At 42.4% G+C, this 62,016-nt stretch overlaps 4 protein-coding genes across 4 annotated transcripts in view; 2 read left to right on the plus strand and 2 right to left on the minus strand.

Annotated features, from left to right (window-relative positions):
* Positions 1–18, minus strand: part of LOC115801165 (interleukin-1 receptor type 2-like) — a 12,391-nt gene extending 12,373 nt beyond the window's left edge. Inside the window, exon 1 of the mRNA XM_030758893.1 lies at positions 1–18. This exon is cut by the window's left edge and continues 178 nt beyond it. The gene's annotated coding sequence lies outside the window, so the exon portion shown is untranslated.
* An 18,214-nt stretch (positions 19–18,232) lies between these two features.
* LOC115800735 (interleukin-1 receptor type 1-like) lies at positions 18,233–24,432 on the minus strand. Its single transcript, XM_030758236.1, has 8 exons — positions 24,235–24,432; positions 24,126–24,178; positions 23,694–23,886; positions 22,920–23,088; positions 21,677–21,739; positions 21,385–21,517; positions 21,093–21,247; positions 18,233–19,041 (listed from the first exon to the last, which is right to left on the minus strand). The coding sequence occupies exons 1-8, from the start codon at positions 24,430–24,432 to the stop codon at positions 18,944–18,946; spliced, it is 1,062 nt and encodes a 353-aa protein (XP_030614096.1). The 3' UTR covers positions 18,233–18,943.
* Positions 24,433–28,365: 3,933 nt separating this feature from the next.
* LOC115800737 (uncharacterized) lies at positions 28,366–31,155 on the plus strand. Its single transcript, XM_030758239.1, has 6 exons — positions 28,366–28,741; positions 28,824–28,895; positions 29,580–29,648; positions 29,744–29,854; positions 30,020–30,088; positions 30,266–31,155. Exons 1-6 carry the CDS (start codon positions 28,366–28,368, stop codon positions 30,982–30,984), a joined length of 1,416 nt encoding a protein of 471 aa, XP_030614099.1. The 3' UTR covers positions 30,985–31,155.
* A 6,786-nt stretch (positions 31,156–37,941) lies between these two features.
* Positions 37,942–47,085, plus strand: LOC115801111 (interleukin-1 receptor accessory protein-like 1-B). Its single transcript, XM_030758830.1, has 8 exons — positions 37,942–38,017; positions 39,659–39,911; positions 40,856–41,048; positions 41,654–41,822; positions 43,006–43,068; positions 43,228–43,360; positions 43,498–43,652; positions 45,720–47,085. The coding sequence occupies exons 1-8, from the start codon at positions 37,942–37,944 to the stop codon at positions 45,815–45,817; spliced, it is 1,140 nt and encodes a 379-aa protein (XP_030614690.1). The 3' UTR covers positions 45,818–47,085.
* Positions 47,086–62,016: the final 14,931 nt, after the last annotated feature.

Here is a 62,016-nt window from a genome sequence, read left to right on the forward strand (position 1 = left end):
CAGACAGAAGAGGAAGAGTGTGTTTGGATTGCACCTCGCAGCACTCTGTTCTCCTTCCTTTGCATTTCAACACGTCGTTAGGTCAACAAAACCTTCCCGAAATCAAATACTTCACCATAATGTTAACTAAAAATAACTTTTGTTATTCAAAATAAGTGCCCGTAACATTAAAAACAATACGGGTGTTAAATATGGGCAACATAGGCAGTTGCTTATGTCATCAGCCAGAGCGTAAGGAATTATCTTGAGCTTTGCAAAAAAAAAAAAAGCAATAATAAAACAAAATCCTTCTACTTTTTTAAGCTACAAAGATTTCAGTAGTGGAAAAAAAACACAGTGTAATAATGTGTTTTGTTTTCCAGAAATAATCATTAAAGTCTTTGCTTTCGATCTATAATCTTGTGAATGAACTCAAGAATACATATTAAGCATGTTTAAAATGCTCCACTGTACAGTCACCAAAAAGGAAGAACTCCCTCTTTTAGTTTTACGGTTTTACATATCAGGTCTCACACACACACACACAAAAAAGTCTGGTCCTTAGCAGGGCATACGTGACGTGTTATACCGCGTTCAACAAAAATTAAGCCAAAAGAAACAGTGTGTGAAAAACTATGCACACCCTTACTGCTTCCATAGGAATGAAGAGGGCACGTAGCAGCTGATAAACAAATGCACTTGTGTAACTGATCAAGTGTGAGCACCTCTAAAAGTTGTGGCAGTTTGCTGGTCTGAAGCATTCAAGTGTGTGTGTGTGAACACAATGCCGAGGATGAAAGACAGCAGCATGAGTGTGGGATGGGTTATAAGGCCATTTCCAAGCAACCTGAAGTCAGTCTTTCTACAGTGAGAAAGATTTTTCACAAGTGGAAAACATTCCCAGTAACCCCAATAACTGCATGTCTTTGGACTGTGGGAGGAAACCGGAGTACCCGGAGGAAACTGGCCACTCGAAATTTAACCATAGGTGTGATTGTGAGTGTGAATGCTTGTCTGTCTCTCTGTGTTAGCCCTGCGACAGGCTGGCGACCTGCACAGGGTGTACCCTGCCTCTCGCTCTAGGTCAGCTGGGATAGGCTCCAGCCCCTGAACAGGATAAGCGGAAGAGAACGGATGGATGGAAAACATTCAAGACAGCTGCTGATCTTCTCAGGAGTGGACGTCCCAGCCTCACTTTTCATGTTAAATATTCACGACAGTACAATTATATGTAACACCTTAGAACTGAAAGTGGATGTGCTTTCTTTTTCCACATATAATGAACATGTTTAAGGTGTTTTTAATTTTTGAGTTAATGAGATTGTAGGAATTATTAACCAAACACATGTCTGTGTCATTCCGGTCATGGTGGAATGACTGAAAAAGAAGGAAATTGGACTTCTTTAAGTGTTTGAAGATGTTTCACGTTTCATACAAGAGGCTTCTTCGGTTCTAAAATCAGTCATCGAGTTGTCATCACATGAGTAAAGGTGTGAAAAATGAGATGTTTTTTTCACACCTTGACTCACGAAACAAATGATTAATATGGGATCCACAACCACCTCTAAAGGGGACAACCCCCCACTAAATGCATGAGACTCTCCACCTTTTGGTTTTAAAACTGAAGAAGCCTCTTGGACGAGAGGTGCAACATTTTCAAAAACTTAAAGAGGTCCAGTCGGCTTTTTTTTCAAGCTCTTAAAACATCAGGTGTAGAATATCCTCCTAAAACCCAGTAGTTCATTCTTGTCCTTTGTGGGGGGCAAGTCTGAGACCTCTAAGTCAAGCTAAATTTATGCAATCTATCTGAGTCCTATGGGACCATCGAGAGGAGATCCTGGCCTTTCTATTGATTCCACATTTGTGGGGCTTAGGTGATCATTTTTTGCAGCTATTGTGTTTCTATTGCTAAAAATCAAAGTTTTTTTTCAATATGAGATCTTTAACTTCAACTTAATAGGATTTCAGAAATGTACAGTCATTTTAACCCTTTCAGAACAAAACCTTCATTCAGTGTCTTTTATGGTGGACAGAAGGCCTTACTAACTCCCGCTTTCAACCCATGTCCACAGTTCAGGAAGCAGAGGGCAGGATGAGGCAGAAAGGATTTTACTCAGACTTGGAAAAGGGGAGTCAGACTTATAGCTGTCAGGGGATGAGGTGGAGGAGGGCCAGACATTAGATCAGTAAAGTGTGAGCTCAGAGGACATGCCAACTTTGGAGGAATGACAAAGTGATGGCACCCAAAGTCTATTATAGATATAAATGATTGTGTAAGCTAGAGTTTAAAAATTTTTTAGGAATTAAAATATGTAGAAGGAGAAATAAGAGCCTTTTCAGTTGAACACACACACACATAAATGTAGAGTACCTAATCAGCTAAAGGTTTGATTTCTTAAACTTAAACTGATTGATGACTAATATTTGCTAAAAGTGCATTAAACTGTACATCTCCTTTGTTTATCAGTTCAATTTCCACCCTATTGAAATTTGTTTGAAATACTTTTTAACATAAAACATGAAATCAGGACACAACTCACCACAGCCACCAAGACTGCAGGTGCTTTGATAGCATCAGACAGTAAATGGGTAACCAGGTTTTTGAAAATGTCAAAGCACACAAACCACAAAAAGAGGCTCATCTCTGCATGCAGCCTTAAAACTGAAAACAATCTTCAGCATATCCATGTACATGGCATGACTCAGATAGCCTAGGATTTGGATATACTGGGACGCAGTTATACACTATACTGCCAAAAGTATTCACTCGTCTGCCTTCACACGCATATGAACATTCTTAATCCAGAGGGTTTAATATGATGTCGGCCCATCCTGTGCAGCTTCAGCTCTTCTGGGAAGGCTTTCCACAAGGTTTAGGAGTGTTGATGGGAATTTTTGACCATTCTTCCAGAAGCACATTTGTGAGGTCAGACACTGATGTTGGATAAGAAGGCCTGGCTCACACTCTGCTGTAATTCATCCCAAAGGTGTTCTATCAGGTTGATGTCAGGGCAGTCGAGTTCTTCCACACCAAACTCGCTCATCCATGTCTTTATGGTCATCCCCAAATTGTTCCCACAAAGTTGGGAGCATGAAATTGTCCAAAATGTCTTGGTATGCTGAAGCATTAAGAGTTCCTTTCACTGGAACTAAGGGGCCGAGCCCAACTCCTGAAAAACACCCCCACACCATAATCCCCCCCCCAACAAACTTTACACTTGGCACAATGCAGTCAGACAAGTACTGTTCTCTGCAGCTGCTCAGTCACAGAAACCCATTCCATGAAGCTCTCTATGCACTGTTCTTGAGCTAATCTGAAGGGCACATGAAGTTTGGAGGTCCGTAACGATTGACTCTGCAGAAAGTTGGTGACCTCTATACCACTAACAGCTGACTGTGGAATATTTAGTACTGAGAAAATTTCATGACTGGACTTGTTGCACAGGTATCATCCTATCATGATACCACGCTGAGCTCCTGAGAGCGACCCATTCTTTCACAAATGTTTGTAGAAGCCGTCTGCATGCCTAGCTGCTTGATTTATACACCTGTGGCCATGGACGTGACTGGAACACCTGAATTCAAGGATTTGGATGGGTGAGTGAATACTTTTGGCAATAAATTGCAGCCAATTCAATAAGTCGAGATAGATTCTTCAAGATTAGGCAGTCCATCACAGTACGAAATGAGATCGATGTCTCTGATAGATGGAAAAAGAATAATCACATAATTCTGTTATTTAACAGGAGACTATGTCCACTACAACGAAGAAAGGATAAAAAATAAGTAAACAACAAAGTTGACACCTTAATTATCTAATAAAAAAACTAAATATCAAAACCTTTCTTTTTCTGAGTCTCAAAAAAAAATATAGTTAGATCCATAAATCTTTGGACAATGACAAACATTTTTGCCTCTGTACACCACGACAGTATTTTTTAAATCAAATAATTATGTCAATATTAACTGTCAGTATTAAAATAGAGCAAAACATCTGCCAGAGTTTTGGTTCCCATCATTAAATTTACATATTAATTAGGCTAAAGACTCTTGAGTCAAGAGAAAAGTACAGCTAAAAATGTGTGAAGCCACACCTGGGCTTCCCCACTGGACAGAGGAATCCCCAGGAGGCACAGGCATTCAATCAGATATGAGTCACTCCACATCAATACAATCCCTGAGTAAATGTCACATCTTCAAACAGGATGTGCGGCAGAAAATGTGAACCAATTCAAAGCCACAACTCAGCAGGAAGAGGCAACATACAGCAAATGGTCTCTTTTCTGTGTCATAGAGTAACCTGGAGGGTTTTCCTTGTGTGTGTGTGTGTGTGTGTGTGTGTGTGTGTGTGTGTGTGTGTGTGTGTGTGTGTGTGTGTGTGTGTGTGTGTGTGTGTGTGTGTGTAGACTTGATGACTGGCAGATGATTCTTCTACACCCCAAAGCCATTTGTCCTCAGTGACCTCCTGTACTCCCAACCTTTAGTCCAAGACCAAGTCAGAGACCAGGATTTGGAAGTGGAGAGGATGGAGTGGTCTGCCTGCAATCCTGACTGCAACCCCACTGAACACCTGCGGGATCATCGTGGATGTGCCGTTTGTGCCAGAGTGACCAACACATCCATAATGGCTGATTTGTGACAAATGCTGGTTGAAGAATGAGACGCCAGATCATTGTGGCTGCGTGTGGTTCTGCCACATACTATTTATTGTTAAAGGAATAAATTGTTAAAGTGGCAATCTGTCTTGTTTCTCCAGACTTCAATCATCCAACCCGATAAACAACACCAAACAGGAGTCAATAGCAGAATAAGCTGTTCCTTACAGATGTGCTTTCCAGCGGTATTGTGGTGGCCACATATATGCACATTTCACACCAGAATGCCCCAAGCTCTTATTGCGAAGAGAGAGACCGGAATAGATCTGGAAAAGGCGGGAGAGAGAGGCCTGGAATAAAAGGGCTTGACTTCTCCTTTTGAGAGGCAGTCATATTTTGAGTCCTAGCTTGTTGTGAGTTTACCGCCAATAAAGCTGAGACTACATACCTGCTCGTGTCTCCTTCCACTGACTCCTACAGTATAAGATTTATTGCCAAGAAGCCTTCTTACAACAAAGAAACCACCAACCAAACACACAATTAATTGCGGTAAGTCGAGCTTTAGCCATGAACTGTTTAAATGTTTAACTTTCACTTACTGCACTTCATCAACACTGCCTGTTTTCTGGGGAGAGGATGAACAGAGAACCTTCTGTGTGGAGTGTGCGTGTTCTCTCTGTGTCTGTGGGCTTCTAAGATAAGATGAGATCATTTATCTTTATTGTCTTTGCACAATGCAATGAAATTTTGTTGGAGCCAAATACAGGTAGAAATAAGAAATATAAATAGGACAAATAAGCATCTGGTTTTTACAGTGAAAATGGAGAGTGCTAAAGTGGCGCAGTGGAAGTGAAGGTGTGAATGTGTGAAGGCTTTGATATTGTCAGTGTTCAGTAGTGTGACAGCTTTGTGGTAAAAGCTGTTTTTCTATGGCAGGCTGTTTTAACATAAAATCCGTTTCACCACACTTACATTCCAGATATCTGAAATTGATTTATGACCAGACATATTAGTAAATTAAGATATCTCTAATTATATTTTGACTAGACAAAATATCTATTTGAGATATCCCTAATTACATTCTGACTGGTAGATATTACATCAGATTTTTCCATTTAGTTGTTTGGAGGCTTCAATTCAAAACATAAATGTATTGTTAGATAGGAGATATATAGTTTTGACTAGTGCAAATTAAATTCTAGATATCTTGAAAGCAAATAATGACTAGGCAAAAATAAATTAGAGATATCTAGAACTGTCCTGCCATAAAATCAGAAATTCTTTGCACATTTCTTAAGCAGTCTTCACGTACATAATTTTCGCGTTCTCCGCATATCCCATACTAAAGAGCTCTTTCTATATTATTGCATTTTCTTACAATTTTGTCCAGAACAGCCAGCGCCATTGCAGCCACCTGAAATTCTACATTACAGGCATTTGTTTGGACAGCTCAGTACAGCACAGGGGGGGCTCACACGCAATCTCTTAATTCAGATATCTAAAAATGTACTTTTGTCTAGTCAAAATGCATTTTTAAATATCAAAAATGTAATTACAGATAGTCAGATGAAACAGATTTTATGTTAAAACGGCCTGCCATATAAAACAGCCTGCCATAGTATGAAGTCAGTGAGGCTGTTACATGTTGGTGAGACGCTCTTTGGCTGTCTATATCTGCTCTTTGCTGCATGTGTGGGAAACAGAGCAGCCGCACGACCCTGAGTAAGGATGTGGTTTAAAAAGTGGGTGATTGTTCACATGGCTGTGTTGTGATGGGCCTCTAAGGTGCTCATAAATGAGTTTTTATAGTCTTCTTGTTCCCCATAGATGAATCATGTTTATTCTCTGGAAATTCACACTGTAGAAAATGAACCACTGTCATGGTCCTGGGTCTGCGACCCCTTGTTTCTTAGTTTATGGTCTTTTGTAGTTTTGTTACCTTTATTGTTACTGTTTTGTTTTGCTATATTGTTTCTTGTGTTCCTCTTATGTATTCTTAGTTCATGTGGTGTAAAGCTCATTGCTTTACACCTTAGTTCTCCCTGTGTTCCGTCCCGGAAGTGTTTCCCCTTGTGTGGAGTTTCTTTTGTTTATTTTTCACAGTGTCTGTCTCCCTGTGTTGTGTCTAGTCTGCGCCCTCTTTATGTGGTGTAAGCCTTCTCACTTCCTGTTTTATTTTGACATCCCCCCCTCTCTTGTGCTTTGTGTTTTGTTTTACTTCCTTGAGTCGATTTAGTGTCATTCTGTTCACGTGTTTGCCCCAGCTGTTTCCACTCACCCCTCATTCCCTCTGTGTATTTATTGTCTCAGTTTTCCCCTTGTCACATGTCAGAGTCTTGTGGTCATGTTTTCCCTGTGCTTTCTGGATCTCCAGTATTCTTTAGTTGTCTCTCTAGTATAGGTTTCCTTTTGATCCATTTTTTTTTTTTTTTTTTTTTTGCCTTGGTGTTGTCCTTTATGTTTGCTGCAAAAATAAAGGCTCATTTTTGTTCATGTTTCAACTGTTTACTCCTGCGTCGTGCTTTTGGGTCCTCTCCCCCTTCACACGCCCCACGGCCTGCGTCCACGCATCGTGACAACCACTCTGACATTTGTGGAATAGAGACATTCCCATCTCTCCCTGTTGGTCTTTATTAACTAAGTGCTCTGCTACCTCTGAAAGATGCGTCACCACAAAGCCTAAAAATACTGATTGATCTTTACCTTTTAAAGACACTGAATTTAGTTTTTTTGCTTCTTACCATTAAGTCAAAGATAAGCTGCTCAAAGGTTTTACTTTTTTGAAGCATTATATTTTCACCAATGTGATATAATTTTAGTAAAATATATATTGTATGTGTCTGGAAAGAAGCTATTGCTCATACAGGAATGTTTGCATCAAGTAATGCAGAGACATACTGTGCACTAGGGGTCCTTATGGAAGCTTGTTTCTGCCACAAAAAAAAAAAAACAAAAAAAAAAACATTCAGGCAGAGCTAAGTCCAAATTCCAACTTATTAACTAAAACTTTTGAGTAAGCAGACCCTTGGAGATACCTAATTTTTTTGAGCTAAGAACCTGAAATTTTAACTTATGGCAAAAAATTTTATTTTTTTTTAGTGGGGGAGACAAACCTCTATAGAATCCCCATGAAAGACAGTTCCTGTGAGAAGTTTTTGTCTGGTTGCCCTCTGCTCGGTGTGTTTACACAGAAGCAAATACCTGTAACAACTGAGAATGTTCTTGCACAACAAGATCTGGCACAGTGGTCATATCTGTCAGAAGTTCAGGTTCCCACCATACAGGCTAATGTTGACCTGTTGATTGGTAGCAGCACCCCTGAGATATTGGAACCCTGGGAGGTGGTTAACAGCCAAGGAGGTGGTCCTTATGCTGTGAAAACTGTGTTAGGATGGGTTGTTAATGGTCCTATACAACGTTTGCATGCCAGTAACACAGAGAAGGTGTCTGCTGTAGCCACAGTGAACAAGATTTCTGTTGGTAAGCTACAGAGTTTGTTGAATAACCAATACAGGCATGATTTCAATGAAAGAAGCTATGAGGACCAGGTAATGTCAAGGGAAGACATGAAATTCTTAGAAATTGTAGAGAATTCTGTAACACTGGTGGATGGTCATTACAGCATGAAGCTGCCTTTTAAGGAAGGTCAACCTTCACTTCCCAACAATTTGTCAATAGCCAAGCAAAGGATTTCAGGTTTCAAGCAAAGGTTTGAAAAAGCTGAGCAGTTCCATCAGGAGTATACAAGCTTCTTTGCCGACATGATTGATAAAGGCTATGTGCAGAAAATACCCCAGCATCAGCTAAAGGGTGAGGAGGGTAAAGTTTGGTATATTCCTCACCATGGAGTTTATCATCCAAGGAAAAATACTCTGCAAGTGGTATTTGACTGTGGGGCAACCTTTAAAGGAATGTCATTGAATAACCAGCTCTTGCAGGGGCCTAACCTTACCAACAGCCTCTTAGGTGTGCTTACAAAGTTCAGACAGGAGCCTGTGGCCTTTATGGGAGACATACAGCAAATGTTCTATCAAGTTAAAGTGGAAGAAGCAGACAGGGATTACCTTCATTTCCTTTGGTGGCCCAAAGGTGATTTGACTAAGGAGGTAGTAGAGTATAGGATGACTGTTCACCTTTTTGGAGCAGTTTCATCTCATAGCTGTGCTTGTTATGCATTAAGAAAGACTGCTGATGATAATCTGGCATTCTTTGCAACAGATGTAATGCAAACTGTGAAGCAAAACTTTTACATGGATGACTGCTTAAAGACCACAGCCTCTGAAGAGGATGCTGTTTGCATGATCAAGTCTCTGACTGCTATTTGCCTGAGCGGTGGTTTTTGTCTCACGAAGTGGGTTAGTAACAGCCGGTCAGTATTGTGGTCAGTTGCAGAAGAGCATAGAGCTAAGGGCATAAAAGAGCTTCATCTCAATAGGGACGATCTTCCCCTTGGAGAGAGCTCTTGGTCTACAGTGGTGTATCAAAAATGATACTTTCCAGTTTAAAGTGCTTATGAAAGAAAGGCCAAACACTAAACGTAGCATGTTGTCTTTGCTCAGTTCAGTGTATGACCCCTTAGGTGTGGTTGCACCAGTCATTCTCCCTGGCAGGATTTTGCTTCAGGAGCTTTGTAGAAGCGGTTGTGGATGGGATGATGATTTGCCTCCAGATATACAGCAACAATGGACAAAGTGGCTAATGGGGCTTGGCAAAATGATAGTGTTCAAGGTCAATAGGTGCATTAAGCCAAAGGATTTTAGTCAGATTGTATTTGCACAACTGCATAATTTTTCAGATGCTAGGGAGAATGGATATGGCACTTTCAGTTATATACGATGGAGAATCGCAAAGATTCATCGTGAGATTCATGTTGCATTTCTCCTTGGCAAATCAAGAGTTACCCCTTTAAAACAGGTTACCATTCCACAGCTGGAGCTTACAGCTGCAGTGCTAGCAGTGAGGGTGGACAGAATGCTAAGGCCACAATTGCAGTTACATCTACAAGACTCAGTGTTTTGGACTGACAACACCTCTGTGTTGACATGTATTAAGAATGAAGATAAGCATTTTCATATGTTTGTACCAAACAGAGTTTCCATTATTAGAGATGCTACATGTGTGTCACAGTGGAAATATGTAAACACAAAAGAAAATCCAGCAGATCATTCTTCCAGAAAGTTGATGATCTCCTCAGTGGCAGTAGGTGGATAAATGGACCCGACCTCCTTTGGAAGCCAGAAGGATACTGGAAAGAAAATATTTTGGAGTTTCCTATTTCCTCATATGATCCAGAAGTAAGGAAAAATCTCACAGTGAATGCTGCAATGGTTGAAAGACTTGAGGCTACAGATCACTTGATTGCTTATTTCTCAAGTTGGAGAAGGCTTAAGATTGCAGTTGCTTGGTTTCTTAAGCTAAAGAAGGTTCTTTTGAGTTTGAGCCAAAGAAAAAAGGAGCTACAAACTTCTGATGCTAAAGATTTCCCACCACATAAGCCTGGCGGATCCGGACAGTGTATCTCTTAATGATCTTTTGGAAGCGGAAACTGTTATGCTCAGCAGCAGCATTTTAAGGAAGAAGTTAATGACCTGTTATCTGGAAAGATGATCCAGAAATTTTGGATCACAAGGGCAAATTCTGCAATAAGGAAAATCATATCCGACTGCTGTGTTTGTAGAAGTTATGGCGTGAAAGCAGGTGAAGAAAAGATGGTGGAACTTCCAACTGAAAGGATTGCCTGACCTCCCTCCGTTTATAAATGTCGGAGTGGATTATTTTGGGCCGATAGAGGTGAAAAGAGGAAGGAGTTTGTGCAAGCGGTATGGAGTAATTTTTACCTGCTTGGCAAGTAGGGCTGTTAATCTTGAAATGGCAAGTTCTTTAGACACTGACGCATGCATTAATGCCCTATGGAGGTTTATAAGCAGAAGAGGTCAAGTTTATTCGATCTGACAATGGCTCTAATTTTGTTGGTGCAGAGAGGGAACTGAGAGAAGCCCTGGAAAAATTCAATCAGAGCAAAATAAAGGGGACTTTACTTCACCAGGGAATCACATGGAGTTTTAATCCACCATCAGCATCACATTTTGGTGGGGTGTGGGAACGCATCATCTGGATGATTAGAAAAGTGTTGACTTCTGTTTTACACCAGCAGACACTGTATGATGATGGACTCCATACAGTTCTTTATGAAGTGGAAGCCATATTGAATGGGTGACCAATTACCAAAGATCAGGAACATCTTACTCCAAATCACATTCTCCTTATGACAAACAAACCAGCATTGCCACCTGGGCTGTTTGTAAAGGAAGATCTGTATGTCAAAAGGAGATGGAGACAGATTCAACACACGGCAGATGTGTTTTGGAAGCACTGGGTTCGTGAGTATTTGCCTTTGATTCAAAAGCAGCAAAAGTGGAACCAACAGAAGAGAAGTTTGCATCCAGGAGACACTGTTCTAATAGTGGACTCAACTGCTCCTCGTGGGTCATTTGCTGACAAGAATCGTCTTGTACGATCTGTCCGTCTTAAAACACAGTACAGTGTCATAGAAAGACCTGTGACCTGTGAGTTGCCAATCTCAGAGTTGATCAACTCAGAGTATGCATTTAAACTCAGAGTTTGTTGAACCTGCTTCCTGGAATAGGCCCCCCTGCTCTCTATCTGCTGTATGCGAACAGGAGCCGTGCAAGCCGTGACTCTCACCAACAGTCCAGTTCAAAATAAACACCATGAAACCCAAAATTTTCAGTGACTTATTAGACAAGAGAAAGCAACAAATGCTCTCTTTTTACTAGAATGAAACAAAACATGATTGCCATTTTTTTAATCTACAAATGAAATCCCCCTTGACCCTGAAATCGACACCCATTACTGGGGTTTTTGGCAAGATGTATCACTTGACACTGACGCCGACCCCCTTGACAGTAATGATCAACCTGAATCCCTCAGAATTGCATCTGAACACCGTATGCAGGACCGTAGAAATGTCATGTGGACAGATCTAGATTCAGCGATATGTGCAGCAAGCTCCAAGTCGTAGAGACAAACATTCAAGAGCTGTAAGCAAAGTTGAACGAAGCAAGAGACATGGTGAAAGAGATGTATGCCAAATGTGCAGAGTTGGAATGCAAGCTCCAAGACATAGAGAAGAAAAATGAAGGCTTGGAAGAAAGATTTAATGAAGTCCTGACAAGAAACACACAGATGCTGTTAGATCAGGAACAACAGGATGTAAAATGTGCAAACTTGGAATCCAAGCTCCAAGAGATGGAGGGAAAAAAGCTTGCAAGAAAAGCTTGATCTAGCCTTGGGGAAGAAAGCAACAATACCGCAAGAGAAGAGAGAGCTGAAAATGAAACACGCAGAAGTCAAATCAAAACTTGAAGACACTGAAAAGAAGCACAGGGTGGTGGAGGTCAAATTAGAAGATGTGAAGAAACAAAACAAAAGCTTATATGGATTGCTTCATGAAGCCCACTCAAGATAAGGTGCAAGAAACTTGAAGAAAGTCTTTGGCGAGACAAATAGTGTAGAAAAAACACCATAAATATGTTTAGGACTACAAATAAACTTCATGAAATAACTTAATAACTTTAATGCTCTGCCTAGACCCACATTGCATTGATCAATTTTTTCCCGTATTGTTTAATGTTAGAATATCAAATTTAACAAAAACACTGTGGGATGCGACTGCTAGATACATTCAACCCTCCCATCATGGCTCCAAGTTGTGGATCAAGCTTGGAAATCGATGGCTGACGTCCACAAGGACGACCAAAGAAGTGATGGATGGATGCAATCGTTGAGGACCTGAGAAGAGCAAACCTCGCCCCCGAAGACGTGCAAAATCGATCTGCAGAGCACGGAGCATAGCGGACCCTGCAAATGCGCGGGACACCTGCTAGGGAAGAAGAAGACTAAATTTTAAGATAATAAAAAAGGCAATCATATGCCATCTAAATTTACTCGTTTGTGGATGTTCACTTATTTATTTTTTGTTTACAGTCTCTGTGCAAGATTAGCCTAAATGTTTACCACACAAATTTGAAAGTTGCATAAAACTTGTGGTTACGTTTGGACCAGAAAGCCAATATACCAAAACATTGCAATGTTCATCATCATCAGTTACCCTAACCCCACCAATTGGTGGCCAGCACCTGAGCTCTGCTCTTTGCTCCCTCTCCAGGGCTCCATTATGGATTATTCACCTTAAATGTGGACTTGTGCTATTGCAGACAGCATCTGCAGAAAATGTCACTGAGAGCTGGAGCTGCTAAGAAAAGGAAATCCTGTAACCTACTGGAGGGGCAGTATAGTTTTCTCTACCTCCAAGGTTGAAAATTAAAGTAATGAGGAAGCGCCTAAAACTACAGTTCTAATGGCCACTTGGAGCATGCTTCAAAAATAGGTCAATCATCATGTTAAAATATTGAATTTTATTGATTAAAACTAACATGTTTAGATCCTAGTACAAAGAAAGGGTTTGGGCCCCCTTCATAACAACTGTATTGGGTGAATTTTATACTCATTATATTGATTTGGACTGAATTAAAGTTTTTTGGCATGGTTGCTGTAGCCTGTGTGTGTGTCATTTATAGAGTTTTTGGAACTACTTACCAAATGTTACTAGAACACCACCCTTTTATCCAAACATGGTAACTTCTGGTTATAGAAAACCAAGATGGTCACTGTTATACAGTTGAAGTGAAGGCTTCAAAATGTGGAGCTCATTCCAGGTTAAAAGGCAGGCATATGAATGCATTTGTTTTAAGGTTGATCCAAGGTTGGAAACTGGAAACATCTGCCAGTGACCGTAAAATATGAAGGGACATGTAGCATACTGCTAACTCTCACAGAAGGAATGAGGAAGATATAGTGCAATAATACAGACCTTTTTGTCAAGTGCCCACTTGACAAAAAAATGCCTTTTTGGGACATCAGTAAATGTCCCTGTTCGAGATGTTTCAGTTAAAAGGTCAGAGGCTCGATCAGATAAAAGTCTAAGAAGCAGGGTTATAATAGTTTTGGATTTTACATTATAGTTTAGTTTTAGTTAGTTTTTACTTTTTTTCCCTAATTCAGTTAGTTTTAATTAGTTTTCAGAGTGGTTTTGCTCGTTTTTATTAGTTTTTATTTTCGGTTTCATGCTTAGTTTTAGTTAGTTTCAGTTAGTTTCAGTATTAGTTTTAGTATTTTCATACCTGATCAGGTGCAAGATTCAAGGCGCAAAAGTGACTATTGTGTAATGAAAACTTGACAAAAGATACAGTTTAAAGAAATATAGTCAACAACCAACTGTTTACAAGACATGCTAAATTTGTGTAATATTAAGGACACACGAACATCAACAGGGAGAAACAAAGAAAAACATGAACTCCCAAACTCAATAAATTCTACAATAAACTCCACAATAAAGTTCAGCATCAGTGCAGCAGATTAACAACAGCTACATGTGGTGTTTGACAAAAACAAACTCTTTGAAGGAGTCAAAGCTCAAATCCAGCTGCATCCTGATGTTCTCACCACCTGAAGCTGCTTCTGTTTTGGAGCTAGCTTGGTTAGATGCTGCTAATTAAACCTGCAGGGTCTTTGCGGCCTCTGTACACAACCTACAGAAGTTGCCGACCTCATGTCCACATTTATGCTTGTGTAGCTGGATTGTGTGTGTTAACTACCTTGTGGTCGTGTGCAGGTGTTTGTACTCAAAGAACCTCCATACGGGACTCGGCAGACCGCAGCCATTACTTTGCGGACCAGCGCGGTGAGCGCACGCACATGTGCACTCACACAGTTGTCCTGTGGCGCTCCCAGCTTAAACTCGGAGAGCGGAAACAATGATTTCATATCAATCCACAAGGCTTAAAATGAAAGTCAGTTTATCGATAATTTCAGTTAGTTTTAGTTAGTTTTGTAAACTCACAATTCAGTTTTAATTAGTTATCGTTTTTTCCTTTTAATTATAGTTTTTATTTATTTCAGTTAACGACAATGTTTTTTCAATTTCAGTTTTCGTTATTTCGTTCGTTTTCGTTAACTATAATAACCCTGCTAAGAAGGTAGTGCAGGCTTCCACAATAGGGTGCTAAGATGGGAATGGGAAGTATGTGATTAGCCTGCAAGAAACAATAATAACAGAATAAAAGGAAGGATGTGTGTGAGACACGCGTTAAAGTTATTTAGGGGTACTGCAATTTAACAGTGGTTAGGAAACAAAATGAAGATCTAGAAACAACCTTCAATCGATACATTCAGTTATATTTCCATCAATGCAATTTGACGAGCATCCAGACAGCTTTGAGCTGTTTTTATGACCACTTAAAACCCCAAAAGAAGCAAACCCAGTTGTTCTTCATAGATGAGTACAATTTTAAAAATATTCTTAGCAGGTTGCTTCTTGCAAGCATCTTGTTGCACAGTTCCTCTGCAGATTCAAGCAGGTTCATTATGTCCCATCTCTTCCTTGAAATCCCAGACTGACATCATGATGTTGACATCAGCGCTCTGTGGGGAACCGTGCCATCTGTTGTCGGATTTCTTGTTCTTCTTGTCCCTGCGAGTGGTTCTTTGTGACCGTATGTTAAAGGGTCTGTTGTTGTGCTGCACAGTACTGCAACTCAGAGTCACACTGACCTTGAAATTAATGCACAAAATTGGACCAGATCAAAATGAATTTGGTTAATTGGATTCTGGGATGTGTATTCAGTCGTCATTAAGACCTTGGCAGGAGAACTGTGCATCTGGAGCGGAGCTCAGTGAGCTGACTTGAGATTGAAAAACAGGGGGACAGTCAAGGTGTGAACATTTCAGTTCTCACTGTGTGTTAATGACCCAGACGTTCCAGAGTTTTTAATTCTCTTTAACAATTTACATTTTTGTACCAGTGTTTGCTGCTTTGAGTCAAAGCTTTGACCCCCCCCCTCAGCAGCAACATTTTTTTAATCTGGCGATCATTACAGTGTGTTCAAGGTGGTTTGTGTCAAAGTCAGTGGCGCTACCATGAAATCCACAGACTGTCTGCAACGGTTCAAAGAAGATTTTTATCTCTAGTTTTTACGTGTTTCTCAGCTGCTGCATTTTGTGTAAGCCGAATTTGCCCTGTCTGTTTAATAGCTGCATGCTGTAATTCAGTATCTCTTCAGTGCAAGCAAAACCAATCAGAGGTGAGTCATTGGAGTTAAAGACAGACCTGGTATAAGTGCATTTCACATCTCACATCTGTTTCTGTACAGTTTGCTCTTATGTATAGTGGCAGGTGTGGAAGCGTGGGGTGTTTGCGTTTGTTTTTTTCTTTGTGTTTCCTTATGGGTTACATTTCTTTTGTAGTCATTTTGTATCTCGTGGTCACTCTGCAACACTTAAAAACTCTGTGGTCATTTACCATCTTGTTGTGGGCCTTTCACATTGCTTTGTAGCTGTTTTACACCTGTACTGCATACCTTCAAATAATTTTGTATCGCTTTCTGGCTGTTTTCTCTGTTTTTAGTTGTTTAGTTTCTTTTTACAGTTACTTTGTGCTTCTTTGTAGCATTTATGATTTCATTGTTATTATTTTACGAACATTCATACAGCCTTATTTTCAAAACCACTGTGTAAAATGCCTTCCATCCATCCTCTATTCAGTTTAGGGGCACAGGAGCCTATATCAGCTGCCATAGGGCAAGGGGTAGGGTACACCCTGGACAGGCTGCCCATCTGTTGCAGGACTAACACATAGAGACAAACAGCCATTCACATTTAGAATCACTAATTAGTCAGTCTCAGAATCAACATAAATACAGCATACTCAGCTAAAGTCGTGAAATATTCACTGCACAAGGGCCAAGTGACTGTCCCATATTTTATTATCCTGAGTGTGGACATTGACACAACTTTATAAAAGTAAAAGCAACACATTCAGTACAAAGATGCACAGCAATACACACTTCAGTTTAATTACACAATTCACTGCATAAAAAGTACACTAAAAACATGGCATAAACACTGGCTTATCGTAACATAAACAGTGTCATACATTCGATATATGCATATCACAAACTTCTCCTCTCTGCTTGCGCTCATTAAGACTGTGACAGGTGCAGCCTTTGTTGAACCATCTGTCTTTGTCGTGTAATACTTCCTTTGCTTACAGCAGCTCATAAAATATTTACAAAATCTGATAAATACATCATTTGAAAAAAAAGAAACATGCATTTGTGATCATTAGTTTGTAAACAGTGTGTAGATACTGGCAACATGCAGGATGAATTTAAGTCATAATTAATACAAGGATTTTGCAAAAGGTAGCAAAATGGCCTACTGAGTACACACAGTATCCCACAACTGTCCTGTGGCCTCATTGCCACACTGGCAGCTGTAGCATTACTTCTGAAGTTACTTCTTCTGATTATGTCCTCTTTATTTGACTAAGCATATATTGGAGCATTAAACCTGCCTCCCAGATGACTGCTGATCAAAACTTTTGAAACAGAAACTTTCCCCTGGTGATCAGGGACCAGGGGTTAAATAAACGGTGCTCTGTCGAAACTCTGCATTATGAGTCCACCACGTGAGCACAAAAGCAAACAGCCTTCATCTGATATGCTAACAAACAAACAAACAATCTAAAAAAAACCCCTACATCCCAAGAAGGTAATTTATTTTCCCAATTTATATTCCCAAAAGAGGGCATGAATCTGATTGACTTTTTTGATTGTGATAGTGTAGAGAATGTCTGTAATCAATTTCATACATTTTTGCAAAACTAAATCTTTTGCACTCCATATAAACCCAATGCAGCATTTGGGGTGTGGTCACGGCTGTGGCGTGCAAAATAGAGCATGGGTCTCATTTACTTTTTTGATCAGAATGATGTCAGGAATGTTGAAACAAATTTTCATGCTTTCAGATAAACTAAATTCAGAGAAACTAATTCTGTGGCCCGTCACACAAATTTTCATTTGCTTCTGTAGGGGGCGCTATTGCACCTATAGCCTTGAATCCGTAGTTATGGGTTCAGCCTGAGTTTGTACATGAGTGATTACATTTTTAGGCTGATCAGGCAAAGCACGTGCGAACGAGTGCACAAACAATTTTGTGGCAAGGGAGGAAAAACGAAGGCCAAATTCAACGGCCTGGTGTGACAAAGCCATTGAGTAATCTACAAAACCCTGAATAACTTTTGATAGGCTACTTGTCTAGATGATCTGGAGCCATTTTGGTCTCACTGGGTGAAATGCCCTAGGAGGAGGTGATTTAAATAACAGGCCTGAAAATTGCAAAAATTGACACCTTCAACTGAAAATGGCTGACTTCCTGTAGGGTTTCGGGTATGGTCCAAGAGACTTTTTTGTACGTCTTAGGATGTTACATGAGCCTGCACAATTTCAGATATGTAGATTAAAATGTAGCTCAGAGGCTACGCAAAAAACCATGGTATTTCATGATATTTCCAGGTCCCACTAGGTGGCGCTCTAATGTTTAGGGACTTTATGCATATCATTGTGTTCAAGGCAGGAGGCTTATCATACCACTAAAGTTTGATGCAGATTGGGCAATGTGGCTTTGAGTTACTGCCATTTTTGTCTACATGGCAAAACATTGAACTTTGCCATCCTGCCAGGGTCACGCCCTTTGGCGAAAAATCACAGTTTTGAAAACAGTGTAAGGCCAAGTCCTAAAGGTTTTTCAGGGGAAATTTGAGATGGTTCTACTCAACCACCTTGGAGTTGTACCTCAAAGTGTCAGACATGACATTTCCTGTACCCACTAGGTGGCGCTGCAACTGTCAGTAAATATTATCATATGTATGGGTTCAGGGATGGACCGTCATCCTACTGAAGAAGTTTGATCCAGATTGGATAATGTAGCTTTGAATGAGAGGCAATCAAAATTTTCTGGCGAATGATCGAAATTCACTGTGGTGTCACGGCCACGCCGTCTGGTGAAAACTCACCATTTTTTTAAATTTAAATTCCCCCTGGTGTGCAGATAAGACAACACAAATATGAATTTTATAACATCCAAAACCTATGAGTTATTAGAGAACGTATGAGGGCAGGAAATCGCTAAAATCAGCCATTTAATTCAAAATGTCGGACTTCCTGTTGGGTTTAGCGCATTGGACCCCGCGGTCTTTTTGGTTTGTCTGGACAAGTTACATATGTGTACCAAATTTCATACATGTATGAGAAACACAGCAGTGGGAATTGAACTAAAGGTAGAGCCATTTTGAAAGGGCCATGGCTGAAACCATTAAAATACTTAAATTTTCACCAGACCTGAATGTCCAAAGCAATTACAATAGACCTTCGCACAGGTTGTGCTCGGGCCCTAATTATAGAGCTGCACTTACCTGTATTTGTAAAGAGGACTTGAAACACTGCCCTGAATCATAGCACACCCTCAATCTTAAAAAGATAGACAATAACAGTGATCATAAAGAGAGCCATCACACCACCGAGCACAGCCCCAAGGATGATGTTTGGATCTGTGGAGATGACATTAAATGTAAAAAAAAAAGACAAAAAAAAAAAAGACTGAACCTTAAAAATGTAAAATTTTATTTACTTTTTTTTAAGTTTTTCAACAATTTTGTTTATATTGTTCATGTTTTCACCAGTGGTCATAAAAAGATCTTTGTAAAGTTGGCACAATGTCTTCAAGAAAATCTTGCCTGTAATGTTATTATCTAAACTTAGCACGAAAAGTAAAGAAACTTGTGTTTGGTCCATTATTTTTGGTTGTAACAGTGCTTCTTTGCAATAAATCTTAGAGAGTTGGAAAGCCTGTTTATTTCCCCTTAAGTGCTTCTCACCACTGTGAGGGACATGTGTTTGTGGGTCACTGAGAATGTGACTTGCGCCCACAAAAAACTTGACAAATCTTCTCTGCCAATGTCAAGCAGCTTACACAGCTATTGCCTCTTGTTTCGAGCTTCTGGCAGCCCAGCTGCTGATAATCATGCTTGTCATCACTGGAGGCACTCTCAATGCAGAGAGACATCAAGATGAGATTCTGCAACCGGTGGCAATCCCATATCTGCAAAGTCCGGGACTGAACTCTGTCCTCCGAGATGACAACGCTGCCCCCACTTCAGTCTTCAGTCATCCAGTTCAATAAACCACACCAAAAAGGAGTCAATAGCAGAATTAGCTGTTTGGCATCAGCAGAAAAGAGTTGACAAGTTTTTCATGAGCGCAACCCACAAATGCATTTTCCTTACAAATGTGGCACCATTTAAGGGGAAACAAACAGGCTTTCCAACTGTTTAAGATTTATTGCCAATAAACATTGTTACAACAAAGCAGTAATCGATCAAACACGCATGTCCTTTACTTTTTGTGTTCAGTTGATTTTGAGTAGCTTGAGTAGACTGAACAGCTCCCTCTGCTGGTCATCTTTCTGCTTCGCTTCAGTGACAAATTAAAATGAGAAATGGCAGCGTAGAAGGTATTTCCTGCTTTCTTTGTCCTACTTGTGCAAGTGTAAAATGATGCAAGTGAGCTCATTCTTTAGCAGCCAACGGTGCCTAAATGATGGCAACACTTGTCTTACTGTCACTTTAAATGAAGACTTGCATTGATAAAATAAGCCAAATAAACAAACAGCCTAAATAATGATCATAACTCTTTTACAGTCATATTTCTGTCACTTTCCCACAACTGACTGTGAATAAACTGCCTACAGGAGCTGTGATTCATGCATTTTTGCAACAATTCATAAATATCTTCTACAAATAATGCTTATAGATGTTTTTTTCACTGACTGGACATTTTTAAAAGAGTTTTTAATAACTGTTTCTTTCATGGTGCTCATTCACACTCTGAGGCCTGTGTTACCCAAAGCAGGATTTGAGTTTAGCGTGGCAACCTCAGGCTTAACCCTGAGTTTTTACTGTTACCAAGGTGGTTCACTTCTTACAGGGATACATTACTGGGGGAGATCTAACCTGCTCTGAAGCAAATTGTAAGAGAAATCACTGACTACTGACCAATCAGTTCACTGGAAAATAACATCACCACTCCTTTCTAGCATTACAGCTTGATGGTCTTCATAAAAGATGAGACTTTGCGCCCAGTAGACACGTCTGTGTTTAAACTGGTCATGTGGTGCTATACAGTGAACACACTTGTAGCTAGACTGGGAAACACTGGGTTGTCTTATCCAGTTGATAACCACCTTCATGTGACTGCTTAGCCTGATTGCAGATTTAAGGGTACACTGTGACTCAGGTGATAGAGCAGGTCATCTACCAGTTGGAAGATTGCTTAATTAGTCCCTGTTCCTCCAATACATCATAAACTAGCATTTCTCATACACTCTGAACAACAGTATGACCATAAACATGGTAACATATTAAATATAATTAACATAATTTACTGTAAATGTTTGGATTTTTCTTTATATATATATATATATATAAGATAATCACTTCAATGCACAGATTCTTTGATTTACTGATTGTGAGAAGATGCAGTAGTCCACAAGGTTAATAAACAAGGTAAGGTAAAGTATAATATTTATGGTAGATGTTTTTACCTGCTGGTTGCAGACTAAAATATCTCTCAGGAAAGCCCCTGTCACTGTACACACGACACGTGTAGTTGGTGTAGAAGTCCTCCTCCTGCAGCTCAGAAAACATCAGCAGTCGCTCTAACCACGCGCCTTTGATAGGACCATCATTGGGCAGCATACTGGTAAGAATAATCAGATGAGTCTAAAATAATGTGATAAAATGTGGTGCTCTGTGTCTGTTAGAGCACGAGTCTCAGACATAAACTTAACTGTTAAAGCAGATGAAACAAACGGATGGAGAGTTGAAGCTACTGACCGTTGATCTAACATGTGGACGCGGTGAGAGGTGTTAGTCTCAATGAAATCCTCTCTGGCCAACCACAAGATATCAACAGAAGGCTTCCCGTCACCCGGCACAAACACCAGACACCTTTTACTGAAGTTGAACCCTAAACACACGCACAAACAGTAACTCAGTATGTAATGAAACTCTATTTATTTAAAGCTTTGCATTTACTCTCCCTGCAGTACGTATTAAAATTAAAGCAGAAGTCTGTGTGAAATCAGCAGAACACATTTCTCAGAATATCTAGCAGACAAGGACGTACCCCTCTGTGCTTTGACTACTTCATTGGTGGGTTCATGCACGTGTGGAATCAAAGAGTACTCCTCTGAAACAGAGAACATCAAACACTGTATTGTATGCAGCAGAGGTCAGAAAATCACAAAGATATGCTGGAAATGGAGCCATATTTCCCATTCTGCAGTTTACAGTAAGTAAACTTAAGCTGCCACTTTTCCTAACACTATCGTTACCTTTATTACTGCTGCTCTGTTTTGCTTTTTTTCTTTCATTTTTTCTTCGTATTGTTCCCCTGATAGGCTTTTATGGAACAGTGAATCAATATACAAAAGTAAAACATTGTTAACATGTTTTGTGGTGTCTTGATATTGGTCAGTACTGTGTATATTGGTCAGTATAGGGACCCTGAAGGGTGGGCAGTGTGGTGGAAGTTAGCCAGGTCAGGGTTTCTTTTCTTCCAATGTGACTTATTATTGAAGTCACAAGACCACTGACCCCTATAAACAGACGCCCTCCTACATTAGCTGTCTAGATGGTGGGATTTTTTCAGAGATGGTCATGTGCCCTGCTATAGAGGCTAAAGTGGTTTAAAACTGCTTATATTGGTCTAAATAAATGGAACAGCAGGTAAAAGTGATAACAGTCAAATATTGTGCCAGTCCTTTTCCTGGTACCTTCCTTTACTACTATTTTCTGTTTATGTACACACTATACACAGTATAAAAGCTGGACATAGCTTCTCAGTCTAAAGTGTCCCTTCAGCCTGCATTATTTTTGATTGTCTCTGGGGCGGCGATGCATGTGTTTGCAAAAAGACTGAGTCCTAGCACTCAGCACTAACCTCAGGAAAGATGCGTTTATGCTTTGAATAAAACATTAGTACATTTTATTATTTTTTTAGCAATTTTACTCTTTATCGTGTCCTGGTCATTAGTTCTGTGTGTGTGTGTGTGTACATATGTTTCTGTCAAGTTTTATCCCTAAGTCCTTGTGTATGTAGGTTTGGCTCGCTGCCAGCCAGTTTATGTTCTTCATTCTCATCAGTGAGATTCAGCAAATAAAGTTCCACATCCTGTCTCCTGAGTCCTGCACTGGGGTCCGATCCTGCCTGCCACACAGTGTCTCATGATAGTTATGGCAGCAGTAACAATGGTAAGAATGTAAACACTGTTTATTGTATGATTGCTGTTATTCGATAAAACATCTTTACACTTTCTGTTGTGCTGTAGACAAATTGTTTGTAGTCTTTTCTTTGTCTGCAATCTCACCTGTGACCGTTGCATCAATGGTCTCTGACACAGATCCTTTGATGCCATCGAGGGTGAATGTTAGAGTACAGGTGTAGGTGCCTTTATGTTGAAGTTCCACATGATTCATTTTCAGTTTGGTGTCCCAATACTCGTAGATGTTTGTCCCATCCTCTATGGGCTCACAGTCCTAGAGGGAATAACATCAAAGTAGCTAAAGAGGGGGAGAAATGGGTGGCGTAGTTAAACACTTGGACACAGGCTGGATCTTGATCAACACCAGTCGGGTCACCTGGCTTCATCGGGTATCTGTTGTAAAACCCGAGACACCCGATGAGCATCAGAAGATGTATGCTGAACAGTTTGTTTCATAATCACAAAACAAGAAAAAAATGTCTCTATGGTCTCTATTCATTATAATAAACAGTGCAGTTGGTGAATTTGCCGTGGGATCCCATTTGACTGCTGGCATAAACGTTTCCATTTACTGATGGTGGGATGATGTGATTATTTTAAAACATGGAACTTTATAACAGTTCCCATCATTTTTTTAAATAGTATTCATTTGTTTCCCTGTCACAAAGTGAAACAAAACAAACAAAAACCTCATGGATGCTGGCATCTGCTATCAGCCAAACTGTAATTTGTAAACACTGGTATCAGCCCAGAGTTTCAGTGCACTCCTTGTACTGATACAAGTTGAAATAGAGGCAGTAAATAGTTGAGGTTGCTGCTACTTTGCAGCCTCTCCATTAAACCCATTAGGTTTCATGCCAAGAATTCCCAACAACTCACTCTGTACCACTTGATGGAGGAAGTGATGTTGTAGCTTCTCAGCTTATTGATATGGTCCCCCAGAGGGCAGCTCAGGCTGTCGTTGGCTCCTTTTGTAAGTTCTTGTAAAGCTTTCCTCGGCCTTCCACATTCTCCTGGAAGTCTTTCCTCTACTACCAGCTTGGCGGCCTGCCTATAGCAGTGAGAAGGAGTCCTACAGGGAAATTAAGTCAAACTATTATGAATGAACGGATAATTAGACACATTCAAAACTCAAACATTAGAAAGTTGTTTGGGTCTTGCAGAAAACTGCAGTGATGTGTAAAATAGTAATTACCAGCTACAGTAGTAGTTGTCATTGTTTTAAGGTAATCCAGAACATTTTGAAAATGAATATCATGTTACAGTTAAAATTGAAGAAATAAAGCGCAAAAACAGGAGAACAAACAGCACCTGGAAGATAAAAACCAACACAGAAACAAGCACACAATCTTGTGTCTGTGATACTGTGTTTGTCATGAATGAGGGTGAGAAGCTGCAACAACACTAACCTAACCCTAACCCAGAAGACCCGGGCTGTACGCTGAACAACCAAGGCCACACATCCCAGTAACATCAGCATGCCCAGGCATAACTGGGCACCCCCAGTGTAGGGAGGGACCCAGCAAGGAGTAGGACAATCCCAGGCACCAGGGCCCCAGACTCCACACCCAGATCCCCGCAGGGGAGGCCAGCCAACTAGCCCAGGGCCAGCATCCATTGTCTCAAGCACCCAGGCCCCCACACCCCAAGACCATGAGGTAGCATCTACTCAAGTGCCCACCACCCGCAATGAGGGCAAACATATAGACACAACAAAATGGCAGCCACAGGTGTTAAGTTCTGTTCTCAAATTCTTCTGTTAGACACTAATGTTTTATTTTGGTGAGCACTTTTATTTTGATATATCCTGTGTGGCGAATAGAACTTCCTGCAGAAACTATTGTGTTTTTCATTTACTTTGTTTTTACGACCTTGTTGTGATCATTCATTTTTTACGGCAGTGTGAAAAGTGTACGCAGAGTGAACGTTTACAACCATGGCTACTGCGCACATTTCCAGAGCTGTGATGAAGTTAAGAATAAAGGAGTCAAGAGACTAAAAAGTGTGTGATCATTTACGACATGGAAGAAGCGACAGCAAACCCAACAGGTTATGGGCCCAGGAGCAACACAGAAGGAAGATGGCAGACAGGGGTGCAGCTATATAATTTCTGAGGTGTATGCGGACACATTTTTAGGCGCCCCCCCCAACCCTAGCCAGAAATTTCATCTGCACATTTTAACTTCCGTACTGCAGTTTTTCTCTATGTCACATGTGTCAGACTCAAGGCCTGCGGACTACTTCCGGCCCACGATCTAATTTTATACGGCCAGCAAGATGATTTCATATAGCTATTATTAATAGCCAGTGGGTAAATGTGCTCCCACCACTTATACTACAAATCACACTCATTGCAACAGCTGCCGGGAGGCCAAGAACTGTGCACCACTTTTGCGTATTGCCGATTGATCAGCGGATAAAACATCAGTCAGCACTTTTTACAGTGACACAGGTGCCATGAGCTGCCTCAGGAAATCTGTCACTTTATAGAAAGTGAAGGAAACGGCACCAAACAATCGCACAAACCAAACCAAACCACAATAGTGTGATTACCACCAGATTGTGCTTATAGTGATCGTTCTGGTGGTGATGTACAGCTGATGTAAGGAAAAAATAACAGCTGCCATTCTCTGCACAGTGAGTAAAACCACACAGACAATGGAGGCGTGGAAAAAACTTGTCAGCCATGATCCACTCCTGTTAAATCATGCCTGAAATTTTCATTTGATCTTCGTTTTTCTTCTTACTTCTCCTCATTCATGCTGGTTGTCATTTCCATTTTTTGTAGCCGTGAAACCAAGTGCGCGCATGACCTTAGGGACATCAAACGTGCACATTGTGAACTTTCCCTGCTGTGGTAGATTGTAAATTGCAGTGAAATAATAAAGGAGCAAGCAGCGATAAAAGCAGCGATCTAGCCGGTGCGGAGTCCGCGGGGCGGGCTCCTGTTTGCTAAATGCAGTGACAGCAGAGCTCCGAAAGTGAAGCGGTGAAATCCTCAGCCCGACTAAAGGGCGTCTCAGACCAGCGCTAGCTGAACACTGCCCGTGCGCGCGCGCACACACACACACACACACACACTCACACACACACACACACACCAGCCGCATCCTCTCAACATTTACTGTGTTCATGTGTGCAGATCACTTATTCATGGACTTATAAAATACAAGACTTCTATGACATAAATTACGACTGTCTTGGGGACAGGAGGAGGGGAGGTGAAGGAGCGCAGGGGCGCCTAATCAGCGCCGCGCCTCTGTTATTGATCATGTCATATGCACAGCTGTTAAATACAGAAAATGCAACTACAGAAATATTTTCCCACATCGTTTTGGCACCCCCCCTCTTGTGCGGCACCCCTATGCATTGCATATAGTGCATACCCCCTTTTTGCGCCACTGCACTTTATTAACATTTCTTAACATCCTATTAACTAAACACAACACACAACAATTTATTTTAAAAGATATATGATATATGACATGTAGCACATACCTCACAACCTACGGAGGAAGAAAAGAAAAAGAAAAAAAAAAAAATAGTGGCAGCAGCTACGCAGGTGGTGTGTGGCTTAGTCTGTCAGTCTCTATATTATTAATATCGTTTTTTTTTTTTAACCTTACGTCAGTCAGTCAGTGGTGCCAGAGGGGGGAGTCGATCCTAGGGTTACAAACTGGGGGGCCAGCGCGCACACCACTAAGCTACGCAGGTACTGCCGAAAGAATAATGCTCAACGTGCTATATGAAGATTCCAAAGAGGCAAGTTTTGAAAATCAATAATTCTTTGAAAGGATTCACTAATAGCTTTTGTGAGGCGTTGCTATCACTGCTCTTGTTCCTGTCACTCTTTGCTCCTGTCACTTTGTCAGTCAGTCGCTTACTTCCTCTGTCTGTCAGTGCAGTAGGCTTAGCACTAGGCTACCCAGCCTAGTGCTAGCGTGGCTTACCACCAGGCTGTATAGCCTAGCGGTTAGCGTGCCGGACTCCGACGCAGAAGGCGAGAGTTCGACTCCACCTTGTGGACTGCAAACCTAAACGCATACTTATGTGTCTGCTTTGTAATGCCCGCGGGGGCCCCGCTTCCCATTCATTCTCTATGGTAGTGCTAAACCACTACGGATGAAATATATTTTTGGCCACTATGACCCTTGTGGCGCTGTTGTGGATGCGGTACTTCTAAAAATTTCCGCTTTGAAACTTTTGCCGAGACAGGACAGTTAACCCACTGCTCGCTACAGCAATCAGTGCCCCGTATTCATTTATTAAAGGTAAGAAAGGATGTTAGAAATAAGAGTAAATCTACACAATGAATATGCAGGTCCAGGATCACATGTGTTCGTTGTGAATTCATTTACTGGTGCTGTCAGGTAAACTAGCGTCCTTCCGTCGCTTGGCTACCATGATCAGAGTTCATTAGCTGTGATGAAATGACGTGCTAAATATGAATGAACATGATGTTTTATTTTTTCGTGTGTGTTATTAACAGATTGTACTGTTAAAAAAGCTCGGTGGGTTTCTGACAAAGTTATGTACATATTTTGCCAACACTAAGAGGCCGCTGTGACACAAAGGTTACTAGTGTAGTGTAATTAAACAGCGTATTAATGGCTCGTAGTGAGATGACACGCTAAATTATGAATGAACCTGCTGCTATTTTTCATTCATGTGTACAGTGATTGTGTTGTAATGGCAAGGAATCAGTGGGTGATATCTGACTAAGGTGAGCGATGCTCGCTAATGAATAAACATGATAGGCATATGCTGAAAATCTGCCAGCAATACTTAGGTGCTATGACACTATAGCTACCAGTTTTAGGTTAAGCTTGACTACTGCAACTGACATAAATAATTGTGAATAAACAAATAATCACTCAACCATGAATGATTTTTATTTACAGACAGAATAGTTTGCAATGCCTGGATAAAATACATTTTTATCACAACTATTGTAAGCTAGAGTAAGCTTTGACTAAGTCAGCTGAACCCTGGCCACAGTTTAATAAATGTATTCTCCTGTCAGTGCTCTTTAAAACACTTGTTCTGTCTCCTCACCTTTCTCCTGGAGCTTGCTGTCTAAACCCTACCACAATGTGCAGCATTATTTTTAATATATTTCTTTTGATAAATTTGTCCTTTTTTTGTGGGGTCAAAGGTCATGTGATTATGACCTGAAATCTCTGTATTTGTGTCAAAATATTTTTAAAATCAAATTATGCTTATTTCTTACTTTTTTTTCTATGTCAAGATGCACAAGAAAGTTGTATTGTACCCAGGTAAAACCTGTGTGGTGTTCCGCAAGGGGCCACTCGGATACCTCCTCCAAGACCCGTCAGATGAAGCTCGGCGGATAAAAGACAACACCAAACTTCAGAACAAGTCTGTAGCAATGAGGGAGGACCTGGTACATCAGAATGCTCTGACTGTGGTCCGTCACAGAGGAGGGGATGCCTCCGACAGGCGCGAGGTGTAAGGAGAGTACATCCTGCAGTTTGGAAAATATAAAGGAAAATCTTTCCGGTGGCTTCTGGAAAATGATGTTGGGTACACCATGTATCTGATCAAAAGTCTCCAGAAGGAAGAGGCTGCAGGGATCGCCATGGCTGAAAGGCATAGTAAGGATAGCCTGCAGTCATTCGTACAGTATGCCCTCGGTTTTCCGGAGATAAAGTCTCTTCAGGATTATGAGGCCAGCAGAGTGAGTGCTGCAGCAGAAGTCTCCTCTGAAGATGATCAGCTTGTTGGCTTTGGCTTACCATCTAAGAGCACACGGAAGGAGATTTGGGATGGCAGAGGTGATGGCTACGTGGCCTTTATCATGGAAAAGAGCTGCATTCAAGGAACACGGATGTATAAGCTGCAGCAATACTTGCGCAAGAAGCATCAGTCTGCCTCAGCTACCACAAGGACCTCCACCAAACCCATTGGTAGATAATTTTACTAATATTTTAATAACATTTTGATGTGAAACTAAGTTAATTATTGATTTAATTCTTGCCTGAATCACAGGAATGGATGATGACAAAGAGTTGGAGGAGGCAATGCTGAGTGTCTCACCTGAAAAACTTGAAGCCGACAGCTGTAAGTAAACCATCATGACCTTGACTAAAGGTCAGAAGTGACCGTGCCTATTTTCTGTCTGATATCTCCCCTCTCCTCTGTCTCTGCATAAGTAGTTACTGTGCCAACAGCAGCAGCAGCAGCAGAAGTACCCACACCCAGAGTACCTTCAGGAGCAAAGACAGGTTTTTAATGAAAGGTTTCAGAACTGGAGTACAATTCTTTTACACGACGAATTGCCCTCCAAAACTGAACCTTAACTTAAACTGTTATATCATGTTGTTCTTGTGTTTGTGTTCTGGCCGTGTTCCGGCCACATTCCTCCGATAGTTCAGTTGTGTGCTGGCATGATATTAACTGCTGTAAGGACTATGAATTGATACCTGCCTTCATGAATTGATACCAACCACAAGGGGTGAGTATGCACTTTTGTCCTTTATGGGTGTTGTATTAAAAGCGATCAAGTAGCACTAGGCACTAACACCTGAATGAATGATTGTTCATTGACTCATATTGCTCCTCCTGCTTCAACAAGTAGAGGTTAGAAGAATAAATTTGTTTAGTTTCTGTTGCAATTAGATATTTTACATTTGTTTAACAATGAGAAACAGGAGAAGTAAGAGTATGGATGTTTGAGTTCCTACTAACACCAACACTCACATACATTGTAAATTATGAAGTGACTAACACGTTTTTCCGTTGTAGCTCCCTCTGCGGCACTGTCCATACCCCCTTCCGACACAACTACTGAACTTCAAGCATCATCAGCTGATGGTAACAAACAACTATAATGTTTTTCATCTGATTAAAGGTTTTGTTTATTGTGTCTAGATAAAAAAGGTTGTTTTTTTTTTTCCTGTACCTTGTAGGTGCAGCCTTAAAAGATGAGAAGAGCAAGGTTCCTGTGCCTGTACCAAAGGAGCTGTCGTTTCTACTGAAGGAGACCACAGATCAAACACAAGGGCCTGAGTCAAATCCAGGTACGTCTCCATTTTAATTTAGGATTGGTTTTCAATTAAACTTCTGCTTAATGCATAGATCACTGATGCCAGTATAATATTCACAACCACTTTACACTTTGTCATAATGTCATCTTGTGCAAAACATGCACAACTGAATGACAGAAAGCCTACTTTCCTTTTCAGGGCTCAGCACAAGTGTTGCTTGCACATCTGTGCGCAAAGCTCTCACTTTTGAAGACAGCAATGAAGATGGTGAGAGTGTACAGCATGTGGAAAATCCCTAGATTTTAAAAACTCTTGACATTAATAATGCTGTCTTAACTCTGCTTTTTCATTTTATTTATTCAGTGTATTCAAACAGTAACAATGGAATTTATAATACTTATCAGGGAAGTAACTATTTTGTAAAATCCATCTTTATTTTTAAAGCTCCTTCAGCTCAGCCAGCCATTCCTGTTCCAGTGGCTGGTTATGAGCATGAGCTGAGTACCTGGAACTGCTCACAACACCAGAAGCTGTGGATGAAGACCGAGCTGCAAGATCTGGGGCTGTGGCCTGGGTCTCGACCAGTGCGTAACCCAGGAAACACAATTTCACTCTGGCGTCTCCCTCCACAACCTGAGCTCATAGATACTGTAGCTGAGCTCCCGTCACCAAATTTTTTCCAGCTCCACCCCTTCTTCCTATGGAAACCTGAGAGCAGCATCATGGCCAGGTTGAGGAACAATTATACCTTGCCATGTTTGCATGCTTGTGCTCTTCCACGTGTGGTCTCTGCTGGTGTGGGCAGGCCTCGAGTGATTGTTGGCACCAGTGGTCAGTATTACATCCTGTCCTCACGACTCTGCTGCAGGGCTTGTCGCAGGAACTGGTTTGCTGACAATCCACGATGGCTGGAGAAACTGCCAAATAGGTTTACCAACCTTCTCCCAGCCTTTCTAACTTACAAAAAGGCCATCTGCAAGTCTGTAATGGATGAGCTGAGGCGCACTGGCAAATCTCCAGCAGACATGGCAAACCAGGTGAACGAACTCATGCATCTTAAGTTTAGACGAGCTCACCTGGCATACCTGCATGCCATAGAATCTGTCTGGGATTCTGTAAATAAGTTATTTTTTACAAGAACATCAACACAGTGTTCACTTTGAGCTCAGCTGTATCTTTATTTGTGTATGCTTACCATAAGCTGCTGGCCTTAAATCTTGTTATTCCTAAAAGACTTCACATAATGAATACAGTCCATGCTTTTTGTATAGGAGTTACAGCTTTTATCTTTTTAACCTTTCTGTTCTATTTATGTTATAATAAATATGACTGCTTGGGAGATAATCCAAGTCTGATGTGTTCTATCTTTGGTTTGGTTATTGCTTTCTGGCTCTATCTACAAAAACAGTTCAATAAGGGGAGATCACATGGAAAGTTTTGATGATTTATTGAAATCAGAAGTTACAGAAATAACTTAAGTGATTCTGCAATTAGACTCCAATAATCCATCATAGCAAAAAGAATCCCAGAGGTGACAGGAGTTAGGACAGGACCCCTCCAGAGTTTAGAAGCTGATAGTGGTGAAGCTGAAGATGGAAGCTTGGATGGGGCCCTGAGTGATCACAATAAGGAGGAGATGGGTTGTAAAAATGAGTCTGAAAGACAGAATGGAAGAAAAGCAATGAGATTTAAAGCATTCAGAATGAGGTTAATTGGCTTAGAGAAGGCAGGCAAGAAAGTGATTGAACAACAGTAATGATGTCAGTATTGAGTTTAACAGCACTGGAAAATGCAGGTGATATAAAGAATAGATAAGCAGGCAGATTAGTGATTACAGAACTTCCTCATGGAACTAACAAATATGCTTAATTTTCATCACAATAAATCTGTTACAGCTTCAGTCTTTGTATTTAAACTGGGTTATCTAGATGACAAAAATAAACTGATGGGAAAAAAGAGGACTTTAATATCTCTGGTATGTATATCTCAAAAATGTTATGATACCTTTTATTCTTCATTATGTACTTAGTGAAACTATAGGTACACACTGCAGAAAAATAGCTCTCGGTCTGTAACAGTGTATAAGAAGAAAAAAAGCAATGTTCAAAATGAACATTATCCACATTTCCTATAGAAAAACTGGTGTTTATTCTTTGATAATGTAACACAAGCTTTGTCCACAGCAGGACTCGAACCTATGCTCAGACAATAACGTAAATAATCAAGCGATTTTTTCATTGGACAAAAAAGCTGCGATTTGATTGGCTGTTACTGCGTTACACCTATACGCGATGGGCCCCCCGCGTGAGGACTGGGGCTTCTTAGCATCAATACCAAATATGTAAATGTGGCCTGCATAATCAGGGTGTTAAGTCACTTAATGTATGAAGTGCCCCAATAGAAAAGTATTGATAAAATTGAGTCTCCAGTCGCTGCATGCATTGTCAAATAACACAGTAGGCTTGTTGAATTAATGTGCTTGTTTTCTAAATCCAGCAATACCAAATATGTAAATATACCAGGCATAGTCATTTAAAAATGTGTGATCTGTGCCAAATGAACAAATATACTGCATTTCATTGCAATATACTAGAGTATACTGGTAAAATCACCGGAGATGAGTGAGCAGGACAGGAAAGCACAAGATAGGATAACAGCTTGGCCTTGATGGTTTGAGGCCTTCAGGGGCAGCCATCACATCTGTGCATTAGTGTGCTGGAGAAACTGACACGATTCTGACGGGCTAAGAAAAGCACTCAGGCAGAGTGAGGGAGAGAGGGTGTCATAGATAAAGAGCCTAAAACAAGAACAGGAGATCGACAGAGCTCAGGAGACATGAAATAGGGTCGCGATGCAGAGACAGAGGAGCATGGACACAGAGGTGCACAAACGGGGGCACAAAGGTTTTGACCAGTGCACACAGCTGGCCATTACGTATATATGAAATATAGATTATTCCTGAGTTTCCGCAGCATTAACTAAGGTCTGCACCTGTGTTATTGTGCACACTTTGTGTTCACAGCAGCAAAAGACTGTACGCCGCTGTCACCGTAGCCAGGGGCGCAGCTATGTACTTTCTGAGGTGTATGCGGACACATTTTTAGGCACCGAACCCATCCATCCATCCATCCATTCACTTCCGCTCATCCTGTTCAGGGTCACGGGGGGACTGGAGCCTATCCCAGCTGTCATAGGGCGAGAGGCGGGGTACACCCTGAACAAGTCGCCAGCCTGTTGCAGGGCCAACACAGAGACAAACAACCTTTCACACACACATTCACGCCGTCATTCACACCTATGGGCAATTTAGTGTAGCCAATTAACCTAACCCCAGTAAGTGCATGTCTTTGGAATGTGGGAGGAAACCGGAGTACCTGGAGGAAACCCACGCAAGCACGGGGAGAACATGCAAACTCCACACAGAGAGAGGGAGAGACCTGGGCCAAGGTGGAATCGAACCCAGGCCTTCCAGATGTTATTCTAACTGTGAGGCAGCAGTGCTAACCACTGCGCCACCGTGCTGCCCCGGCACCGAACCCTCCCCCCCTAATAACAGTCTTGGTGAACCTGTAGTTACATTTCTCCAGGTGCATGTCATTTTTCTTGAAGGCCTTTCACAGCTTCACTGGTGCTGAAAACTAATGCTCGACTATGGCTTTCTGAATACAAGTGGGCTGCCAGTCATTAGGCAGGATGTGACACAGAGCAGAGGGCAACCAGACAAAAACATCTGCCAGGAACTGGCTTTCATGGGCAATCTATGGAGGTTTGTTCCCCCACTAAAAAATAAGTCAAAATTTCAGGTCCTTAGCTCAAAATCTGAAGTGAGGTATCTCCAAAATTCTGCGTACTCGGAAGTTTTTGTTCATAAGTTGAAATATGGACTTAGCTCTGCCTGGAGAAAAATGTTTTGGTTTTATTTAGTGGCAGAAACAAGCTTCCAGAGAGACCCCCAGTGCACAGTATGTCTCTGCATTACCTGATGCAAATATAACTGTGTGAACATCTTCTTTCCAGATACATAAAATCTTTCATACTGTCGGTGTAACAGAGGTAGCAGAGCACACCAACAGGGCGAGATGGGAGTGTCCCTAAGTGACAAATGTCAGAGTGGTTTATTTTCTACAGTGTGAATTTCCAGAGAATAAACATGATCCATCTATGGGGAACAAGAAGACTATAAAAACTCATTTCTGAGCACCTCAGAGACCCATCAAAACACAGCCATGCAAACAATCACCCGCTTTTTAAACCACATCCTTACTCGGGGTCGTGCGGCTGCTCTGTTTCCCTCACATTCAGCAAAGAGCAGATACAGACAGTCAAACACCGTCTCACCAACATGTAACAGCCTCACTGTAACGGGGAGAAGCCCACAGACACAGTGAACACGCAAACTCCACACAGAAGGTTCTCTGTTCATCGTCTCCCCGGAAAACAGGCAGTGCTGATGAAGTGCAGTAAGATGATTAAAAGTCAAAATGAAACATTTAAACACAGTTCATGGCTAAAGCTCCACTTTCTATATTCATATGTTAGAAGGTGTTCTCATCTCAGGTTGATTCCCTGTGCAGCCACCAGAGGGCTCAGCATGACTGTGATAAAACACATGAATGTGGGAGCCAGACACGCTCAGCCTGCTGGAGCCGATTAACAGACTAACAATTGTATATGACTCATAACTGAATGAATGGGGAAACCCAGGTGTCACCTCTGTATTTAGATGAGTTTTGGGAAGAACTGCTCTTGAGTCTTTAGCCTAATTAACATTTAAAGTTAATGATGGAAACTCTCTTGCAGATGTTGTGATTTAACAACCACTGTGATGGTGTCCAGAAGCAAAATTACAAAAGAAACTGTGACCTATGGATCTAACTGTATATACTGTATATACTACATATGATGACTCACATTCAAAAGTCTGTGAATCTTTAACCTTCAATTGGTTAAAAATGCAGACAGACAATCTCATTAATTAAGTCAAAAATTAAAAACACCCTAAACATGTTCATCACGTGTCAAACATCTCCATGTTGGTCTCATCTGTCCAGAGGACATCGTTCCAGAACTCTTCTGGTTTGTTCAGCTGCAACTTTTCAAACCTAAGCCATGCTGCCATGTTCTTTTTAGAGAGAAGAGGCTTTCTCCTGGCAACCCTCCAAACAGCCACATTGTACTTGTTCAGTCTGTTTCTAATTGTACTCTCATTAACTTTCACATCTAACATGCTAACTGAGGCCTGTAGAGTCTGAGATGCAGCTCTTGGGTTTTTAAAGTTTCTGAGAGTTGCACAGTCTGACTCTGGGGTGAATTTGCTGGAACGTCCACTCCTGGGAAGACTGTCAGCTGTCTTGGGTGTTTTCCACTTGTAAATTAACCTTCTAATAATTGCTTGGAAATGACCTTATAACCTTTCCCAGATTGATGATCAGCAAGAGTTGCTTGTCTAAGATCACTGCTGATGTCTTTCTTCCTTGACATTTGCTCACACTTGTTGATGATCAGTTAATCGATTGCCTTTGATTAGCAGCACCTGGATGCTACTTTGCCTCTTGATTCCTATGGAAGCATTAAGGGTGTACGAAATATTTCACACACTGCTTCCGTATTTTGGCTTAATTTTTATTAAATAAATGACCTGGTGTAATATGTCATATGATGCTGTTCATCTGAGGCTGTATTTAAATTACCTGCTAAGGACCAGATGAGTTTTTTTTAAATGTCCTGATACATAAAACCTCAGAATTTAAACACATTATACTTTCTGTTTCATGACTGTACAATAGAGTATTTTAAACACTCTTCCTCTTGTCTGTGTTTCGTTTTCAGCTGAGCTTCACGTCTGAGATTCCACTCTGCAGGCAAGGGTGAGATTTTCTCTGTTAGTTCTGCCGTGTTGAGTAAACTCTCTCATCCTTCCTTCGTCTGTGTGGTGCTCAGTGTCTCTTGGGTGAGTCAATATTTGCTGCTTACTTGGGTTTAAGCTGTTTTCGCCACTGAATGCAGCCAAAGTGCTTAAATTCTTAGAAATGTGAGATTCAGAAACGCATGTGCACTCATTTACCATAACAGAGACACTCTTGCTTTCATACTATATTAAAGACTCCTCCTGCAGCCAGTAAAAATGTGCCATTTTTGAGCCATGGATACATCTGATAAATCAGTAGCGTGTTGGAGCCAGTACTGTCTTGCCGTGAGGTGACAGGGCTAACCACTGCACCACCATGCCGCTTGGAGTGATTCACTAAAGTGCATTTTGATGGTTGTTCAGTGTGGGTTTAGTAAACTGCACAGTTTTTCTCCCAGCTTGTGTTTTACTGTGAGTGTAATTTATCAGTGATATTGTGTGTGCTTTTTCACATTCTGCAAAACCGTGTAACTCCAGACCAACTCACCTTAAACCAGTCAGCAAAATACTCTCCTATAATGTCAGATTCAGCAGATGGTACAGTATAAGCAGCACTAATGATCAAACACATACAGTCTTTCATTGAATTTAAAAGCAGCAACAGAAGGGAGAAACTATGGCTCAGTGTAGCAGTCCATGAGGAAAAACAGCTGCTTTTATTGCAGGTTGAGGCGATGCATTGAAGATGTGGGTTTCAATTCCCCATCAGGGTCTGGAATCACATCCTCTTCCTCTTAAAAAGAAATTGTTTTACTGAACTTTTTCACATCATTGTAGGAGTATGGGGAAATGCTGAATATCTGCCACATAATTTATTATCAACATTTCCAACAGAGCATGGAATTAAGAGTAAAATCTTCACTTGTATGCAAGCTGATAAAGCAGCCATCAGCTCCCGAGATGTTCATGTTATCAGTACCTTGGACCTGTGACCACCCTCTGTCCCATCAACTGACAGACAAAGTTCCCACGACTGGGCAGGATTTTTGGCCCCAAACCAAACAACCACTTAACCAAAAGCAAACAGAAAATAGATTCGTGTTCCTTTCTGTCAGTTTGAAGTAGTGAGATTAAACACTGCACAAACTTGGTCTGTTAATGAGGCCCGTTTTCCAACAGCTTCTGCAAGATTTCTGCCATGCACCATGGCGGACTCAACTGGAGTTGCTTTGCATTATTCAATACATCATCAGCTTTTTTAGGCATTTTTATGCATCAAAGTAGAAATGGAAAACAATGATGTAATGTCTTAATGAACAAATTAACTGGCAAAGTTCTTAAAACCTGGAATGACAGAAAAAGAAAACCATCTGTGAGACATGCCAAAAATTATAGCTCTGCACAGACTCCTTTTCAGATGATATGATTTGCATAGCAGCCGGTCTTATGTTGTCTGTCACTCAAAAAATCCACCACTTTTATGCTTTGGCTTTCAAACCCAAGCAGCAGTGTAACTGTTGCAGCTTCAACATGAATTCAGCTCTTCCTGAGAGTCAGTACAGTTCATTCATAGATTTACAGGCAGGGCGGGGGAGCAACACTTTCATTGAACAGTTACCAGGAATACTCAGGTTGCTACCAGTCAGAGAGCATTACGTATGTAATGTTAGTCATTAATAATCAAGGAGGGGAGCTAGCTGGGCGGCGCGGTGGTTAGCACTGCTGCCTCACAGCTACAACAGCTTCTCTGTGTGGACATGTTCTCCCCATGGCTGCATGGGTTTCCTCCCACAGTCCAAAGACCTGCACTTACAGGGGTTTGGTTAATTGGTCACTCTAAATTGCCCATAGGTGTGAATGGTTGTCTGTCTCTCTGTGTTAGCCCTGTGACAGGCTGGTGACCTGCACAGGGTGTACCCTGCCTCTCGCCCCATGTCAACTGGGATAGGTTCCAGCCCCCCCCCCCCCCCCCCCCCCCCCCCCCCCATGACCCTGAACAGGATAAGCAGAAGAGAATGGATGGATGGGAGCTAGATGGTGGTAGAAAGGGGAAAAATATTTCTTAAAGTTAGACCCTTCATCTCAGCTGATTATTTCTGGATTTTAAAGACACTTGTGACTTTCACTGGATTGAATTGTTACATTTTTCACTGATTACCATGTCAGGTTGTTGCTATAATTCATAGCCTGTTCACACCCATCTACAGCACATGTTTACTTCTCAATTTTGTGTGTGTGTGTGTGTGTGTGTGTGTGTGTGTGTGTTTTAGAAATGGGCTTGAGTTCAACACTGGCAAGCCTCCTGTTGTTCCTCAGCCTGTGTGGAATCTGTAGAGCATCTGAACAGGGTGAGCACAATAACACTGTCTTACACACACACACACACACACACACACACACACACACACACACACACACACACACACACACACACACACACACACAGACTTAGGAAAACCTAAATCTATTTACACTTGCAGGCTTTACTATACCATGATAAAAGGCACATGTCAAATTACATGTGATGTACACTAATCCAGTTCAGTTGTATTATTGGTCATAGAGCAGATTGGAAAAAATTGAGTCAGAAGCAAAATGTAGTAAAATCCCTGAGCTGCTGGCCAAATGCTGGAAAAGTACAACCACTAAAAGGAAATGTTAACTGTGCACTCAGATTTAAAGTATTCTGATGATTAATCTTTTCTTCAGTATATTTTTTGCCTTTTATTAATGCACAGTGAAGAGACACATGAAAGTGGGGAACGAGATACAGAGGAAGCCACGCAGGAAAGGGCCATAGGTCGGACTCAGACCTGGGCCGCCACAGGCATGTGTTTGCCTGCGCAGCCACTGAGCCACCCTGGCATAAATGGAGCAACTTGGCGCGTTTCCCAAAGAGAGGAAAAATGTTTTAACGTGAGACATCTCAGATGTAGACATAAGAGACTATTATTGCAGGAGCTTTAACTTATAGTATAAAGCACCTTGAGACAGCTGTTGTTGTAATTTGGCACTATATAAATAGTATATAAACTGAACTGACGACAGGAGAGGAAGATGAGTACTCTCTGGTACTCGGTCTTCCTCCCACAGTCCAAAAACATGCAGTTAGTGGGGTTAGGTCAGTGGTTCTCAAATCCAGGCCTCGTGGCCCAGTGTCCTGCAGGTTTTAGATGTGTCTCTGCTTCAACACACCTGAGTCAAATATAGAAGTCATTAGCAGGACTCTGGAGAACCTGACTGCATACCGAGAAGGTAATTCAGCCATTTGATTCAGGTGTGTTGAATCAGGGACACATCTAAAACCTGCAGGACACTGGGCCACGAGGCCTGGGTTTGAGAACCACTGGGTTAGGTTAATCAGTGACTCTAAATTTCATTCCTCTGCATGGAACCCACCTATGGTTGTAAGCTCCTGGTAGTGACCAAAACAATGAGATCGCTGATAGAAGCTGCAGAAATGAGCATCCTTTGTAGTGTGGCTAGGCTCAGTCTAAGACTGGGCTCTTCAACTCCAGGCCTCAAGAGCCCCTGTCCTGCAGGTTTAAGATGTGTCTCTGCTGCAACACACCTGAGTCAAATTAAGAAGTCATTAGCAGGACTCTGGAGAACTTGATGGCATACTGAGGAGGTAATTCAGCCATTTGAGTCAGGTCTGTTGGATCAGGGACACATCTAAAACCTGCAGGACAGGGGCTCTCGAGGCCTGGAGTTGAAGAGCCCTGGTCTAAGATATAGGGTGAGGAGCTTGGTCATTTGGGAGGGGCTTGGACTAGAGGCACTACTCCTCTCAAGGTGGTTGGGGAGAAGGAGAGCGCTGTTTAGACTGCTGTCACTGTGACCCAGATACAAATAAGTGGTAGAAAATGGATAAATGAATGGATGGATGGACAGACATAATCTTTGACATTGAAAGGTTTAGTTTATCAGGATTAAATCATTAAATAAATTATTTTAATCTCTATTCCACACTAACACGTATGTTGCAGGGAAGTGTACTGACTACAAGCTCCAGTTTGAGAGGGTTTTCTCTGTTCCTGGAGATGTGGCGATGCTGAACAGCACACTGGTCTCTCCAGATGTCTTTGACTTCAAAGCTGTCCCGTACACAATCATGTGGTACAACTCAACGTCAGGCCAAGAAATCACCAATCAGACTGGTCATATCCTGGTGAACCAGGAGACCCTGTGGTTTCTGAATGCAACACTGAGTGACAGCGGGGATTATGTGACCATACTGAGGTAGGAAGCACTAACAGAAATATGACAGTCAGAAGAGAATAGAGCAGAGGAAATTGACAACCTTTGCAAGACTCACATGTGTGTGTGTGTAATATATATATATATATATATATATATATATATATATATATATATATATATATATATATATATATATATATATATATATATATATATATATATATAATTTTTTATTTTTTTTTAAAGGAATCCAAACTGAAATTATAAACCACAAGACAGGATGGATGGAAAAAGATGGATGGATGGCTGCCTGTGGCTGCCATTTTGTGGTGTCTATATGTTTGCCCTCATTGCGGGTGGTGGGCACTTGAGTAGATGCTACCTCATGGTCTTGGGGTGTGGGGGCCTGGGTGCTTGAGACAATGGATGCTGGCCCTGGGCTAGTTGGCTGGCCTCCCCTGCGGGGATCTGGGTGTGGAGTCTGGGGCCCTGGTGCCTGGGATTGTCCTACTCCTTGCTGGGTCCCTCCCTACACTGGGGGTGCCCAGTTATGCCTGGGCATGCTGATGTTACTGGGATGTGTGGCCTTGGTTGTTCAGTGCTCTTGGGTGCAGCGTACAGCCCGGGTCTTCTGGGTTAGGGTTAGATTAGTGTTGTTGCAGCTTCTCACCCTCATTCATGACAAACACAGTATCACAGACACAAGATTGTGTGCTTGTTTCTGTGTTGGTTTTTATCTTCCAGGTGCTGTTTGTTCTCCTGTTTTTGTGCTTTATTTCTTCAATTTTAACTGTAACATGATATTCATTTTCAAAATGTTCTGGATTACCTTAAAACAATGACAACTACTACTGCAGCTGGTAATTACTATTTTACACATCACTGCAGTTTTCTGCAAGACCCAAACAACTTTCTAATGTTTGAGTTTTGAATGTGTCTAATTATCCGTTCATTCATAATAGTTTGACTTAATTTCCCTGTAGGACTCCTTCTCACTGCTATAGGCAGGCCGCCAAGCTGGTAGTAGAGGAAAGACTTCCAGGAGAATGTGGAAGGCCGAGGAAAGCTTTACAAGAACTTACAAAAGGAGCCAACGACAGCCTGAGCTGCCCTCTGGGGGACCATATCAATAAGCTGAGAAGCTACAACATCACTTCCTCCATCAAGTGGTACAGAGTGAGTTGTTGGGAATTCTTGGCATGAAACCTAATGGGTTTAATGGAGAGGCTGCAAAGTAGCAGCAACCTCAACTATTTACTGCCTCTATTTCAACTTGTATCAGTACAAGGAGTGCACTGAAACTCTGGGCTGATACCAGTGTTTACAAATTACAGTTTGGCTGATAGCAGATGCCAGCATCCATGAGGGTTTTGTTTGTTTTGTTTCACTTTGTGACAGGGAAACAAATGAATACTATTTAAAAAAATGATGGGAACTGTTATAAAGTTCCATGTTTTAAAATAATCACATCATCCCACCATCAGTAAATGGAAACGTTTATGCCAGCAGTCAAATGGGATCCCACGGCAAATTCACCAACTGCACTGTTTATTATAATGAATAGAGACCATAGAGACATTTTCTTCTTGTTTTGTGATTATGAAACAAACTGTTCAGCATACATCTTCTGATGCTCATCGGGTGTCTCGGGTTTTACAACAGATACCCGATGAAGCCAGGTGACCCGACTGGTGTTGATCAAGATCCAGCCTGTGTCCAAGTGTTTAACTACGCCACCCATTTCTCCCCCTCTTTAGCTACTTTGATGTTATTCCCTCTAGGACTGTGAGCCCATAGAGGATGGGACAAACATCTACGAGTATTGGGACACCAAACTGAAAATGAATCATGTGGAACTTCAACATAAAGGCACCTACACCTGTACTCTAACATTCACCCTCGATGGCATCAAAGGATCTGTGTCAGAGACCATTGATGCAACGGTCACAGGTGAGATTGCAGACAAAGAAAAAGACTACAAACAATTTGTCTACAGCACAACAGAAAGTGTAAAGATGTTTTATCGAATAACAGCAATCATACAATAAACAGTGTTTACATTCTTACCATTGTTACTGCTGCCATAACTATCATGAGACACTGTGTGGCAGGCAGGATCGGACCCCAGTGCAGGACTCAGGAGACAGGATGTGGAACTTTATTTGCTGAATCTCACTGATGAGAATGAAGAACATAAACTGGCTGGCAGCGAGCCAAACCTACATACACAAGGACTTAGGGATAAAACTTGACAGAAACATATGTACACACACACACACACACAGAACTAATGACCAGGACACGATAAAGAGTAAAATTGCTAAAAAAATAATAAAATGTACTAATGTTTTATTCAAAGCATAAACGCATCTTACCTGTGGTTAGTGCTGAGTGCTAGGACTCAGTCTTTTTGCAAACACATGCATCGCCGCCCCAGAGACAATCAAAAATAATGCAGGCTGAAGGGACACTTTAGACTGAGAAGCTATGTCCAGCTTTTATACTGTGTATAGTGTGTACATAAACAGAAAATAGTAGTAAAGGAAGGTACCAGTAAAAGGACTGGCACAATATTTGACTGTTATCACTTTTACCTGCTGTTCCATTTATTTAGACCAATATAAGCAGTTTTAAACCACTTTAGCCTCTATAGCAGGGCACATGACCATCTCTGAAAAAATCCCACCATCTAGACAGCTAATGTAGGAGGGCGTCTGTTTATAGGGGTCAGTGGTCTTGTGACTTCAATAATAAGTCACATTGGAAGAAAAGAAACCCTGACCTGGCTAACTTCCACCACACTGCCCACCCTTCAGGGTCCCTATACTGACCAATATACACAGTACTGACCAATATCAAGACACCACAAAACATGTTAACAATGTTTTACTTTTGTATATTGATTCACTGTTCCATAAAAGCCTATCAGGGGAACAATACGAAGAAAAAATGAAAGAAAAAAAGCAAAACAGAGCAGCAGTAATAAAGGTAACGATAGTGTTAGGAAAAGTGGCAGCTTAAGTTTACTTACTGTAAACTGCAGAATGGGAAATATGGCTCCATTTCCAGCATATCTTTGTGATTTTCTGACCTCTGCTGCATACAATACAGTGTTTGATGTTCTCTGTTTCAGAGGAGTACTCTTTGATTCCACACGTGCATGAACCCACCAATGAAGTAGTCAAAGCAGAGAGGGGTACGTCCTTGTCTGCTAGATATTCTGAGAAATGTGTTCTGCTGATTTCACACAGACTTCTGCTTTAATTTTAATACGTACAGCAGGGAGAGTAAATGCAAAGCTTTAAATAAATAGAGTTTCATTACATACTGAGTTACTGTTTGTGCGTGTGTTTAGGGTTCAACTTCAGTAAAAGGTGTCTGGTGTTTGTGCCGGGTGACGGGAAGCCTTCTGTTGATATCTTGTGGTTGGCCAGAGAGGATTTCATTGAGACTAACACCTCTCACCGCGTCCACATGTTAGATCAACGGTCAGTAGCTTCAACTCTCCATCCGTTTGTTTCATCTGCTTTAACAGTTAAGTTTATGTCTGAGACTCGTGCTCTAACAGACACAGAGCACCACATTTTATCACATTATTTTAGACTCATCTGATTATTCTCACCAGTATGCTGCCCAATGATGGTCCTATCAAAGGCGCGTGGTTAGAGCGACTGCTGATGTTTTCTGAGCTGCAGGAGGAGGACTTGTACACCAACTACACGTGTCGTGTGTACAGTGACAGGGGCTTTCCTGAGAGATATTTTAGTCTGCAACCAGCAGGTAAAAACATCTACCATAAATATTATACTTTACCTTACCTTGTTTATTAACCTTGTGGACTACTGCATCTTCTCACAATCAGTAAATCAAAGAATCTGTGCATTGAAGTGATTATCTTATATATATATATATATATATATATATATATATATATAAAGAAAAATCCAAACATTTACAGTAAATTATGTTAATTATATTTAATATGTTACCATGTTTATGGTCATACTGTTGTTCAGAGTGTATGAGAAATGCTAGTTTATGATGTATTGGAGGAACAGGGACTAATTAAGCAATCTTCCAACTGGTAGATGACCTGCTCTATCACCTGAGTCACAGTGTACCCTTAAATCTGCAATCAGGCTAAGCAGTCACATGAAGGTGGTTATCAACTGGATAAGACAACCCAGTGTTTCCCAGTCTAGCTACAAGTGTGTTCACTGTATAGCACCACATGACCAGTTTAAACACAGACGTGTCTACTGGGCGCAAAGTCTCATCTTTTATGAAGACCATCAAGCTGTAATGCTAGAAAGGAGTGGTGATGTTATTTTCCAGTGAACTGATTGGTCAGTAGGCAGTGATTTCTCTTACAATTTGCTTCAGAGCAGGTTAGATCTCCCCCAGTAATGTATCCCTGTAAGAAGTGAACCACCTTGGTAACAGTAAAAACTCAGGGTTAAGCCTGAGGTTGCCACGCTAAACTCAAATCCTGCTTTGGGTAACACAGGCCTCAGAGTGTGAATGAGCACCATGAAAGAAACAGTTATTAAAAACTCTTTTAAAAATGTCCAGTCAGTGAAAAAAACATCTATAAGCATTATTTGTAGAAGATATTTATGAATTGTTGCAAAAATGCATGAATCACAGCTCCTGTAGGCAGTTTATTCACAGTCAGTTGTGGGAAAGTGACAGAAATATGACTGTAAAAGAGTTATGATCATTATTTAGGCTGTTTGTTTATTTGGCTTATTTTATCAATGCAAGTCTTCATTTAAAGTGACAGTAAGACAAGTGTTGCCATCATTTAGGCACCGTTGGCTGCTAAAGAATGAGCTCACTTGCATCATTTTACACTTGCACAAGTAGGACAAAGAAAGCAGGAAATACCTTCTACGCTGCCATTTCTCATTTTAATTTGTCACTGAAGCGAAGCAGAAAGATGACCAGCAGAGGGAGCTGTTCAGCCTACTCAAGCTACTCAAAATCAACTGAACACAAAAAGTAAAAACATGCGTGTTTGATCGATTACTGCTTTGTTGTAACAATGTTTATTGGCAATAAATCTTAAACAGTTGGAAAGCCTGTTTGTTTCCCCTTAAATGGTGCCACATTTGTAAGGAAAATGCATTTGTGGGTTGCGCTCATGAAAAACTTGTCAACTCTTTTCTGCTGATGCCAAACAGCTAATTCTGCTATTGACTCCTGTTTGGTGTGGTTTATTGAACTGGATGACTGAAGACTGAAGTGGGGGCAGCGTTGTCATCTCGGAGGACAGAGTTCAGTCCCGGACTTTGCAGATATGGGATTGCCACCGGTTGCAGAATCTTATCTTGATGTCTCTCTGCATTGAGAGTGCCTCCAGTGATGACAAGCATGATTATCAGCAGCTGGGCTGCCAGAAGCTCGAAACAAGAGGCAATAGCTGTGTAAGCTGCTTGACATTGGCAGAGAAGATTTGTCAAGTTTTTTGTGGGCGCAAGTCACATTCTCAGTGACCCACAAACACATGTCCCTCACAGTGGTGAGAGCACTTAAGGGGAAATAAACAGGCTTTCCAACTCTCTAAGATTTATTGCAAAGAAGCACTGTTACAACCAAAAATAATGGACCAAACACAAGTTTCTTTACTTTTCGTGCTAAGTTTAGATAATAACATTACAGGCAAGATTTTCTTGAAGACATTGTGCCAACTTTACAAAGATCTTTTTATGACCACTGGTGAAAACATGAACAATATAAACAAAATTGTTGAAAAACTTAAAAAAAAGTAAATAAAATTTTACATTTTTAAGGTTGTCTTTTTTTTTTTTTTTGTCTTTTTTTTTACATTTAATGTCATCTCCACAGATCCAAACATCATCCTTGGGGCTGTGCTCGGTGGTGTGATGGCTCTCTTTATGATCACTGTTATTGTCTATCTTTTTAAGATTGAGGGTGTGCTATGATTCAGGGCAGTGTTTCAAGTCCTCTTTACAAATACAGGTAAGTGCAGCTCTATAATTAGGGCCCGAGCACAACCTGTGCGAAGGTCTATTGTAATTGCTTTGGACATTCAGGTCTGGTGAAAATTTAAGTATTTTAATGGTTTCAGCCATGGCCCTTTCAAAATGGCTCTACCTTTAGTTCAATTCCCACTGCTGTGTTTCTCATACATGTATGAAATTTGGTACACATATGTAACTTGTCCAGACAAACCAAAAAGACCGCGGGGTCCAATGCGCTAAACCCAACAGGAAGTCCGACATTTTGAATTAAATGGCTGATTTTAGCGATTTCCTGCCCTCATACGTTCTCTAATAACTCATAGGTTTTGGATGTTATAAAATTCATATTTGTGTTGTCTTATCTGCACACCAGGGGGAATTTAAATTTAAAAAAATGGTGAGTTTTCACCAGACGGCGTGGCCGTGACACCACAGTGAATTTCGATCATTCGCCAGAAAATTTTGATTGCCTCTCATTCAAAGCTACATTATCCAATCTGGATCAAACTTCTTCAGTAGGATGACGGTCCATCCCTGAACCCATACATATGATAATATTTACTGACAGTTGCAGCGCCACCTAGTGGGTACAGGAAATGTCATGTCTGACACTTTGAGGTACAACTCCAAGGTGGTTGAGTAGAACCATCTCAAATTTCCCCTGAAAAACCTTTAGGACTTGGCCTTAGACTGTTTTCAAAACTGTGATTTTTCGCCAAAGGGCGGGACCCTGGCAGGATGGCAAAGTTCAATGTTTTGCCATGTAGACAAAAATGGCAGTAACTCAAAGCCACATTGCCCAATCTGCATCAAACTTTAGTGGTATGATAAGCCTCCTGCCTTGAACACAATGATATGCATAAAGTCCCTAAACATTAGAGCGCCACCTAGTGGGACCTGGAAATATCATGAAATACCATGGTTTTTTGCGTAGCCTCTGAGCTACATTTTAATCTACATATCTGAAATTGTGCAGGCTCATGTAACATCCTAAGACGTACAAAAAAGTCTCTTGGACCCATACCCGAAACCCTACAGGAAGTCAGCCATTTTCAGTTGAAGGTGTCAATTTTTGCAATTTTCAGGCCTGTTATTTAAATCACCTCCTCCTAGGGCATTTCACCCAGTGAGACCAAAATGGCTCCAGATCATCTAGACAAGTAGCCTATCAAAAGTTATTCAGGGTTTTGTAGATTACTCAATGGCTTTGTCACACCAGGCCGTTGAATTTGGCCTTCGTTTTTCCTCCCTTGCCACAAAATTGTTTGTGCACTCGTTCGCACGTGCTTTGCCTGCTCAGCCTAAAAATGTAATCACTCATGTACAAACTCAGGCTGAACCCATAACTACGGATTCAAGGCTATAGGTGCAATAGCGCCCCCTACAGAAGCAAATGAAAATTTGTGTGACGGGCCACAGAATTAGTTTCTCTGAATTTAGTTTATCTGAAAGCATGAAAATTTGTTTCAACATTCCTGACATCATTCTGATCAAAAAAGTAAATGAGACCCATGCTCTATTTTGCACGCCACAGCCGTGACCACACCCCAAATGCTGCATTGGGTTTATATGGAGTGCAAAAGATTTAGTTTTGCAAAAATGTATGAAATTGATTACAGACATTCTCTACACTATCACAATCAAAAAAGTCAATCAGATTCATGCCCTCTTTTGGGAATGTAAATTGGGAAAATAAATTACCTTCTTGGGATGTAGGGTTTTTTTTAGATTGTTTGTTTGTTTGTTTGTTTGTTTGTTTGTTTGTTAGCATATCAGATGAAGGCTGTTTGCTTTTGTGCTCACGTGGTGGACTCATAATGCAGAGTTTCGACAGAGCACCATTTATTTAACCCCTGGTCCCTGATCACCAGGGGAAAGTTTCTGTTTCAAAAGTTTTGATCAGCAATCATCTGGGAGGCAGGTTTAATGCTCCAATATATGCTTAGTCAAATAAAGAGGACATAATCAGAAGAAGTAACTTCAGAAGTAATGCTACAGCTGCCAGTGTGGCAATGAGGCCACAGGACAGTTGTGGGATACTGTGTGTACTCAGTAGGCCATTTTGCTACCTTTTGCAAAATCCTTGTATTAATTATGACTTAAATTCATCCTGCATGTTGCCAGTATCTACACACTGTTTACAAACTAATGATCACAAATGCATGTTTCTTTTTTTTCAAATGATGTATTTATCAGATTATGTAAATATTTTATGAGCTTCTGCTGTAAGCAAAGGAAGTATTACACGACAACGACAGATGGTTCAACAAAGGCTGCACCTGTCAGTCTTAATGAGCACAAGCAGAGAGGAGAAGTTTGTGATATGCATATATCGAATGTATGACACTGTTTATGTTACGATAAGCCAGTGTTTATGCCATGTTTTTAATGTACTTTTTATGCAGTGAATTGTGTAATTAAACTGAAGTGTGTATTGCTGTGCATCTTTGTACTGAATGTGTTGCTTTTACTTTTATAAAGTTGTGTCAATGTCCACACTCAGGATAATAAAATACGGGAAAGTCACTTGGCCCTTGTGCAGTGAATATTTCACGACTTTAGCTGAGTATGCTGTATTTATGTTGATTCTGAGACTGACTAATTAGTGATTCTAAATGTGAATGGCTGTTTGTCTCTATGTGTTAGTCCTGCAACAGATGGGCAGCCTCCATTCCCATCTTAGCACCCTATTGTGGAAGCCTGCACTACCTTCTTAGACTTTTATCTGATCGAGCCTCTGACCCTTTAACTGAAACATCTCGAACAGGGACATTTACTGATGTCCCAAAAAGGCATTTTTTTGTCAAGTGGGCACTTGACAAAAAGGTCTGTATTATTGCACTATATCTTCCTCATTCCTTCTGTGAGAGTTAGCAGTATGCTACATGTCCCTTCATATTTTACGGTCACTGGTAGGCAGATTTTTGAATAGAAGCTGTCATGTCCTGGGCCGTTGGCCCAGCGTTTTGTGTTAGTTTATTTCCTGAGTGTGTCCTCCCAGTAGGTTGATGTCTTGTGTTTCCTAGTGTTGTGATATGTCTGCGTCTCTGTCCTGAGTCTGTGCCTGTTGTTTAGTCAGTATGTTCCTTGGTTTGTCACTTCCTGTTTATTTTGACAGTCTGGTTTTCCTGTGCTTTGTGTTCAGCTTTGCTTCCCCTGTGTAATTAGTTTCATTTGCCTCACCTGTTGTTCCCTGCTGTTTCCTCTTGCCCTGATTACCCAGTGTGTATTTAAGCCCTCAGTTTCCATGTGGTCCTTGTCGCGTCGTTGATGTTGTGTGCCCGTGTGTTCCCTGTGTTTGACCGTCGTCTCCCTTCCAAGATTTTTGTATTTGTTTTTCCCCCTGCTTAAATAAATCCCTTTTAAGTTACGCTGACTTCTGGAGTCCTTCGTGTCAGCTTTTCCTCGCCTGTTTCCTCCCCGGCCATGACAGAACGACGCGACCAGACTATGGACCCCGCGGATACCAGGAGCCCCTCCGAGCAAGAGGAAGTGATTTTGGAGCTCATAGATCTCTCCAGGAACATCATTCATGCCACTGATGAACCCCGTCAGATTATTCAGGCAATTTTCTGCTGCAGACTTTTTTCTTCCTCCACTTGGCTCCTCACCCATCCTGACACTGCCTCCCTTGCCCATTCCATAATCATGCTCCGGAAAAACTTACAAGCTAAACTGTATAATATTGGTCGCCCTGTCCAGGGCAAAGACACAACCTTTTTCCTCCAAGCCATCACTAATTCACCTCTCCTGCAGCCGGTCATCTCACCTCCGTCGTCTCCTCCGCACCACTGCAGCTCAGCACCACAGGCGCTGCCTCGCTTTCCGGATCCGCCGTCATCCCTTCAACTCACCTCTCCCACCTCGTCATTTTCATCCTTTCACCCACAGCCCACCGCCTCCCCAGACCTCTCTTGGCTGCCAGATGATGTGGAGATTATTGATTCACCTCTGCTGGTGGACATCCTGGATGCTGAGAATCGTGCTTCCCACTCCAACAGAACGCGAAGGAAGCAGCGCTCCCGGCGTCGCCGTGCTCCTCCCCAGCCACTCTCGCCTCAGTCAGCTGTAGCGCCTGCTCAGTCGCAGTCTTCCCAGTCAGCTGTAGCTCCAGCTCCCCCTCAGTCGCAGTCTTCCCAGTCAGCTGTAGCTCCAGCTCCCCCTCAGTCGCAGTGTTCCAAGTCAGCTGTAGCTCCAGCTCCTCCTCAGTCGCAGTGTACCACGTCAGCTGTAGCTCCAGCTCCCCCTCAGTCGCAGTGTTCCAAGTCAGCTGTAGCTCCAGCTCCCCCTCAGTCGCAGTGTTCCAAGTCAGCTGTAGCTCCAGCTTCCCCTCAGTCGCAGTGTTCCAAGTCAGCTGTAGCTCCAGCTCCCCCTCAGTCGCAGTGTTCCATGTCAGCTGTAGCTCCAGCTCCCCCTCAGTCGCAGTGTTCCATGTCAGCTGTAGCTCCAGCTCCCCCTCAGTCGCAGTGTTCCATGTCAGCTGTAGCTCCAGCTCCTCCTCAGTCGCAGTCCCAGACCCCTCAGTTAGCTCCAGCTCCCTCTGTTCACCCTGCTCCAGCTCCCTTAGCTCCAGCTTCCCCTGCACCTGTACCTGTTCGGCGGGTGGGGGCAGCCATGGACGGGCTGACCTCGGCACTCGCACCTGTTCCGCGGGTGGGGGCGGCCACGGACGGGCTGACCTCGGCACTCGCACCTGTTCCGCGGGTGGGGGCGGCCACGGACGGGCTGACCTCGGCACTCGCACCTGTTCCGCGGGTGGGGGCGGCCACGGACGGGCTGACCTCGGCACTCGCACCTGTTCCGCGGGTGGGGGCTGCCACGGACGGGCTGACCTCGGCACTCGCACCTGTTCCGCGGGTGGGGGCAGCCAGGTCCAAGCCTTCGCATCGGTTTTCTGTGTTAGCTGCAGCAGCAGGGTCTCAGTCAGCTCTAGCTCCAGTCGCTCTCCCTCGCCTTCAGTCAGCTCCAGTAACTCTTCCTCGGTCCCCAGTGTCAGCTGTTTCAGTGCCCTCTCAGTCAGTTCCCTCAGCCCCTGTCTTAGTTCCTTCGGTTTTGGTCCCAGTTCCCTCAGCTCCTGCTCCTTCTGTAGCTCCAGTAGTGTCAGCTCCCTCTCAGGCCCCAGTGTCACCTAGCTCTCGGTCTGTTTCCACGCAGCCAGATCTCCCTAGCTCTCGGTCTGTTTCCACGCAGCCAGATCTCCCTAGCTCTCGGTCTGTTTCCACGCAGCCAGATCTCCCTAGCTCTCGGTCTGTTTCCACGCAGCCAGATCTCCCTAGCTCTCGGTCTGTTTCCACGCAGCCAGATCTCCCTAGCTCTCGGTCTGCTTCCACGCAGCCAGATCTCCCTAGCTCGCGGTCTGCTTCCACGCAGCCAGATCTCCCTAGCTCGCGGTCTGCTTCCACGCAGCCAGATCTCCCTAGCTCGCGGTCTGTTTCCACGCAGCCAGATCTCCCTAGCTCGCGGTCTGTTTCCACGCAGCCAGATCTCCCTAGCTCGCGGTCTGTTTCCACGCAGCCAGATCTCCCTAGCTCGCGGTCTGTTTCCACGCAGCCAGATCTCCCTAGCTCGCGGTCTGTTTCCACGCAGCCAGATCTCCCTAGCTCGCGGTCTGTTTCCACGCAGCCAGATCTCCCTAGCTCGCGGTCTGTTTCCACGCAGCCAGATCTCCCTAGCTCGCGGTCTGCTTCCACGCAGCCAGTCGTCTCCCGGCCTGCTTCCACGCAGCCAGTCGTCTCCCGGCCTGCTTCCACGCAGCCAGTCGTCTCCCGGCCTGCTTCCACGCAGCCAGTCGTCTCCCGGCCTGCTTCCACGCAGCCAGTCGTCTCCCGGCCTGCTTCCACGCAGCCAGTCGTCTCCCGGCCTGCTTCCACGCAGTCCCCTGCACCTCGGCTATTCCCCGAGCAGCCCCTGCTGCTCAATAAAGCAGCAGTGTGCCCTGTTCCGCGGTCCCAGCCTACGCATCCGGTGCCTCACTATGTAGGCCCCGTTCAGCCCATGGGCTCAGCTCAGTCCGAGCCGATGGGGGTCTCCGCTCAGTCCGAGCCAGGGGGTCCCGCTCAGTCCGAGCGCTCCGCGCCAGAGGGTCCCGCTCAGTCCGAGCCGGTGGGGGTCTCCGCTCAGTCCGAGCCAGGGGGTCCCGCTCAGTCCGAGCGCTCCGCGCCAGAGGGTCCCGCTCAGTCCGAGCCGATGGGGGTCTCAGCTCAGTCCGAGCGCTCCGCGCCAGAGGGTCCCGCTCAGTCCGAGCCGATGGGGGTCTCCGCTCAGTCCGAGCCAGGGGGTCCCGCTCAGTCCGAGCACTCCGCGCCAGAGGGTCCCGCTCAGTCCGAGCCGATGGGGGTCTCCGCTCAGTCCGAGCGCTCCGCGCCAGAGGGTCCCGCTCAGTCCGAGCGCTCCGCGCACGAGGGTCCCGCTCAGTCCGAGCCGATGGGGGTCTCCGCTCAGTCCGAGCGCTCCGAGCCAGGGGATCCCGCTCAGTCCGAGCCGGTGGGGGTCTCTGCTCAGTCCGAGCGCTCCACGTCACCCGAGGGTTCCCCACCAGAGCCCGGGGTCGCCCTTCTCCGCCGCCGCATGCCCCGCGGTCGGCCTCCAGTGTCTGCTCCCCGTCGCCGCCGCCGCATGCCCCGCGGTCGGCCTCCAGTGACCCCTCCTCGTCGCCGCCGCCACTGGGAGCGCGGTCGGCCTCCAGTGACCCCTCCTCGTCGCCGCCGCATGCTGCGCGGTCGGCCTCCAGTGACTCCTCCTCGTCGTCGCCGCCGCCGCTGGGAGCGCGGTCGGCCTCCAGTGACTCCTCCTCGTCGTCGCCGCTGGGAGCGCGGTCGGCCTCCAGTGACTCCCCCTCGTCGTCGCCGCCGCCGCTGGGAGCGCGGTCGGCCTCCAGTGATTCCTTCTCGTCCTCGCCGCCGCCGCCGCTGGGAGCGCGGTCGGCCTCCCTCGTTGGGACTTTGCTTTGTGGCCCCTTGGCCTCTGCGGCCTCCTGAACTGTGTGTTTTTTGTTTTGGATTTCCCACTGACTCCCCTGAACTGTGGACTGTTCTTTCCCCTGCTGTTTTTGTTTTGTCATAGCTCCTGGACTGTTCCTTGTTTCGACCCCCTGTTTTGGACATTGGAGCTCTCCGGCCTTGTGCCGTCGCTTTTTGTTTCATCCGGTTGTTTTTTTGTTTTCTCATCCCCGTGTTTTTGCTCTGGTTTTTGGACTGTATTCAGCTTGTGCCATTGCTTTTCTTTGTTCGGTTCCTTGTGCTTATTGTTTTTTGCCCTTGTGCTCTACCCTTGCTCCAGTGCTTCCTTGTGTTTTTGGGTTTGTTCCTGACTTTGTTTGCTCCCTGTCTGTTTTTGTTTCGGGCCCTCCTTCCTGGTCCCCCGCCTCCCGCCCTGGTCTGGTTTTGTTTCTTGTTTTGGCCGTCGGGAGCCGGCCTTTGAGGGGGGGGTACTGTCATGTCCTGGGCCGTTGGCCCAGCGTTTTGTGTTAGTTTATTTCCTGAGTGTGTCCTCCCAGTAGGTTGATGTCTTGTGTTTCCTAGTGTTGTGATATGTCTGCGTCTCTGTCCTGAGTCTGTGCCTGTTGTTTAGTCAGTATGTTCCTTGGTTTGTCACTTCCTGTTTATTTTGACAGTCTGGTTTTCCTGTGCTTTGTGTTCAGCTTTGCTTCCCCTGTGTAATTAGTTTCATTTGCCTCACCTGTTGTTCCCTGCTGTTTCCTCTTGCCCTGATTACCCAGTGTGTATTTAAGCCCTCAGTTTCCATGTGTTCCTTGTCGCGTCGTTGATGTTGTGTGCCCGTGTGTTCCCTGTGTTTGACCGGCGTCTCCCTTCCAAGATTTTTGTATTTGTTTTTCCCCCTGCTTAAATAAATCCCTTTTAAGTTACGCTGACTTCTGGAGTCCTTCGTGTCAGCTTTTCCTCGCCTGTTTCCTCCCCGGCCATGACAGAAGCAGGCTAGTTGTTTCCAGTTTCCAACCTTGTATCAACCTTAAAACAAATGCATTCATATGCCTGCCTTTTAACCTGGAATGAGCTCCACATTTTGAAGCCTTCACTTCAACTGTATAACAGTCACCATCTTGGTTTTCTATAACCAGAAGTTACCATGTTTGGATAAAAGGGTGGTGTTCTAGTAACCTTTGGTAAGTAGTTCCAAAAACTCTATAAATGACACACACACACACACACACACACAGGCTACAGCAACCATGCCAAAAAACTTTAATTCAGTCCAAATCAATATAATGAGTATAAAATTCACCCAATACAGTTGTTATGAAGGGGGCCCAAACCCTTTCTTTGTACTAGGATCTAAACATGTTAGTTTTAATCAATAAAATTCAATATTTTAACATGATGATTGACCTATTTTTGAAGCATGCTCCAAGTGGCCATTAGAACTGTAGTTTTAGGTGCTTCCTCATTACTTTAATTTTCAACCATGGAGGTAGAGAAAACTATACTGCCCCTCCAGTAGGTTACAGGTTTTCTTTTTCTTAGCAGCTCCAGCTCTCAGTGACATTTTCTGCAGATGCTGTCTGCAATAGCACAAGTCCACATTTAAGGTGAATAATCCATAATGGAGCCCTGGAGAGGGAGCAAAGAGCAGAGCTCAGGTGCTGGCCACCAATTGGTGGGGTTAGGGTAACTGATGATGATGAACATTGCAATGTTTTGGTATATTGGCTTTCTGGTCCAAACGTAACCACAAGTTTTATGCAACTTTCAAATTTGTGTGGTAAACATTTAGGCTAATCTTGCACAGAGACTGTAAACAAAAAATAAATAAGTGAACATCCACAAACGAGTAAATTTAGATGGCATATGATTGCCTTTTTTGTTATCTTAAAATTTAGTCTTCTTCTTCCCTAGCAGGTGTCCCGCGCATTTGCAGGGTCCGCTATGCTCCGTGCTCTGCAGATCGATTTTGCACGTCTTCGGGGGCGAGGTTTGCTCTTCTCAGGTCCTCAACGATTGCATCCATCCATCACTTCTTTGGTCGTCCTTGTGGACGTCGGCCATCGATTTCCAAGCTTGATCCACAACTTGGAGCCATGATGGGAGGGTTGAATGTATCTAGCAGTCGCATCCCACAGTGTTTTTGTTAAATTTGATATTCTAACATTAAACAATACGGGAAAAAATTGATCAATGCAATGTGGGTCTAGGCAGAGCATTAAAGTTATTAAGTTATTTCATGAAGTTTATTTGTAGTCCTAAACATATTTATGGTGTTTTTTCTACACTATTCGTCTCGCCAAAGACTTTCTTCAAGTTTCTTGCACCTTATCTTGAGTGGGCTTCGTGAAGCAATCCATATAAGCTTTTGTTTTGTTTCTTCACATCTTCTAATTTGACCTCCACCACCCTGTGCCTCTCTTGCGGTATTGTTGCTTTCTTCCCCAAGGCTAGATCAAGCTTTTCTTGCAAGCTTTTTTCCCTCCATCTCTTGGAGCTTGGATTCCAAGTTTGCACATTTTACATCCTGTTGTTCCTGATCTAACAGCATCTGTGTGTTTCTTGTCAGGACTTCATTAAATCTTTCTTCCAAGCCTTCATTTTTCTTCTCTATGTCTTGGAGCTTGCATTCCAACTCTGCGCATTTGGCATACATCTCTTTCACCATGTCTCTTGCTTCGTTCAACTTTGCTTACAGCTCTTGAATGTTTGTCTCTACGACTTGGAGCTTGCTGCACATATCGCTGAATCTAGATTCGTCCACATGACATTTCTACGGTCCTGCATAAGGTGTTCAGATGCAATTCTGAGGGATTCAGGTTGATCATTACTGTCAAGGGGGGCGGCGTCAGTGTCAAGTGATACATCTTGCCAAAAACCCCAGTAATGGGTGTCGATTTCAGGGTCAAGGGGGATTTCATTTGTAGATTAAAAAAATGGCAATCATGTTTTGTTTCATTCTAGTAAAAAGAGAGCATTTGTTGCTTTTTCTTGTCTAATAAGTCACTGAAAATTTTGGGTTTCATGGTGTTTATTTTGAACTGGACTGTTGGTGAGAGTCACGGCTTGCACGGCTCCTGTTCGCATACAGCAGATAGAGAGCAGGGGGGCCTATTCCAGGAAGCAGGTTCAACAAACTCTGAGTTTAAATGCATACTCTGAGTTGATCAACTCTGAGATTGGCAACTCACAGGTCACAGGTCTTTCTATGACACTGTACTGTGTTTTAAGACGGACAGATCGTACAAGACGATTCTTGTCAGCAAATGACCCACGAGGAGCAGTTGAGTCCACTATTAGAACAGTGTCTCCTGGATGCAAACTTCTCTTCTGTTGGTTCCACTTTTGCTGCTTTTGAAGCAAAGGCAAATACTCACGAACCCAGTGCTTCCAAAACACATCTGCCGTGTGTTGAATCTGTCTCCATCTCCTTTTGACATACAGATCTTCCTTTACAAACAGCCCAGGTGGCAATGCTGGTTTGTTTGTCATAAGGAGAATGTGATTTGGAGTAAGAAGTTCCAGATCTTTGGGATCATCTGACAATTTGGTAATTGGTCACCCATTCAATATGGCTTCCACTTCATAAAGAACTGTATGGAGTCCATCATCATACAGTGTCTGCTGGTGTAAAACAGAAGTCAACACTTTTCTAATCATCCAGATGATGCGTTCCCACACCCCACCAAAATGTGATGCTGATGGTGGATTAAAACTCCATGTGATTCCCTGGTGAAGTAAAGTCCCCTTTATTTTGCTCTGATTGAATTTTTCCAGGGCTTCTCTCAGTTCCCTCTCTGCACCAACAAAATTAGAGCCATTGTCAGATCGAATAAACTTGACCTCTTCTGCTTATAAACCTCCATAGGGCATTAATGCATGCGTCAGTGTCTAAAGAACTTGCCATTTCAAGATTAACAGCCCTACTTGCCAAGCAGGTAAAAATTACTCCATACCGCTTGCACAAACTCCTTCCTCTTTTCACCTCTATCGGCCCAAAATAATCCACTCCGACATTTATAAACGGAGGGAGGTCAGGCAATCCTTTCAGTTGGAAGTTCCACCATCTTTTCTTCACCTGCTTTCACGCCATAACTTCTACAAACACAGCAGTCGGATATGATTTTCCTTATTGCAGAATTTGCCCTTGTGATCCAAAATTTCTGGATCATCTTTCCAGATAACAGGTCATTAACTTCTTCCTTAAAATGCTGCTGCTGAGCATAACAGTTTCCGCTTCCAAAAGATCATTAAGAGATACACTGTCCGGATCCGCCAGGCTTATGTGGTGGGAAATCTTTAGCATCAGAAGTTTGTAGCTCCTTTTTTCTTTGGCTCAAACTCAAAAGAACCTTCTTTAGCTTAAGAAACCAAGCAACTGCAATCTTAAGCCTTCTCCAACTTGAGAAATAAGCAATCAAGTGATCTGTAGCCTCAAGTCTTTCAACCATTGCAGCATTCACTGTGAGATTTTTCCTTACTTCTGGATCATATGAGGAAATAGGAAACTCCAAAATATTTTCTTTCCAGTATCCTTCTGGCTTCCAAAGGAGGTCGGGTCCATTTATCCACCTACTGCCACTGAGGAGATCATCAACTTTCTGGAAGAATGATCTGCTGGATTTTCTTTTGTGTTTACATATTTCCACTGTGACACACATGTAGCATCTCTAATAATGGAAACTCTGTTTGGTACAAACATATGAAAATGCTTATCTTCATTCTTAATACATGTCAACACAGAGGTGTTGTCAGTCCAAAACACTGAGTCTTGTAGATGTAACTGCAATTGTGGCCTTAGCATTCTGTCCACCCTCACTGCTAGCACTGCAGCTGTAAGCTCCCGCTGTGGAATGGTAACCTGTTTTAAAGGGGTAACTCTTGATTTGCCAAGGAGAAATGCAACATGAATCTCACGATGAATCTTTGCGATTCTCCATCGTATATAACTGACAGTGCCATATCCATTCTCCCTAGCATCTGAAAAATTATGCAGTTGTGCAAATACAATCTGACTAAAATCCTTTGGCTTAATGCACCTATTGACCTTGAACACTATCATTTTGCCAAGCCCCATTAGCCACTTTGTCCATTGTCGCTGTATATCTGGAGGCAAATCATCATCCCATCCACAACCGCTTCTACAAAGCTCCTGAAGCAAAATCCTGCCAGGGAGAATGACTGGTGCAACCACACCTAAGGGGTCATACACTGAACTGAGCAAAGACAACATGCTACGTTTAGTGTTTGGCCTTTCTTTCATAAGCACTTTAAACTGGAAAGTATCATTTTTGATACACCACTGTAGACCAAGAGCTCTCTCCAAGGGGAAGATCGTCCCTATTGAGATGAAGCTCTTTTATGCCCTTAGCTCTATGCTCTTCTGCAACTGACCACAATACTGACCGGCTGTTACTACCCACTTCGTGAGACAAAAAACACCGCTCAGGCAAATAGCAGTCAGAGACTTGGTCATGCAAACAGCATCCTCTTCAGAAGCTGTGGTCTTTAAGCAGTCATCCATGTAAAAGTTTTGCTTCACAGTTTGCATTACATCTGTTGCAAAGAATGCCAGATTATCATCAGCAGTCTTTCTTAATGCATAACAAGCACAGCTATGAGATGAAACTGCTCCAAAAAGGTGAACAGTCATCCTATACTCTACTACCTCCTTAGTCAAATCACCTTTGGGCCACCAAAGGAAATGAAGGTAATCCCTGTCTGCTTCTTCCACTTTAACTTGATAGAACATTTGCTGTATGTCTCCCATAAAGGCCACAGGCTCCTGTCTGAACTTTGTAAGCACACCTAAGAGGCTGTTGGTAAGGTTAGGCCCCTTCAAGAGCTGGTTATTCAATGACATTCCTTTAAAGGTTGCCCCACAGTCAAATACCACTTGCAGAGTATTTTTCCTTGGATGATAAACTCCATGGTGAGGAATATACCAAACTTTACCCTCCTCACCCTTTAGCTGATGCTGGGGTATTTTCTGCACATAGCCTTTATCAATCATGTCGGCAAAGAAGCTTGTATACTCTTGATGGAACTGCTCAGCTTTTTCAAACCTTTGCTTGAAACCTGAAATCCTTTGCTTGGCTATTGACAAATTGTTGGGAAGTGAAGGTTGACCTTCCTTAAAAGGCAGCTTCATGCTGTAATGACCAACTACCAGTGTTACAGAATTCTCTACAATTTCTAAGAATTTCATGTCTTCCCTTGACATTACCTGGTCCTCATAGCTTCTTTCATTGAAATCATGCCTGTATTGGTTATTCAACAAACTCTGTAGCTTACCAACAGAAATCTTGTTCACTGTGGCTACAGCAGACACCTTCTCTGTGTTACTGGCATGCAAACGTTGTATAGGACCATTAACAACCCATCCTAACACAGTTTTCACAGCATAAGGACCACCTCCTTGGCTGTTAACCACCTCCCAGGGTTCCAATATCTCAGGGGTGCTGCTACCAATCAACAGGTCAACATTAGCCTGTATGGTGGGAACCTGAACTTCTGACAGATATGACCACTGTGCCAGATCTTGTTGTGCAAGAACATTCTCAGTTGTTACAGGTATTTGCTTCTGTGTAAACACACCGAGCAGAGGGCAACCAGACAAAAACTTCTCACAGGAACTGGCTTTCATGGGGATTCTATAGAGGTTTGTCTCCCCCACTAAAAAAAAATAAAATTTTTTGCCATAAGTTAAAATTTCAGGTTCTTAGCTCAAAAAAATTAGGTATCTCCAAGGGTCTGCTTACTCAAAAGTTTTAGTTAATAAGTTGGAATTTGGACTTAGCTCTGCCTGAATGTTTTTTTTTTCTTTTTTTTTTTTAGTGGCAGAAACAAGCTTCCATAAGGACCCCTAGTGCACAGTATGTCTCTGCATTACTTGATGCAAACATTCCTGTATGAGCAATAGCTTCTTTCCAGACACATACAATATATATTTTACTAAAATTATATCACATTGGTGAAAATATAATGCTTCAAAAAAGTAAAACCTTTGAGCAGCTTATCTTTGACTTAATGGTAAGAAGCAAAAAAACTAAATTCAGTGTCTTTAAAAGGTAAAGATCAATCAGTATTTTTAGGCTTTGTGGTGACGCATCTTTCAGAGGTAGCAGAGCACTTAGTTAATAAAGACCAACAGGGAGAGATGGGAATGTCTCTATTCCACAAATGTCAGAGTGGTTGTCACGATGCGTGGACGCAGGCCGTGGGGCGTGTGAAGGGGGAGAGGACCCAAAAGCACGACGCAGGAGTAAACAGTTGAAACATGAACAAAAATGAGCCTTTATTTTTGCAGCAAACATAAAGGACAACACCAAGGCAAAAAAAAAAAAAAAAAAAATGGATCAAAAGGAAACCTATACTAGAGAGACAACTAAAGAATACTGGAGATCCAGAAAGCACAGGGAAAACATGACCACAAGACTCTGACATGTGACAAGGGGAAAACTGAGACAATAAATACACAGAGGGAATGAGGGGTGAGTGGAAACAGCTGGGGCAAACACGTGAACAGAATGACACTAAATCGACTCAAGGAAGTAAAACAAAACACAAAGCACAAGAGGGGGGGGGGGTGTCAAAATAAAACAGGAAGTGAGAAGGCTTACACCACATAAAGAGTGCGCAGACTAGACACAACACAGGGAGACAGACACTGTGAAAAATAAACAAAAGAAACTCCACACAAGGGGAAACACTTCCGGGACGGAACACAGGGAGAACTAAGGTGTAAAGCAATGAGATTTACACCACATGAACTAAGAATACATAAGAGGAACACAAGAAACAATATAGCAAAACAAAACAGTAACAATAAAGGTAACAAAACTACAAAAGACCATAAACTAAGAAACAAGGGGTCGCAGACCCAGGACCATGACAGTGGTTCATTTTCTACAGTGTGAATTTCCAGAGAATAAACATGATTCATCTATGGGGAACAAGAAGACTATAAAAACTCATTTATGAGCACCTTAGAGGCCCATCACAACACAGCCATGTGAACAATCACCCACTTTTTAAACCACATCCTTACTCGGGGTCGTGCGGCTGCTCTGTTTCCCACACATGCAGCAAAGAGCAGATATAGACAGCCAAAGACCGTCTCACCAACATGTAACAGCCTCACTGACTTCATACTATGGCAGGCTGTTTTATATGGCAGGCCGTTTTAACATAAAATCTGTTTCATCTGACTATCTGTAATTACATTTTTGATATTTAAAAATGCATTTTGACTAGACAAAAGTACATTTTTAGATATCTGAATTAAGAGATTGCGTGTGAGCCCCCCCTGTGCTGTACTGAGCTGTCCAAACAAATGCCTGTAATGTAGAATTTCAGGTGGCTGCAATGGCGCTGGCTGTTCTGGACAAAATTGTAAGAAAATGCAATAATATAGAAAGAGCTCTTTAGTATGGGATATGCGGAGAACGCGATAATCATGTACGTGAAGACTGCTTAAGAAATGTGCAAAGAATTTCTGATTTTATGGCAGGACAGTTCTAGATATCTCTAATTTAGTTTTGCCTAGTCATTATTTGCTTTCAAGATATCTAGAATTTAATTTGCACTAGTCAAAACTATATATCTCCTATCTAACAATACATTTATGTTTTGAATTGAAGCCTCCAAACAACTAAATGGAAAAATCTGATGTAATTTCTACTAGTCAGAATGTAATTAGGGATATCTCAAATAGATATTTTGTCTAGTCAAAATATAATTAGAGATATCTTAATTTACTAATATGTCTGGTCATAAATCAATTTCAGATATCTGGAATGTAAGTGTGGTGAAACGGATTTTATGTTAAAACAGCCTGCCATAGAAAAACAGCTTTTACCACAGAGCTGTCACACTTCTGAACACTGACAATATCAAAGCCTTCACACATTCACACCTTCACTTCCACTGCGCCACTTTAGCACTCTCCATTTTCACTGTAAAAACCAGATGCTTATTTGTCCTATTTATATTTCTTATTTCTATCTGTATTTGGCTCCAACAAAATTTCATTGCATTGTGCAATGTCAATAAAGATAAATGATCTCATCTTATCTTAGAAGCCCACAGACACAGAGAGAACACGCACACTCCACACAGAAGGTTCTCTGTTCATCCTCTCCCCAGAAAACAGGCAGTGTTGATGAAGTGCAGTAAGTGAAAGTTAAACATTTAAACAGTTCATGGCTAAAGCTCGACTTT

The sequence above is a fragment of the Archocentrus centrarchus genome, chromosome 21 (genome assembly GCF_007364275.1).
Source record: "Archocentrus centrarchus isolate MPI-CPG fArcCen1 chromosome 21, fArcCen1, whole genome shotgun sequence".
Lineage (NCBI taxonomy): Eukaryota > Metazoa > Chordata > Actinopteri > Cichliformes > Cichlidae > Archocentrus > Archocentrus centrarchus.

Coding starts and splice junctions, on each gene's coding strand:
- LOC115800735 (XM_030758236.1), bottom strand. CDS start 24,432: ATGGATGCTGGCCCTGGGCTAGTTGGCTGGCCTCCCCTGCGGGGATCT. Junction 24,179..24,234: donor GTACAGCCCGGGTCTTCTGG/GTTAGGGTTAGG, acceptor TGACAAACACAG/TATCACAGACACAAGATTGT. Junction 21,740..22,919: donor CATTGATGCAACGGTCACAG/GTGAGATTGCAG, acceptor TCTCTGTTTCAG/AGGAGTACTCTTTGATTCCA.
- LOC115800737 (XM_030758239.1), top strand. CDS start 28,366: ATGTATCTGATCAAAAGTCTCCAGAAGGAAGAGGCTGCAGGGATCGCC. Junction 28,742..28,823: donor GACCTCCACCAAACCCATTG/GTAGATAATTTT, acceptor CCTGAATCACAG/GAATGGATGATGACAAAGAG. Junction 28,896..29,579: donor AAAACTTGAAGCCGACAGCT/GTAAGTAAACCA, acceptor TTTCCGTTGTAG/CTCCCTCTGCGGCACTGTCC.
- LOC115801111 (XM_030758830.1), top strand. CDS start 37,942: ATGGGCTTGAGTTCAACACTGGCAAGCCTCCTGTTGTTCCTCAGCCTG. Junction 38,018..39,658: donor CTGTAGAGCATCTGAACAGG/GTGAGCACAATA, acceptor CGTATGTTGCAG/GGAAGTGTACTGACTACAAG. Junction 43,653..45,719: donor TTTTAGTCTGCAACCAGCAG/GTAAAAACATCT, acceptor TCATCTCCACAG/ATCCAAACATCATCCTTGGG.